This window comes from Henckelia pumila, chromosome 4 (assembly GCF_033568475.1).
Source record: "Henckelia pumila isolate YLH828 chromosome 4, ASM3356847v2, whole genome shotgun sequence".
Classification (NCBI taxonomy): Eukaryota; Viridiplantae; Streptophyta; class Magnoliopsida; order Lamiales; family Gesneriaceae; genus Henckelia; species Henckelia pumila.
The window spans coordinates 7,795,207-7,867,295 of NC_133123.1; the positions used below are offsets into that span (position 1 = coordinate 7,795,207).

A 72,089-nucleotide genomic window follows, 5' to 3' on the forward strand; every position below is an offset into this window, starting at 1 on the left:
ACTCTTGGGAATCTGTTTTGTATTTTTCTTTTCTAACACTGTGGACCCAAAAGAACTAAAGGGTACCAAAATCTCTTCTTGTAGGGAAATAGGAAAATTGTTCTCCCTAGCATATGATATCTAGACAGTGGATGTTCTAGACATATGACGGGGAACAATGAGCTACTTCAATCAATCAAACCAAAGGAGAAGGGAACTGTAACCTTTGGAGAAAACAACAAAGGAATCATTGAAGGAATCGGCTCAATAGGTATATCTGAATCTTGCTTGATTGATGATGTACTCCTAGTGAATGGGCTTAAACATAATCTACTAAGCATAAGTCAATTGTGCGATAGAGGTTATGAAGTCAAATTCACTCCCCAACACTGCACCATATCACTCATGACTGACAAATCCATAAATTTCAAAGGTTATAGAAGTGAAAATGTATACAAGGTTTCTTTAAATAATTTATCTTTATCAAATATTAAAAGCCTTGTATCTTTGAATGTTGATGACAACATTCTTTGGCATAGACGACTAGGTCATGTTGGTCCTAGTACCATAAAAAAACTTTTTAAACTTGATTTAGTTGTTGGTATGCCAAAACTCAATTTAAAATTAGATTCTATTTGTGATGCATGTCAACTTGGCAAACATACAAGGGAATCTTTTAAAAGCAAAAATTTTATATCAACTTCTATGCCCCTTGAACTTCTTCACCTAGATCTATGTGGTCCCTCGAGGAACGCTAGCCTAGGAGGAAAGCTTTATGCATTTGTCATTGTGGATGATTTCTCACGATTCACGTGGACATTGTTTTTAGCCCACAAAAATGATGCCTTTGATTATTTTAAAAATTTTGTGAAACGTGTTGAGAATGAGAAAAATCTTTCAATAAAGCAGTTCCGTAGTGACCACGGAACTGAAGTTTTTCAAACTTTTGTGAAGAGAAAGGCATCGGTCATAATTTTTCTTGTCCTAGGACTCCTCAACAAAACGGGATCGTTGAGAGGAAAAACAAGACACTTGTGGAGATTGCGAGGACCATGATATGTGAGCATTCTCTACCAAAATATTTTTGGGCTGAAGCAATGAACACTGCCTGTTACATTATCAATCGCGTATCAATAAGGTCAATTCTCAAGAAAACTCCATATGAATTATGGAGAGGGAGAAAGCCTAACATTTCTTACTTTCGAGCTTTCGGTTCCAAATGTTACATACATAACAATGGTAAGGACAACCTTGGCAAATTTGATGCCAAATCCGACAAAGGTATCTTTCTCGGATATTCTACCTCAAGTAAGGCCTTTAGAGTTTTTAATAAACGCACTTTACTTGTTGAAGAATATATGCATGTTATTTTTGATGAATCTATGTCTACTATTGTTCGCACTAACATTGATGATGTAGAATTACTCGAAGAAGAGTTGGCTTCCTCAAGCCTAAATGATATAGATGTTTCCATTGAGAAAACACCATTTCCGAAGGATTGGACGCTTCACAAAGATCACCCAATGGATCTTATCATCGAAAGTCCTTCGAAGGGAGTAGCCACTCGTTCTTCTCTTAATAATATTTGTAATCATCTTGCCTTTGTTTCGCATGTTGAAACTAAATGCATAGATGATGCTTTGTTAGATGATGCATGAATAATTGCGATGCAAGATGAGTTGAATGAGTTTAAACGCAATAATGTTTGGAATCTTGTTCCTAGGCCGCACGATAGATCTATCATAGGAACTAAATGGGTGTTCAGGAATAAACTTGACGAGCATGACACTATCACTAGAAATAAAGCTAGGCTTGTTGCTAAAGGATATAGTCAAGAAGAAGGCATAGATTATGATGAAACTTATGCTCCTGTTGCTAGACTAGAATCTATTCGCATGCTACTTGCTTTTGCTTGCCCTACAAATTTTAAGTTATTTCAAATGGATGTCAAAAGTGCCTTTCTTAATGGTGAATTGAAAGAAGAGGTTTATATTGAGCAACCTGATGGCTTTGTTGATCTTTCTTTGCCTGATCATGTGTATAGACTAAACAAAGCTTTGTATGGTTTGAAACAAGCTCCTCGAGCTTGGTATGAAAAACTATCAACTTTCCTTATTTCAAATGATTTTTCAAGAGGAAAGATTGATATTACTTTGTTTACCAAACATGTCAAAGATGATTTATTGATTGTGCAAATTTATGTTGATGATATAATTTTTGGTTCTACTGACGAAACTCTTTGTCAAGATTTCTCCAAGCTTATGTAAGAACACTTTGAGATGAGCATGATGGGGGAACTTAACTATTTCCTCGGATTGCAAATCAAACAGTGTAAAGATGGGTTCTTTGTGAACCAAAGCAAATACATTAAGGAGATTTTAAAGAAGTTTGGGATGGAGAACACCAAATCATCATCCACATCGATGAGCACAGCAATCAGACTCGACAAGGATGAAAATGGTAAAATTGTAGATCAATCTTCCTTTCGTAGTATGATTGGCTCCTTACTTTATGCTACTGTTAGTAGACCGGACATTATGTTTAGTGTTTGCTTGTGTGCAAGATTTCAATCATGTCCAAAGGAATCACATTTGTTTGCCTTAAAACGCATTTTCAAATATCTTTCAAATACTCCAAATCTCGGCTTGTGGTATTCGAAAAATTCTTTCTTTGATTTAAAAGCTTATTGCGATGCCAACTTTGGTGGATATAAGGTGGACCGAAAAAGCACTAGTGGAACTTGTTTCTTTTTAGGAAACTGTTTAGTTTTTTGGTTTTCCAAAAAGCAAAATTGTGTTGCGTTATCAACGACCGAAGCCGAATATATGGCTGCCGGTAGTTGTTGTGCGCAAATTCTTTGGATGAAGCATCGATTGCTCGACTATGGCGTCTCTTTTTCAAAAATCCCTATTTTCTGTGACAACACTAGCGCCATTTGTCTTACAAAGAATCTGATTCAACATTCGCGCACCAAACATATTGACATTCGTCATCATTTTATTCGTGACCACATCGAACGAAATGAAGTTGAACTTCAATATGTTGACACAACTAATCAAATTGCTGATATTTTTACAAAACCACTAGATGAAAATACTTTTATTCGTTTGCGTGGTGAACTTGGCATGATTGAGTTGTAATCACTTGTAGGCATAAATTAAATTTAATGTCATATTAAGGGGGAGCTTAATATTAAATTCGAGCAAATTAATTTTGGATAATACAAATCAATTGTATTTATTCAAAATTAAGAAGCTCACATTTTTTTATGTGAATTATTTGCTTAAATGTTAAATAAAATAAATTTTAAAGAGTCGAAATCATGCTTTCTTCCTAAGGCAGATCGGAACCACCGATCCAGATCGGAACTTCCGATCTGTATCTCGCCACTTTTCAACTTGCGCGGTAAATTTTCCCTCCAAGATGCGGATCAGAATCACCGATCACGATCGAAACGTCCGATCCCCATCTGATCCGTCTTTTCAAATTACTTTTCACCGCCTTATCTTTAATTACCGCCTCAGGATCGGAACGTCCGAAGCCTGTTTGGAGCTTCCGATCGACACGTGGCCTTACCTCAGTGGACCGTACGATCGGAACGACCGATCCAGATCGGAGCTTCCGATCGTTCCAACCCCTATAAATATCAGATCGCTCAGTCCGATTTCTTGCACCTAAATTTCTTTTCTTTTCTCTATTTCATCTGATTCCAACCTATAAAAATGTCTGTCAAACGCCGTCGCGATCAAGCAAGTTCTAGTCGCCCTATTATTATCCGTGATCCTACCCAACCAGCTGTTTCTAGGCCCATTCCTGATGATTATTTGCATCGTCATATTCATCCGGGTCGTATCTTAGATACTACCTACTTGGCCTAATCCCATCTCCTACTATTGAACTTAATCAATGCTCAACATTGGGAATTCTTTTTTCAGCCATCTGTCCCCGACCGAATCTTTCCTCCACTGATTCACGAGTTCTATGCAAACCTTGAACTCGAATTAGGGCATGGTGATATCACCATTGCCACCATCGTTCAAGGTAGGCATATCATATTTTCTTCTGCTGATCTGTCCTCCTGGTTTGATCTTCCCAGGAATGGACCCGGTGAATACTTTTCCCAAACTTGGCCACAAAATGATCCAAACTTTGATCGTAATCTCTTTCTTACTACTATTCTCGGTCGACAAGCCACTGCTGCTGACGATCGAATCCATCTCAAGAGTCTTTGTCCTGATTTCCAAATCATTCAAAAACTCATCACCACATCCATAGTTCCCCGCATTGGAGACCTCTCCACTTGCAAATATCTGGATTTGTATATTCTTTTTCATATCATCTCCTCTAGACCTTTTAACCTTCCGCGTCTTGTTATGCAGACTATGCATCACATGGCAACGACGGCTAAAAAGGTTTCCTTTCCTTTTGCCCGATTTATTAACCGGATTTTGAGTCGTTTTGATATTGATTTTGAGGGGATTCCTTCTCTTGAAATCCAGTCGAGTCATATCATCAACCATCAGTCTATTATCAGGATGGATTTATCTTGGAATCCAGTGTATTCTCGATGGGTTGATGATCCTAGTCGAGCTTTTTCTAGATTTTCTCCTATTTCTAATTTTCATCGAGACTTTTCCTCTCTTCCTCACTCTATCCAAACCAAAGGTTTTTCGACTGGTCCGCCCAACACTGATATTCCATCCTCTTCCAGTTTTGAGGCCTTTGCGTCTACCATTGGTGATCTTCCTTTCCAGGCTCCTGAGGTTCCTCCTACACCAATAAACCAATTTCCTAGCGACCGACTCTTCAAGACTCTTCATCGCATTGAGACGAGTATGCACACTCATTTTACCAAGTTGACTGCTAGAGTTGCCTCTCTGGAGACTCGATTTGATGACTTCGCCGCTCGCTATCCTCCTCCGCAGCATGATGATGACTCTTAGATTTTTATTTTATTTTTATTTGTATTTTTTCTCTTGCGTTGTATTAAAAAAAATTATTATTGTAATGAAATTGTTGCGTATTTTTTAATTCTATTTTTCATTACTTTTTGCTTATCACAAAGGGGGAGAATTAATGGTTAAAATATTAATTGGGATAAAATTTTTTTATCTGATAAAATTTGTTTATCCGTTAAACTCTGTTGCTTATAAAAATTGTTTATGATTATCGTATATTTTATCTCCTGTTTTTAACCAAGTTTTGTGATTATCAAAAAGGGGGATATTGTTACGCCTTAAACGCATATAAATCTTAAATTATGAGATTAATGTTTTTAATGCATTAACAAGTCTTATTTCTCTATGTTTTGATGATTAACAAAACTAGGTTAAAATGTTACTAATATTTACATTGAGCTTATTACAGAGTTAAAATTTTCAAGATGAATTAAGACTAAATTCATACTCAAGATCAGAAACAAAATTCGAAGAAGTATACTGCTACGGGATCGGAAGCTCCGATTGGAGATCGGAACCTCCGATCATGATCAGAAGTATCTTCGGAAGCTAAGGGTAGATCGGAAGCTCCGATCATGGTTCGAAAGCTCCAATCTATTTTAGGGAGTTTTATATTGTTCGGAATGAAGAACGGAAGCTACGAAGAACAGGTTCGGAAGCTCCAATCTATGATCGGAAGGTCCGATCATTTTCTAAGGAATATTATATTGTTCGAAAGCAGATCGGAGGCAACGAAGTGAAGCAGATCGGAAGCACCGAACGTGATCGGACGTTCCGATCTTGAACGGCCGCCTGATAATCTTGTCCGGAAGACTTTTGCCCGACATCACATTTATTGCGCCGATCGGAAGCTCCGAAGTGGATCGGACGTTCCGATCCAGTACACCCGCGTGTCTCAGAATTCAAATTTCGGAAGCTCCGATGCAGGGATCGGAAGTTCCGATCGATGCCAAATTTTCAGCTATAAAAGGAGGCATTCCGAGGCCATTCAACACATCCCAACATCTTCAAGTCTCTCAATCCTCTCAAGAATTATTCAAGCCATTTGTTGAGCAATTTGTAGCCCCTTTTGAGTGTTCAAAATATATTCACATATCGAGTTGTATACGGGGTTGTAAAATCGAGGGTTGTTTGTTTGTGAGTTGGTTGCTCGGTTTTGTAAGCATTTGTGTGTGAAGCCAAGTGTATTTTACGAGTGTTGAGGCTATCCTTGGAGCCCTTAAGGCCAAGAGTGTTGAGTTGTATCGGCGCGGTGATCGTGTCAAGTTGTAAGGCTATCCTTGGAGCCATCAAGGCCAAGACGTTCGAAGTGCTAGTGGATCCTTGGTTAATCGACTTAACCAAGAAGGGGAGACGTAGACGATTTATCGTCGAACTTCCATAAACATCTCTTATCCCTTTTACTGCTTTATTTACATTATGCATTTATTTACCGCACTTATTATTTGATTGCTTAAGTCTTCCGCTTGCGTACTTGCATAATCGCTTTAAATTGCTAAAGTTGCCAATAGAACCAAAACCCCCCCCCCCCCCCCCCCCCCATTAGGTTCTAACAGTTGCCGACACCGTTGAAAACACCTCACTTGTCAACATGTGTTTGTGCACATAATTACATTTTATTTTTATGTCACACTCTGTTTTAGACATAATTAGGACATGCATATTTTTATTTTGTGAATATCTTAGGCTGAAAGGTTATAAATTTCGATCGAACAAAATTTTGATTTTTGCCATATCCTCTAATTTGTGAATTTGAATATGATTGGATTTTGTTTCAGTGGTGTTAAAATCTGATGAGGAGTTAAATTTGGAGATTTTTGGTGAAATATTTGGGCCAGAATTATCGGAGGAAGTCAAAAGGATTTATTGCAAATTTGTTACCGTTCTCTCTTAAGTTACCATTGGGCAATTTGTTACCGTTGGGGCCTACTCAGAATCTGAGTTAGAATAGGAAAAGATTTGGTGCTTTATATCTCTGAGGACGGACTTATCTGTTTTAGGAAATATTATCCTTCCTTAATTCTTATATTTTCTCTGTTCTCCAGAGTCTCAAATTTCTCTAAACTTCTCGATCTCATATTATTTCACACTCTAATGGCAGGAAAAAGTTTTGATTATCATGATATTAGATCTGAGATGAGCCACAATGAAGATGCTGCGGAAGGTGTCACAGCACCTACATCACCACACCCCGTGGTTGAGCAAGCTATTGTTCCAGTTGCTGAGGAACCGATGCCTCTGGACTCCATCGCTCCAGGAGAGCCTGGCAATGCTATCGATGTGGAAAATATGCCAGACATGAGCGTGCTAAACAGGATGTTTCCCACGAAACCCTTAACCCGCCGATCCAAGAGACAAGCTGGATATAATCCAGATTACACTGCCTCCAAATGATTTCGGGGGAAGGGTCAATCATCAAGACCTTCTATGTTAGAAACAGAGTATTCTTCAGGAGATGCAAGCGATGATGAAGATTACAAATTGGTGCATCGAAAAAGGGGAAAAGCCTCTGTGATGAAACCCTCGGAACAGGCTATCCCAGTTCCATTTGCTACTGTTAAGGTGTCTGACAAGGATTCAAGCTCTGAAGATGATGGATCATCTTCCTCTGAGGCTCAAGACACCGTTTTTGCTGATAAGAAAGATGCATCTGCATCCATTCCTACTGTTGAGGAACCATAATCTGTCACTCCTCCTGCTCTGTCGGATGATGAAGAAATTTCAATAGCCCAATTCATGGCTAAGATGAAGAAAGCTAAAGGCAAGGTGCCTTCTTCCTCGGTTGCAGCTACTGTTGAGGAATCCAAGGATGAACCAGACGAGGAGATGCTCGCTGAATTTTCTGATAACCGTCCACATCCGTCTGATAGTTCCAGCACTGAGTCAAGTGAAGATTCAGATGCCGAGAAAGAGTTGGAAGAAGAGTCAAATTCTGATGACTCTGGAGAAGAAGAGGAAGGTGATGAGGAAGGTGTTGCCGACACCTTGGACAATATTTTAGGAGAAAAATACCAGGTAAACTCGTCCTATTCATCTGCTTTTTACTCCAAGGAGTTTGCTGACTGCTGGGATCAGTACTCTGATCGTGAGTTCCTTGAGGAGCGTAACATTGATGTGGAGAATTATGGAGCTCAAAATATGATAAAATTCCTTGAAGCAAGAAATCTGCTTGCCACTGTTACCACTGCTGGTACGTATAGCAGGGAAATCATTCGAGAGTTCTATTGTAATCTTACTGAAGCTGTGAAGGACCCACGGTATGTCAAATATGGTACAGTCTATGTGAGAGGTCAATTGTTCCAGTTTAGTCCAGCTATCATCAATGCTTTTCTCCACACGTCGTATGTTGATGATGCTCCTCTGCCTACCTTGAATGAAATGACTACTGTCATTACTGGAGGTCAAGTTACAGAGTTTCCAGCTCATTCCAAGAAGTTACAGGCTGGCAAGCTTACTGCCCTATACTCTGTTCTTCACAAAACTTTTGTTAAGACTTGGACTCTGTCTGGAAATTCTTCTGTTGTTACAAACCATCAAGCTCCAGTCTTGTATGCGATTGGAACTGGCATGGCGTTCACTTATGGCAGACTTGTGTTTGACACAGTCATGGCATTTGCAGATTGTGCTCAACCTACCTTGAAGCTGCCTTATCCATCACTCATCTACTCTATGATGTTGTCTCAAGAAATTGAGAAGGATGATGATGAATTTCTTATTGAGCCTGGAGAACTGCTAAAGATTGCACCAGCCCTGCTCAAAGGAAGTAGGAGGATAGACCTTCCTTGGTCTGAGACTGCTGATTATACAGGTGTCATGGTAGGTGCTGCCAACACCTCATCTGCTACTGCTGTTTTTGTACCTCCTTCTGCTGCTCAAGTTGTTGATTCAACGTTCATTCAAGCTCAATTGGTGCATGCTGAGCAGAAGATTGCACAAGCAAAGGCTGATCTTGCTTATTACGAAGGGTTAAAGGCTCACTATGAGTTTCTTTTAAGAGGAGCTGGCCCTTCTGAACAAAAAAAGGGAGAAGAAAGTGATGAAGCGAACTCTGAGAGCAATCAATTCTAATTTTAATTTTTGGTTTACTAGTTTATTTGTTTTTACTAGGTTATAAGTTTTGTTGGTTTTTATTGCTCTGTTTTGCTCTGCCTCTAATCAAAACTGTTTTGTTGTTTTTCACTGTTGTTTTGTATGGATCATTCTCCTTGCACTTATGTTTTCTGATTTAAGGTGTCATGGCTAGATGTTGCCAACATCTTAGGACAACACCTTTGCTTATACTTAGGGGGAGAATCTATTCAGGAGGAGTTTTGATTAAGGGGGAGTTTAGTTGTGTTTTGTCCAGAAAGGTAAAAAGGGGGAGATTGAAAGGAATATTTTATTTCTTAAAATCATCCTAGTTTGAAAAAAATTTTATTTAATATCTTTTACCTTTCTTGAACATGAAGTTATTTATTTCTTTGAATAAATTGTTTTAAGTTTTAAATAAAGTTATCAGAATATTATTATCATATTTCTATTGATTTAAATTCCTTTTTGTGTAGATTTGTCTTGATCAAGATCTAGAGTCCTACGCTTACAAGGAAACATTCTAAAGGAGGATTTTTGGTCTATTTATTGAAGATTTGCGTGCACAAGGAAGAGACCGATACATAGAGAGACTAAAAGAGTTTTCAGAAAGCTTCAAGATACATACGTTGAGTAAGATCTGCTGAAGCTTGTACCAGTCGTGATTGCTTGAAGCCATGAAGAACATTCAAAGATTATTGATCGAAGAAGTGTGCTACTCACGTGTTTTGACTTCAAGAGTTTCTCTCCTTAATATATTTTCCATTATTCTATTTCATATAGAATGTTTTTAGGAGAAACTTTATTGTTTATTTTCTCACTTGTTTTGAGAAATTGATTTTACAATAGTCACTAGTTTTAGGGTTTGTAAAACTCTTTAAAAGGTTTCTAGTGAAGTTTTGCTCTGAGGCGCTGCAAGAGTATTTTATACTCTTGCTTAATTCATTTGAGTCTATTTATTTGGTTGCTTGTTTATTTTATACACGCTTAAATTATATTCCGCTGCAAATTATTCAAGGTATTATTGTAGATGTTGTCAACACCTTGTGACAACACCTCAAACTGTTTATGTGAAACCATTATTTCCTTACAAAGTTCTTCTTAGGACTTGGTCAGAGGTCAGATGGAATGTCCGCAAAGCTGAAAGTGAAGCCTGAAGGTACATCAAAGTATGAGAGCATATCAGATTGATATTTAGAAGCTTATTGAGTTGGGCCATGTTGACTGTAGAATGGGCCGAGCAATTTATCAACCTAAAATTCCAAGGAGAAAGTCCATGGTTTTCACTATATAAGCAGATGGAAACAAGCAGATGGAAGCAGTTGTAACATAATAATAGAAACAATTGATTTTTCAACCTCCGGAAACAATTTTGAGAGAGAATAAGGAAGAGAATTCTGAGCGAGAGAACTGAGACGTAGATTGTGACGGGAGAATTCAAATATTTGAGTCTTGAATTGAGTTTGTATCTGGCGTTAGAGTTGGTCTGATTTGAATTGTAAAAGCTCTTTTTCTGGGCTTGTATTTATCTTCTTTGAGCAGCATTAGGCCATGGAACATGAATGCACTCAAATAGTGATATGCGGTTGAAGCAACCATGACAAATTCATTATCAAAACTTTATTGGTAAATGCAAGAGTGCCCTATTAACATGGGCTGGTGAAAGGTTTCGTTCAATCCCTCGATAGACCAAGAAGAAAAAGGGAACGATTGAATAATCTTAAGACGCATGCTAATTGGGCTAGGTCTGAGATTCAGATTGGCATATTGGAGAAACAATTAGAAATTCTTTCATCAAAAGAGGAGTTGTGTTGGAAACAGAGAAGTAGAGTGAATTGGCTAACTCATGGAGATAGGAATTCTAAATATTTTCATACTTGTGCATCTAAGCGAAGATCTAAAATTTCAAGAAGTGGGTTAGTTTCTACTCATGGGGATTGGTGTTCGGGGAAGGATAGTATAACTGCAATTATAGAAGACTATTTCTCGACCATTTTCAGATCAATAGAACCACTGGAGAGTGTGCAACAACATGTGATGGATTATGTAGAACCGAAGATTGATGAACGAATGAACCAACTCTTATGTGCTCTGTTTACAGCCAAAGAGGTTAGGACAACAGTATTTGATATACACCCGGATAAAGCTCCTGGACCGGATGGTATGTCTTTTTTCGTTTTTCAAAAATTTTGGAATGTGATTGGTCAGGATGTGATAACTACTGTATTACGGATATTGAATGATGGAAATCCGATTGATGAATGGAATGATACTATAGTCCCTTGTATACCCAAAATTAGTAACCCCATGACTTTGAAGGATTTTAGGCCTATAAGTCTATGCAATGTATGCTATATAAATTGTTGCTAGAGACCTCACTAATAGACTGAGACCTATATTGGAGAAGTCTGTTAATGAATTTCAAAGTGCTTTTATTCCTGGTCGATTGATTACGAATAATATTATCTTGGGCTTTGAAGCATTACAATGGATTTGAATTAGAAAATAGGGTGTGAAGGGGTATGCGGCAATTAAAATTGATATGAGTAAAACCTATGACCGTGTGGAGTGGAGCTTCATAGAAAAGATTATGGAAAGGTTGGGGTTTGCGCAGATATAGATCGAAAAAATGACGAGGTGTGTTCGCTCTGTCAAGTATTATTTTTTCTCTAAATGGTGAGCTAGTTGGAAGAGTGGTTCCGGAGCGGGGCATTAGACAGGGAGACCATGTATCTCCTTATTTGTTTGTTTTATGCAAGGCCTGTCTTCTTTTTCTGATATCTTTTGAAGCTCGCAAATTGCTAACAGATGTACGAATTGCGAACTCATATCCCTCGATCACCCATATATTTTTTGTTGATGATAGTTTAATATTCTTCAAGGCGACGACTGAAGATTGTTCTCGTGTGTGACATTGTCTATCTCTTTATGAAGGGCCTCCAGCCAACTTATAAATTTTGATAAATCCTCCCAATCTTTAAGTCTGAATACATCTGCAGAGGTTATTCATAGCATTAAATTAATGCTATCTATTTTGGTGTCACAGGGACATGATGTATATTTGGGGCTTCCAACTTTTTTCATGAGGAGTAAGAAGCTCCAATTTTGTTATCTTATTGAGAGGGTGGCACATAGAATTTAGGGTTGGGGAAATAAGTTCTTCTCACAAGGTGGCAAAGAAACACTGATTATATATGTTTTACAGTCGATTCCAACATATGCCATGTCCTGTTTTCAATTGCCTAAATATGATACATATGCCATGTCCTGTTTTCCATTGCCTAAATATATCATGCAGGAAATTGAACGAGCTTGTGCTAACTTCTGGTGGAGATTGAATGATGGACATAAGAGATTGCATTGGAAGAATTAGAAATATTTGTGTAAGCCGAAGTGTATGGGTGGTCTAGGATTTCAGCAGTTGGAACCTTTCAACAAAGCGCTATTGGAGAAACAAATTTGGAGAATAATTGTGAATCTTTGGTTGCCCGAGTTCTTAAAGCAAGATATTTTAAGCATCAAGATATCATAGAAGCGAAATTGGGTAGCAACCCATCTTACATATGGAGGTCATTCTTGTGGAGTCGGGAGATTTTACGAAAAGGACTTTGTTGGCGTATTTGCAATGGCACGAAGATCAACATAGCTCGAGATCCTTGGATCCCAGGGCGGCCGTCTTTGTGTTGCATGTTGTTTGATCTAAGGGGTGAATACATTGTCAACTCTCTTCTGCATAATGGATATTGGAATATTACTGAAGTGCACACCTTGTTTCCCATGTTCCCTTCCCAGGAAATATTAGAAATTCAAATATCTCGTTACTTGAATGAAGACACAAGATACTGGCAATTTCATTCAAAAGGAAATTACCTTGTTCGAGATGGCTACAAATAGGAGATTGGTCTTTTCGATCAACATCATCATAGCTCTGTGCCCCATTCTAAAAGTTGGTAAAACATCTTTGGGCACTTTTACTTCCTCCGAAAGTTTGGATTTTCTAGTGGAGAGCTTTTCATGACATCATTCCTACTGGTTTGAATCTTTTAGTTCATCATATTCCTGTTTTTGGATTATGTTCTCGTTGCCATTCTGCTTATGACTCCACTTGTCATGCACTGTTCTGGTGTCAAGATACAAGAATGTGCCGGAAAGGTACTATGTTTTACACATTTTTAAAATCAGCAAAGTACTTTAATATCATTGATGTTTTCATATGGATGAGAAAGGTTTTGGGTAATAAGGAACTTGAGATTTTTGCGATGAGAACTTGGGCGGTTTGGAAAGAGCGTATGCGTATTACTCATGGTGTGAATCCAGTTAATATTCGAATGGATGTGGATTGGAGTGAAATCATGTTGAGTGAGTTCCATGAAGCGAGAGATGCATTTTCCATTAGAGAATCTGAATGCTCTGTTAAGCCATTAGCATACTGGCCAAAGACTCTATTAAAACAGCTTCGCATGGATGTGAACGTAGTACTTAATGATCACTCTAATAACTATGCAGTTGGTGGAGTGGTTAGAGATCATCATGGTAATTTGGTTCTGGCGTTTGGGTTAAGGATTACTAAACCGATTTCAGTCACATATGGGGAACTTATTGCTTTGAGAGAGGGGCTGAACCTGGTAATGAATAAAGGGATGGTCATACATGAAGTAAATACCGATTCTCTAATGGCGGCGCAAGTTGTCGCTTGTCCAAACGAGGATTTAAGTTACATTAGAGCAATTGTTACGGAAGTGAGATATTTGCTTGAGTGTCATAATAATATCAAGTTGAATCATAGAGTCATTTTAAATACATAACTTAATTATTTACACATTAGTTAATGGATTAAAATTGATTCCCAATCACCACATAAAATAAGTAGATTAATTTGATGTTTATGGTGTTACTTCTAAACAACAAAATTGTATTTAAAATTCATGGGTTTGAAATAATTCTATCCAAGCGTAGCTTCATAGTTTGACAAAATATTTGATGAGATTTTTTTTAATTGGTAGAAATTCATTTAACTCTTAAAGAATGATAAGATTCGATGGTATTTGTTGAGATTTGAGTTTTAAAAAAAAATAAAATTATTTTAAAATTTTAAATTTATATTACTTACTTATAAACTTTAATTCTTCTACAAAAATTTAAAAAAAATTCATTTATCCAAAATTTTATTTTTCAACACACACTTATATTATATATAAAATTTAGAGAAGATCAAATAAAAATATTTTTATATCTAAAAAGTTATATAAATTTTGTCATTATCTTAAAAAAAATTCGATTACGTTTGTACATATACTTTAAATTCATTTAAATATTTTATAAATGAAAAAAATTAAATTATGTATTTAGATAAAACTTTCGTAAAATATTTTTGAAAAATAATTTTTAAAAAATGTTCTTTAAGTATAGTTTTTAAAGAACACATGAGATGAGTTTTTAAATATTTTTAGAATTGAATTATAGAAGGAAAAGATGAACAACATTACGCTTGAAATGTTAAAATATTTTATAGAATAGTTGTCCAAACATATATTTATTATTAAAACAAATTTTAAAAAATTTTATAAAAATTTTCAAAAAATACTTTTATCAAAACGTTTTATAATTAAATGTCCTAACAAACCTTCATTTCGTAAGAAAAAGTATCTCATAAAAATATTTTTTTACATGTTCAAAAATAATCTTTGTTCTTGATAAAATTTATATGAATGTTTATATAAATTTTATTAATACAAAAATGCAAATTTTTTAAATTTAAAAATATTATTTTTAGTTGTCAAATCCAAATTTCAAAACGTATTTTAAATTATTGTCAAATACCAAAATAAAATTTCAATTCTAATTTCAAATCAAATTCCAATTTTTCATACATTCAAATCAATGTTTTAAAAAACTCGTTTAAGCTTCATATATCCAAACCAATGTTCTAAAAGTTTGAACGAAGCTTAATCTAACTTAAACTTTATGACGTTTAAAATCAATTAAGCAATCACTTTTTTGGTCAGAAGATTTTATTTTTTAAAATGAAATATTGTTATAAACATGTAAATTTATAGTTCAGAATTTGAATATAGATATTATTTTTATAGTTAATTTGTCATTTTGTTTAATATTTATCTTAAAATAATTAAAATTATATTTAAAACTTTTTTCAGCTTAAACACATATTAACTTTGCATATATAAATAAATTTTAGAAGCATGAAACTTGACGTCGTCGTGAACTTTTTAAAATAGAATCTTATCCTTAAGTTGAAATATGTCTCCTTATTTTTTTGTCGTGAACTTTTTAAAATAAAATCTTATCCTTAAGTTGAAATATGTCTCCTTATTTTTTTGTCTATGCTACCACAATTGGATAGTGCCCAAATAAAATCCAACATCCATTATTTTTAGTATTTAATATGATATTATTTTAAATAAAATTATCTCAAATTAAAATATATATATATATATGGACACTTGCATGCAGCACATAGACACTCGAAGCCGTCATTAGATATGATACATTGCAAAGAAAATATTGAGATATCAGTTGGTTAGTTCCCGCCAGAACATTCAACAAACAGTTGAGAGACACATTGGTGATGGCCTTCACCAATCTTATCCTCTCTCCTCCATTTGCCGCCCCCTCCACAGCTGACCCAACAGCTCCAAAACCAGCGGTCATTCCCCATAACCTCGTTCCCAAACCTGGGTCTCTTGAATCTTGCAAATCTCTTCACGAAATTACGCAATTGCATGGCCGCTTAGCTAAACAGGGACTGTTACACGACCCCGCTGCTCTGAAAAGCCTCATCGTCAAGTACTCACAACTGGGGTCTTCTGAAAGCTTAGAGCACGCAGAGAAAGTCTTCGAGATATTCAAGAACGGAAAAGAGGATTGCGGCAGTACTAGTGGGGTTTATGTTTATAACTCTTTGATAAAAGGAAACTCGTCAGCTGGGTCTTTCTCAAATGCCATTTTGCTGTATGTCGGTATGGTGATTGAGGGTGTTGCGCCTGATAACTATTCATTTCCATTTGTTTTGAGCGCGTGTGCTCGAAGTTCGAGGCTTTTTGAGGGGATGCAGCTTCATGGGTCAGTTATGAAATTAGGTTTTTATGATGATATTTTTGTTTTGAATTCTTTGATACATTTCTACGGGGAGTGTGGAGAAATTGACAAAGGGAGAAAAGTGTTTGATGAAATGAGTGAAACGAATGTAGTGTCATGGACTAGTTTGATTTGTGGGTATGCTAGGGAGAATAGGCACAGAGAGGCCGTCTCTTTGTTTTTTCAAATGGTTGAAGAGGGCATTAAGCCGAATGAAGTTACTATGGCCAGCGTGATATCGGCTTGTGCAGAGTTGGGGGATTCGAATTTGGCGGAGAAAATTTCTTCCTATGCCGAGGCATCTGGGCTAATTACTATCAATACTATTTTGGTAAATGCGCTTGTTGATATGTATTTGAAGTGTGGGGCTCCTCATAGGGCAAAACGACTCTTTGATGAATGTGTCGATAGAAATTTGATTCTTTACAATACAGTCTTGTCAAATTATGTAAAGTTGGGGAAAGTGAAAGAGGCTCTCGATGTACTTCGTGAAATGCTTTATAGGGGGCCAAAACCAGACAAGGTGACTATGCTAGCTGCTATTTCATCTTCAGCTGAACTGAGTGAATTTCGGTTTGGGAGGCAGTGTCATGCTTATGTTTTAAGGAATGGACTCGAGAACTGGGATAACATTGGGAATTCACTTATTGATATGTACACCAAGTGTGGTATGCAGGAATGGGCTTGCAGAATGTTTGATCAGATGCCCAAAAAAACTATCGTGTCGTGGAATTCGTTGCTTTCAGGTTTTGCTAGAAATGGTGATATCAAGTCTGCCAAGAAAGTGTTTGAGGACATGCCAGAAAAGGATCTTGTGTCTTGGAACTCAATGATTGGTGCTTTGGTACAACAGAGTTTATTTCGGGGTGCGATTGAACTATTTAATTCGATGCAGAATGAAGGCATCACACCAGACAAGGTGACAATGGTGAGCATTGCATCTGCCTGTGGCTATTTAGGAGCTCTTGATCTTGCAAAATGGATTTACAATTACATTCAGAAGGTTGGTATTCCGTGTGACATGCAGCTTAGTACATCTCTTGTTGACATGCTTGCTAGGTGTGGGGACCCTAATAATGCAATGAAGGTGTTTAGAATGATGAAGGAGCGAGATGTGTCTGCTTGGACTGCAGCAATAGGAGCAATGACAATGGAGGGAAATGGGGGAAAAGCCATTGAGCTCTTCAACGAGATGCTTAGTCAAGGAGTCGAACCCGATGAAGTAGTTTATGCTGGAGTACTAACAGCATGTAGCCACTCAGGGTTAGTTGATCAAGGCATGCATATATTCAAGAGTATGAAGGAACATGGAATGATTCCACATATCATCCACTATGGGTGTATTGTTGATTTATTAGGCCGAGCTGGTTTGTTGGATGAAGCTCTAGATTTCATAAAGAGCATGCCTACGGAACCTAATGATGCGATCTGGAGTGCCTTTTTAGCTGCGTGTAGAGTTCACAAGGACCAAGAGATGGCGGCTCTTGCTGCAGACATGTTATCAAATTCTGCCAAGGAAAAAACCGGAATCCAGGTTCTTCTGTCAAACATATATGCTGCTGCAGGCAAATGGGATGACGTTGCTAAAGTTAGGACACACATGAAAGTAAAGGGAATGAAGAAGAAACCTGGTTCAAGCTCAATTGAGGTAAATGGAGTAGTTTATGAATTCACTTCAGGAGATGAATTCCACCCAGAGAATGCTCTCACAGCGTCGATGCTTGAGGAGATGAAATGCAGACTTGGAGAAGCCGGTTACCTTCCTGATGTTACAAATGTGTTGCTGGATGTTGATGAACAAGAGAAGCAATTCTTACTTGGTAGGCACAGTGAGAAGCTAGCCATTGCATTTGGACTCATTTCTTCCGGTCAAGGAATGCCCATACGAGTTGTTAAAAATTTGCGGATGTGCTCGGACTGCCATTCGTTTGCAAAAATCGTGTCAAAAGTATATTGTAGAGAGATTGTTATTCGTGACAACAACAGGTTTCACTTTTTCGGGCAAGGTTTGTGTTCTTGCGGTGATTATTGGTAATGAAACTTCAGGGATCTAACGCAAATTAACGGCATCTAGTTTAATTCTTTTCAACGGCATGTCTTTCACGGAAATGCACGTTGCATTCCTTTGTGCCCTATAAAGACACAAACTGTTGTTGCGCCTCTGACCTGTCCAGTAAAAAATTACCGCAATGGTATCGAATGACCGGTGACATAACTCATTGATCATACTATATGCAGCCAAGTGAAAAAAAATAATGACTGCATTACACCTGATCAACGGGAGAATCAAAACGTTGGTATCTGTCAAACATAAAGAGTTCATCAAAGAAATTTCTTCTCCATCAATCTTAATTTACACTACTAGCTACTTCCAAGAAAATAGTTTCCTTCTCCCTGATGTTTGCTTCAGGAACTGAGTTTGGGGAAAATATCATCAATGAGAACATGATGCCTGGGATCAGTCTCCCAGAGTTTAGCCAGATGACATGGAGAGGAAGTGCAGCGATGAACCTGTTCGATGATCAAGATGCTGGCTTCAGCTTTACAAGGATGGATGATCATATCCAGGGGAATATTCTCGTCATCAGCTCCAATCCTCTCTCTGTCTAACTGCTTTAGATGAAGATTGGTCAGGTAGTGCAGAGGCTGCCCATATATCTGCTTAATTGAGTTGCCTAACCCCATCCATGAGGTATAGGGAATGGCGGTGCCACGCTCAGTTGGTATTGGTATCAGCTTCATGTATTCTTGGTAACTTTTTGCACGTCTGAATAGCAATTCTGCATTGCAGGACACAAATTAAGCAATGTTGGCCTGACTAACAATATAAACAGCACAAAATTGACGGTTTTTAGGTTGCATTGACAGAGAGAAAAGACAGGTTTATATGACACATTTGACAGCATCATTCATTTAAAACATGACATTTGAAGCCACAAGATAGCATCATTCCACTTAAAATCTATCTATTTTTTTTATTCACAACCGACTCACAATTCATGTAATTGAAGTTCCGCTTGGAACAAGAGATATCAGGCACAAACACGAAAAATAGAAGGGAATGGAAGGGAAGGAAAACAAAATGGGAATAGAAAAGCTGAAACATTACGCTAGCCGTTTGGTTGGCAATGTTATTAGTCTATGTATAACTTGTCTCATTCAATCTCGTGTTCATCTCATCATATTATTTATCCATCTATTATTTATTAATTTTACATCAATCAAATCATTCATAATTTATCCTACATCAATCAGATCATTGAATCTAAATTACTATATTACCCATTTAAATAAAATTATTTATATTTTATTTATTATCAAAAAGATAAAATAATAATTTATCATTTTATATAAAATTTAATCAATCAAATCAAATAAACTCTAATATATCAATCAAATCCAATACTATATTAATTATCATTTTTTATTTATTTTTTAATACATTATATTACTTATCTATGTATTATTTTTAATATCACTTAAACCAAACGGTACCTAACGATTTTAATATAGGAAATAGATTGCTTATTCCCTCATATCAACCATCGACCACATATGCATAAAGCATGGGCAAGCACATACCCATGTTTAAGCATTCACAGTTGAGAAATATCATCATACAAACAATGGACAGAGTGAATACATGACTTGTGAATAATGTTTCACTTGTCAAAATTTATTCAGTTTCAATTTAATAACTATATATTTGACAAAGGAAAAACAAGTTCACTCCGGACTCCTCCGGCAGTCACATATCATGTTCACTATGTGAAATATAAGAAGCCTAGACAAAATTTCATTTAAACATGAGGCAACCAATGAAAACAGGATCCGAGATGTGTTCTCAAAATTTCTCTGGGACACCCTTGCTAGCAACTCTGTGAATATATGCACATATCCGTTCACAATCTAAAAGCATACTGCTCGAGTGTCAAAAGCTTGAGTAGAGTGACCTCAATGTCCAATTTTTATTTTTTTTTTTAGGAAAAATCAATTGCTGTTAGTTTTCTTTGATAATGAAAAATAGAGCACTATACCGATAAATCACTACAAAATTGAAACCGGATTCCCCCGACACATTTAAATCGAAATAGTGAACCAAAAAAAAACTAGCAAAGTGTAATTTTTATAACAAATGAAGATATCTAGGTCATTCCAATGGAAACCATACCACAAAGTTACCATTCATATCAAAATCACACCAATCACATTCCCATCACACATCCATCAGTATATTATTACTCACATACCTATCAGTGCCTAGGAGCAGGATCTTAGCACTATTAGATACATAACAGGAAACCCTGATGAGCATAACCACGTGCATCACCAGCATTATCCATGAATGGGTAGGAAAACAGGAATTCAGAATAAATTATAGCTATCCGGGGCTTGCAAGAAGGTATTACCTTCAGGAGTTAATCCCGAAATAGGTCCATCGACAGCAATCGGCTGCATGCCGTCCATGTCTACATCTTCGGATGAAGAAGAATCGTCGGATGAGATATCAACCCGATCATTCGATGGTAAGGGATTATTCATTCCCTACAAATAGAGAACAAAATTAAAAAAGAAATTCATGCCAGAGTACTACATTTACACAAATCAGATGAGGCTAACAAAATTTTCCTTTTCGAATTCAAAGCAAAATAAAGAACAGCGGGAAACGGTGGGCTACTCTTACACTGGAAGCTGCGGAGCTCAATTGAGATATTGGATTTGGGGATTTCTTTGTTATATGGAATGAGGGCAAGAATTAACAAGCAGCTGGAGAATTCGAGCGGAACAATGAATTTTGAAGAATTCTGTAATAAATTATAAACATTTAGTATTATTATTTTGAAGAAAATATTATTTTTTTTTATTTTGCTTTTGTCATTTTAGTATGTTAAATTAAATTTCCGTCTCACACTGTTTCCAGTGAACTAGAGATAGAATTGCGTGATTGATTCATATGATATATGATATTTATGATTTTTTATTTATGAAATAATATATTATTTAGTAGTTAAAAATTAGTTATTGAGAAGATAATAAAAACTTAATATATTACTACATTCAAAAAGGTAGAAGATAAAAAATGTGGAGAAATGTGAATAAAAGAGTAAAATTGAAAGATATTTTTGGTGGCTTATGACACAAAAAAAAAAAAATAGTTATTCAAAGGTTATCAACATTTATATAATAGAATAGAAGTATAGATGATAATAAATATCATCGGATTTTTTGGCGACATTTGACATATTAGAACAAAATAATAAAATTCTAAAAAAGAGAATAAAAAATAAAACAAAACAAAATAACTGAGTAAAACTAAATTTTGATAACCCAAACAACCAAAATTGTTAAAAAAAAACGTAAGCATGAAAAAATGCAAATTTCCAGGACTAAGGAAGGGAAGTCCAAATTAGAGGTGCAAAACTGAGTCTGTTCATGAGCTTTACGAGCCCACTCGATAAATATTTGTTTGGTATTCGAGCTTATCGAACTCGAGCCGAATTCGAACATGTTCGAACATTTTTTCGAGCTGAGCTCGAGCCAAAATTATTATGTTCGATCGTTCGCAAATATTTCGCGAGCCTTAATATTTAACTAATATTATATAATTATATAATAAATATATACATTTCGAACTTTTTGAACATTTCGAGCTTTTCGAACCATAATATCCGAGCAATAATCCATGAATAGGTTCGAATGTTTCAAGCCGAACTCGAACTTCATTTCAAGTCGAGCTCGAGCCAAAATATTTGAAATTATCGAGCTTCGAATCGAGCTCGGGCTCGAACTCGAATATACTCTTATCGAGCCGAATTAAAAAAAAAATCACAATTATACCAATTTGAAAAGCTCGGAATTTCTAAAAGAACTGTAACAAGATGTACAAATGAGTTGATGTCAAAATCGCTAGTGAAGCACATACAGCTTCCCCTATGAGAACCGCAAGTTCAAGTACTTTCTTCACAAGCCACGGGCATGATTCAAGAACAGAAGAATGTGCTCACTATAATCAAGCCAAGAGCTGTCATTTCGCCATCTTTCCGAATGAACCAATCAACAAAGTTACTATGGGCCCGAAAACACCAAATGGGAAGCCCCAACAGAATAGATAATGACGGTGTCACTGAATTTGGTGAAGAAAGAGAGATACGGGAAAGGAAAAAGGGCACATGAAATGCACAAGAAAAATTGATTGATGGTCAATATCGTGAAGCTCCAACTGCAAGCAGTTGCAGTAAGCTCCAGCAGGTTCGTTTATATTATGAATGATCGAATGTTGTATGTATTTTTTCAACTGAGGTCATAGTCACAGCAGAGGACTCAACTTGCCTACGTCGGGGTATTTTTTTAAGACGTGGCCTCTGCAACAGGTTTGATCCCAAAAACTCCTCGATCAACCTAGAGAAAAACGAATGGTGTAAGCTCATTACATTCACGTGTGAAAGATATCAGGGCACTCAAGTCCAAAAGATACGTTGTACACTCACATGCTACAAATAGCCTTTTGCGATGCCGCAAGCTCCTGATCTGGGAAGCTGTCGTGCATATGAAAACTCAACCAGACGTACAGATCGAGAACCTTCAGAGTTACATGGTCGCTTCAGAAAAACCAAAACCAACAAAAGAATCTATAGGTTTTGATATTGAGCGATAAATGTGTTTAAGATGGAGGGATTATGTTGGATCTCTTTTCGCAAATATTACACTATGAAAAATTGAGATGAGTGTAATTCTGAGTCACGAGAAACTAACAAAACATGATAACCTTGTGAATTGATTCAAGCTCCTTCAATGCATTATGTGATTTTGGGACCTTGAGTGTTCCAGGATTAAATATTTCCTTGAGGTGGACACAGCGGTTCTTGGAATAATTTTGCGCAAACTGTCGTAATTTAAATTTTTTTCCCATTATAAAAGAGATGATAAATTGATAATATAATAACCAAAAGGGGGAATGATTCTCACCTGAGTGAGTCCCTGAGATGAGATATCATCGCTCATGTCAACTGGACTACAAAGAAAAATGCCAGAGGCAAAGAGTTAAGTGTCAAACATGAAAGAATTGCTCAGTAATGTCTGTCTTCGCTTTCTTGAAGAACATAAGTCATTTTACCCGAATAAATTTGGTTAACATTAGGACGTAAGTTAGCAAACATATTGAGGAATGTAGTGTATAAACCTATATTTTTCTCGAGGATCTCGATACATCATGAGTATTAAGAATGTCTTACCTTGGATAAAGTTCAACAAATAACAGTACAAACTTTTGAGCGAAGGAACATCATGCTTCTTTAGATGGGATAAAAATAGTTACCTCACGGTAAAGAGAAACTTGTCATTCAGATTAAGAGGCAGCTCATCGATAACAGCAGCGACTTTCTGTTGATAAACAGCAAATTATTGGAGTTTAAAACCACATAAGAACAGTAACTGTCATCACATAGAAAAATCAACGAAGAGACGTTCCATTTCGTCATACCAACATCTCCTCACAATTAGAGATGAAATAGTTTGGAGACACCTTCGCATTCTCCACAAAATGTTCCTGGCAAAAGAAACAGGATGTTTAGGATCAAAGGACTGAAGGATGGAGGATTGGGAGACAAGTAAAATATGAAAGAACCTTTTAAGATAGAATTTTTGAAGTTAATAATCTTTTATAAACAATAAGATTTCAATAACCAATACTATTCATTGGTTAATATGGACTAAAGAAACCAGACACCCGAAACTAAAGCTGCCGACTCATATTAGACTAAGTGACAATTACATAAATTTCCCAAATAAAAACAAACAGGAAAAGGAATTCCATCCACATTTCGTGGCAGAAACAGAACATCGATTCTAGTATTACGATTTCTAAAAATAATTATTTATCGCACAAAATATTTATCGAAAGGACAGGAAGAAAGGAGAAAGAGGAAGGTGAACTACCAATATCTGATGCAGCCCATAACTTGGATGCAAACGCGAATACATTAACAAAAGATCAAAGCTTGGAAAAAGTCCAGCTTGCTGCATGGGAAAACAAACTCCACTGACATAATTTAACAATGAAGAAAAGACAACACAATCTAGCCAAGACGAAATTGCAGCACTTGTAGTTATTACCTCAATAATTGGAGACAGCGAACTCAGAGATGAATGGAGTAAGGGTAGATCCTTGGAAGCTAGACAAGTCACTTCACCAACAGGAAATTTAGATCTATAACGGCCAGCTCGTCCTACAAGAAAATCCAAGAACGCATATATGCAAGAAAATCGCGTCACTTTTCCAGGGGACACTAAACACAATCAAAAATGGCGAAAGAAGAAAATAACAAATGCTCGCAACTAGAAACGTATCTCAAAAATTTTACAAGCAGGAGTAAAATATAATAGAAAAATAAGTAACATAATCCATGGCATCTTTTAGAAGTTGCAACATGGTATTTTCACAAAAATATAATAATAAATGAATAAATAAGCATGATCACAAAAAGCCAAGTGAGAAAACACATATATATACATTTTCAAATTGAAAGCAAAACAAGTTATTATTCAATAGATAGCTTTGGAGAGACCACCCCACTACACAAGATGCCGATCTGTCCTTGTTTCTCATATGTCTGAACCCCTAATTTTTGCTTTGTGCAAACAATTTATTATAAAAGTCACAGATAACTTAAATCTGCTCAATTTTCCTCTTAATCCATTATTAATCTATTTATTCCATTATCATGAAATTAACACAATTGTTCAAAACTAAACTTCTTTGTGAATTAGCAGTACAAAAGATGAGTTACTTACCAGCAATTTGTTTAATCTCTGAAACTGTAAGCTCCCGGTTTTCCACTCCATCAAATTTTCTTAATGTCGAAAATATAATTCTTGAAATATTGAGGTTGAGACCCATCCCAATCGCATCACTGGCTACGAGGATGTCAAAGTCATTGTTTTCATCGTTGAACATTGTTGCCTGCAATCTTAAAGAATGAATGAATGAATCCAACTGCTGTTTCTTTGATAAAAGAAACAGAATGACAAGATTTGAGAAAATGAGATTTCATAGACTTGAGCCTTCTAAAATGTTTTCTTTGACAAAAGAAACAGAATGATAGGATTTGAGAAAATGAGATTTCATAGACTTGAAGTCTAAATCTAAAGTGGCGCATCTGACTTATTATCAAACTGTAAGTAGGAATTACAAAAGAAAGTCCAAACTCCAAAGCAAAGGAAACCTGTCTAGTTCGAGTCTCTGGAGGAAGTGAACCATAAACAACAGAGCAGAGATGCCTTCTTCCACTTTCAACCTGTCTCTGTTAACAAGTAATATAAGTGTGGTCAGCACAAGTTTATTCTCGGAGTACATATGAACATTAGAATAATTAAATCTACTTATACCAACCTCTTTGATATGAATACATAATCATGTATAGGAAATACCATGATCCATGCTACGGTGCAATCAGATCGAATCAATGCGATTATATATATTATGTTTGGGTCCACGGGTGTGCATATCTAGAATATTTTTATCATTGATACGATAATATATATTATATATTTTATAATCATGAATATATTAGAATTAAATTTATAAAATATAATAAAGCACATTAGCTGCTCGTAAACTATCGAATAAATTAGCTCTATTTTTTTGAGTTTGAATTAGCTTGATTGGTTAACATCCCTAGTCACACCATCATCTAAAAGTCACAAGCTATCTATGATTGGTTCTGAATCAAGAATAGCTAATCATATCATGCAGCTAGGCAGGTATTCAACCAGGCCTATCATGGAACTTTTCAACCAGAAAAGCAGAAAAGTCGATTATCAATGCTGTTCAACCACAACTCTATTTGTAATTTTCTTCACCGTAATAATCTTAGTTAAGTGTGTCTGTTTATGTTTGTATTAATTTGCTAGCTCGATTCAGTTGCATCCCTAGCACACACCGTCATCTGAAAGTCATAATCTATCTATGATTGGTTTTGAATAATTAATATTCAATCCTATCATGCATCTAAGCAGGTATTCAACCAGGCCTATCGTTGAACTTTTCAAATGCAAAGCAGAAAAGTTGATTATCAACGCTGTTAACCACAACTCTACCTGTAATTTTAATCGCTGGCCGTCATAAATCTTGGTTAAGTGTCTCTGTGTATGTATGTGATTGAAAGGGGGAAGAAGCATACATCATTTCAATTTCATATTCTATCATTAATTAATTAATTAATAAATAAAAACACAGAAGAATGAGTTGGTCCTCATGCACATGCAACATATTTGCATCTTGCTGTTTCAGGTGTATCTCATGTGCTAGTTGAATGCACGAGCTTTACATCCTTTTCAAGATTGTATTACTTTTCCCTTTCCAGAGAAAACATCTTTAAATTTTATTTCCTCACCTTTATTTTATATATTTCATGACGGGAAAAGGTGACAATGCAGTCACCAGTCCGTATGTTGGAAAAGGATCCAAGAGGACATGTCAAAGGAAGCAGAGGTGACAGCCTCTCATAGTGTTGAACCTAAAACAAACAAACAGGAAAAAATTAGATTACAAGTGTTAGAAGCATTGAAAAAGAACCTGCCCAAACCTAAGAGGGGCATAAAGAGACTCTCAAAGTCAATAATTATATACTCCAATTACTTCTGTTGCATCAAAAACGTTGGCCAAAAAAAGAAAATTTTGAAAACTGACCATAATCATACACAATCTCTGATCGATACATTGTTCAGAACAGAAAATAGGGTAATCAAGACTTTTTTATCAACAATAACATAAAGAAACATATAGAACGTTTCTCTGTTAGAAAATACTGCAGAAGGCAACATTTCCACTGAACTAATATTACATATGTAGGCCATACGTTTTACTTGCTGCAAGGATGTAGGTTTATGGCTGTAGATGCCAAAGCTACATGGAAAATAAGCCTCTTTTATCATAGTTTCTTGCATTAATGGCAAGTAACTTGTTTCGATTCCTCATCCTACATCAAAACAATACCGTTTTCTACATCTTAGTCCAGTTATAAGATATGGCACACACAAGCAAATCACATAATTCAAACCTGAGGGATGGATAATGTCTAAGCTTGCAAAAAAACTTCTCTACAAGTTGAAAGCAGAAATGATAATACCATGACATTGTCGTCAGTCACTTTAAGTATTTCTTGTATAAGAGGAACAACTGCTGGATCCCCACACAAGTGTAATTCATCAGCAGATAGCCCTAGTAGCGCTCGCGTAAAAGAAAAACCCCTTGTTTTGCACCCCACCATCTGTGACAAAAGAGAGATTAATATAAAGATTAAACTATACGTTTTAACATTTTCTCCCACACAAGTGTAACTCATCAGCAGATATCTCTAGCAGTTAATGTAAATTGCACCCCAGCATCTGTGATATGAGAGAGTAATATAGTGATTAAAGATTAAGTTTTAAAAATTTTCTCTTTATATGGTAAATGCTGAAGGTCAAAACATTTGGAGTTTGCCGTCTTTTATTCATTCATTTTATTTTTTAATTTAATTGCTTATAAATCAATCGAATCCTACTCAGTTAAAGATTTTTGTACATGAGCAAACACTCTGATACTATATATATGCTAAGACTGCTTACATACCAAAAAACTAAAAAAGAGCCAACTTCGTGCCACTGTACCTTAGATAGCTGAAATTATCTGCAGTATGTACTTGCTTTGATGATTCTTTTAGGCATTGGCCTTACTTGTCAATCCTTTAGTTGGTACCCTAATTTTCACCTCTTTTTTTTAGTTGGAGCCCTAATTGTCACTTCTTTTTTTTCAGTTGGTACCTAATTGTCATTTGTTTCACCAGAAACTATCTCGCTTCTTGGAGCCACCAGACCACAAGGGTCCTCTTTATCAGTTTTACTAAAACATCGGAGTAAATTGATCATTTCATACACAGCTAAGAATCAGTGCCATAAATTGGGAGATTTAAACAACGAGGCAACGAAATTGCCACCCAAAAATCATGTACATTTGATAAAATAATTGTTCACTTCGTGAATGTTAGAACATCCAACAGAAGCAGATTCATTGACAGTGAACCATACGGTTTCATATGGATTTTAGCACACCTGAATTTCATCAACAACTGCACAGTTGTAATCAGATATCACATCAGCCATTTCTACAGTAACAGCCTTATGTCTTGCCCCATCTACTTCCTCCTTCTCTTGCCCAGTAATAAGATCACAAGGAACCTTAGCTCTGTTCATACGCTGTGCAACCTCCCATGCTAAAAGTCTCAATGGCCCACAGTAAATACCTGTTACACAGTCATCAAGCTGATTTCTCGATGCTGCTAACAAAATGAACCAACAACGTACAACATAGAGAAAAGGTGCCACTTACCTGAAGAACTTGACTCCAGCTGCTTCAGTGCGTGATATGTTTTGCCACTATTTGTTGGGCCAACATGTAAGATAACATTCCGCTTTTTTCTTCGTGCAATAGGATACCAAGTGTGAGGACGCCTAAATTGGATGGAAAATTAGTGCAATATAAAAAGATGATAGAAATCAGCTTCCCGTGATATCAAACTTCATCAATATCATGTTTGTCTTACGTAAGGTCTGTAAAATCAAATTTTCCGGTCTGTATAGAACTGCTAAGCTTCCTCAAACAGTGACAGACACCATTTGAAGTTCCAACATTTGATTCCCAGGTAGACCAATAGATATATGTGTTATCTGCCCAACAGGGAAAAAAACAGCAACCAAACAACTATCAGTCTAAGAATCGGCCGTGCAATGAATTCGATTGTCTAGAACTGAAGTCTTGATATTCGAGCTAAGCAAGCCAAGTACATTTGATGACATTCAAACATGAATTATGTTTAGCTAATCAAAGATTACTCCCATGGCATACTTGAGCATTGGACAAAGATAGATTAACTATATAATTTCCAACACCAGAGGCGTTAGAAGACCATCCTTGAGCAAACTCATGATGCAAACTTTACAGTTAGTCAGTTTTTAAGACAAGGTAAATTTAGCAAGATTGAATAGATAGTTGCCTGTTTGGCACATTAAAAGGATAGATTAACTATATAATTTCCAACACTAGAGGCGTTAGAAAACCACCCTTATGCAAATTCATGATGCAAACTACTGAGTTAAAGTCATTTTTGAACACAGGGTATAATTTTAGCATGATTAAATAGATAGCTGCCTGTTTGGCTCATTTCTAAGTCTTCTTTTAAACTTGTGAAATTTACCGTCGTCGAAATAGTTTTCAGTTTAGCTACAATGGGAGTTGCAGATATCTTCACGCTCTTTAGATACTTTTGAAGCAAATGAACGTGTAATTACGTTACATATAACATTGAGATAAAAAAAGACAAAATTAATAGCCAAAAAATCTAAAGTAAAATCTCCAGCTTTAAGATGTATCTGTCAGCAGGAAAGGAAACAACAGCAAAGGATAAAGCAAGGCCCGTATCAAAATATTCAAATTGGGTATCTAAATTTCTATAACAAGCGTAAGTTTCACACTCGAAAGGAACAAAGAGGACAAATACCACTTATGCATCAATGACATTTCAAATTATATGACCAAATTTTATAAAACCATGAATTTCCAACTCAAACTAAGTAAAGCCGCTTCCAGATAAACTCTTGTCTTCCCCATGAAACCACCAAATATAAAACCATCGGCTCTACAGTTTCTACTACATTTCTCTCACCTAACGTATAATTAAGCTTTGCGCCAAAAAGTAACAAAACAAAATAATAAAAACGAAACAAAACATAAACTTTGTGCATTACCAGGTACCAGCGTACGAAGATGCCTTCTACGGAACAGAAAATATCTCATTTTTGTCTTTGCCTTAATTTACTAGCTATAACATTTATATTTATTCAGATTGTTCAAAGCTGAGAAAACAGAGGGAAAAAAATGGAAAACAAAAGATGAATAATATAGTTATAGCGTGAATAAGATAAAGCTAAAAATGGAAAACAGAAATTGAGCGAAAATAAAGTCGGGATTCAGCGGAGGCGATGAATTTCGGCGACGGTGGCGGGGTCTTCCACCGCCGACTGCGTTTATGTTCGGTTTACAGTCTCTGAAATGTTTTGTCCTATATTTGAGGGATAGAACCGTAATTACAAACAAATGGAAATATATTGAGGCCCATTAAAAATCAATGTTTGGACTTCATACGAAAAAGCATCTCAAAGGCCCATTTGAGAATATGACAAAAAGGCCGGCCCGTTCAGCAAAGCAAAGATCCACTGTTATATTGGAATCGACTCGAGTCGATTCCGAGTATCATACTACTTGATCTTGATCGTATTTAATTACTCTAACTCGAGCTCGATCGAGTAATTAATTTCGTACTCGAACTCGAACTCGACTATAATTCGAGCTACTCGAGTTCGAAAAATAAATACATATATATATATATATTTATATCATATTATATTATATACAAATATATATATTTGATCGAGTAGCTCAGATACATTGAAAGCTCGAGCTTGAGCTCGATGTATGTTCGAGTTACTCGAACTCGAGTTGAGCTCGATCAAACCGAGCTAGAGTCGAGTTTTGATCAAGCTACTCGCGAGCTGCTCACGAGTAGCTCGGCTCGTTTGCACCTCTAGATCCGCTGGAGAATTTTATTTCATTATGCTAAAAAAATTTAAATTGATTTATTGCAGGTCTTTATGTCTTCTTTTTTCTGTTTAGAAAGAGTATCCGATAACTTAATTTCCTTTTTTATCCTTCTATATCATTTTGGAATGTGGTTTATCAGTAGCTAAAGAATTGAAAAAAGATCGTTTTGAGGTGTTTGTAATGCTTTGTTGGGGTGATTGGATGGAAATATGTAAAATCACACATGCAAATCAGTTGCAGCAATTAGATATTAAATTTGAATAGGCGTGCGCTTCATTAGAGGCTTTCCATAACGCTATGGGGAAGGTCTAGTTTGTTGGAGTGAAATCAAATTTGAAGTGGAAGGTCTCGGCGGATAATCAATTGAGATTGGATGTTGATGCCGGCTGTGACGAGTCTAAGAATTTTTTTTAATGTAGTGGCAGTGATTCGAAATAGCTAAGGCTGTGTGTTGGGAGCTAAGGCTAAATTAATTTGTTATGCAGGGTCTGTGAAAGGAGCATAATCAGTAGTAATTCGGTTTGATATTGATTTCTGTTTTCATGCTGGTTTTTTTAATATTTGCATCTTTTTGAATTTTCTCCAGACCGTTAGTAATGACTCAATCTCGTAACGAATGAGGCCCGTCTGACGTATCACTTGTGTTGGAAATTCGTTCCATTCTTGAGAACCCGGATTTATAGTCACTGACACATATGCATCGTTCGGCAAATGAAGCTGCTCATATATTAACTCGACATGTTATTTGTAACTCGTCGTATATTGAGTAGGTAAATTGTATTTTACATGCTTGGTTTTCGAATGTTGTACTTTGTGACTCTGATCTGTTTCGTGATCTATGAATATGTTATGGTTTATTAAAAAAAAAATTTGTCAATATCCTAGAAATTACACAAAATAAAATATTATAAACATTTTTTTATTAAATTTATCATTAGTTTTAATTTCATCTTAGTTTCTGTTACTCCAAATTTTTTGAAATTTTTTTTTAGTGCTTGCATGTTTTAAATGTTCTATTCCATGTCATCTTATTTTTATTTTCATCTTATTTTATATATTTTATTTTTAAAAATATCCTATATAAGAATATCAATAATAATAAAAGTTTATATATTTTATGTTCTAGGATTTAAATATAAAAAATTATAAAATAACAAAAAAAATCCTTTATATTTTGTATTTTATCTTAAATTAGCAAAATATTGGTAAATCAAAATTTTGTAGATCCCAATATTTTTTAATGTAAATTAATTGGCGAATACTTATTATACAAATACTGAAGCATGGGTTAAAATATGGAAGATTAAATTTAATATTTTATTTATAGAAGATAAAAAAATAAAAAGTTAGTTGCTAACATGCAAAAATCTTACATTTGTGTTTTAATTTCAAGGTAAGTTAATAGACACATAAACAGTAAACACATACTTGTTCTGTTTTTAATTGAAAATTATTTGAGTTACATGATTATGTGATTTAAATTTATAAAACATGATTTACTTGAGATATCAATTGCTTGGATTCCTGGATCGAATTCAAATCTTCTCGAGATAGTGGGATTATTCGAGAAAGAGGTATTGGGCACCAAATGGAATTGATGGAATTGGATTGTCTGTGTTCTAACTCTTGATTATAAGATAATGGCCCCTCGAAGAGCGTGGAATAGGAACCCATCGCCAGTTGTTCCTCCGAATGAGAATCAGCCTTCAGCAAATCCTCCGAACGAACAGGACAGTACAGTGGCAGATCAGATGGATGCCACAGCTACACCAATGGAAACCTTACTGAAGAGGTTCCAATCTTTCCGACCCCCGCTTCTGAAGGGTACGGAGAATCCAGTTGACTGCGAGAGTTGGTTGGACGACATAGATAAGCTTTTTGATTCTCTCGACTATTTTGACGACCGCAGAACCAGGTTGGTTATTCATCAGCTACGGGGTGTTGCTAAGAACTGGTGGATCTCGACAAAAAGAGCTATTGAAAATCGAGGTACAGTTATTGACTGGAATCTTTTCAAATCTGAGTTTTATAAGCGGTTCTTTCCAGTTTCGTACCGAAAGGATAAGGGTGCCGAGTTCGCTAATCTGAAACCAAGGAACTTGAATATCAAGGATTATGTTGCCAAGTTTGACAGCTTAATGAGGTTTCTACCTCACATTGCCGACAACGAAGAAGCTAAAGCCGATCAATTTATCAACGGCTTGAATCCTGATATCTTTACTCTTGTGAATACTGGGAGGCCCAATAACTTTGTGGATGCAATGGATCAGGCCAAGGGTGCTGCGGCAGGACTGATGAGGCAGAGGGAGAATCATTTTGCACCTCAGCAACAACAGAGACAGTTTCAAGCACAACCGTCTAACTATCAGAACCAAACACCGAGATCTGAGGGTGGTAACAGTGGAGACAATAGGAAGGACTACTCTCGTCCCAAGGGAAAGCAATTTAAGAATTCTGGGAGCAGTTCTTCGAGTTCAGGTGGCTCAAAGCAGTATAGTTCAGGATAGATTTCAGGATTCTCGGGAACGTCTTGTAACAAGTGTGGAGGTCGCCACTCCAGTGATCAGGGTATAGGTGTGTCTGGGAGTTGCTGAAACGACCTAAACTACTACAAATTTTTTTTTAAAATATATATACTTTATACTTTAATTTATTTCTTTACTATAAAATAATATTAATACATATATATATATATATGCCCATATATATATATATATATCATGCTTCAAATAATTTTGCATACCCTAATATACACTATATAAATATATATAAAGATATTACATGCAAATAAATGCATAAAATTTATCACTAAATCATGATAAAATATCATGCATAAAAATCCCATAACTAAATTCTTAAATAATATTTCTTCCATAAATTCCATGCAACTTGTTGAACATAAATATGTAAAATATAAAATCTATATATGCATACTCTCAAAATTCAAAATAATAAAATATTTGCGGAATATTTGTTTTGACTCTCAACACATATATATCATAAATGATCTATGGTCATGAGTACTAGCTGTCTGGATGCTCATACGCCCTCGCCTCTTGTCGGGACCATATTTTCTTCATTATTCTCATACTCACCTGTACCATTTAAATCTAGTGAGCCCAGAGGCTCAGCACGTTCTATTCTTATGTAACAACATTAAACCACACACAAGCACACATCATATAAAATACGTGAATATACTTATACATGCATGATCTTAAAAATATATGCATATAAACATGTATAAATTAATCATAAACATCATCATCATACTATATCATAAACATCATACTTAATAAGTTTCATAAATTGGCATGTCTTAATTTCTTAGTTCTTAATAGGTCGTATCCATGTCAGTGGCCTCATACTTAACGATTGATCAATCATAAAAACCAACGTACGCGGCGGTGGGATTTCCACCTCTGTGCTGCCACTTCACCAATACTCAATTCTGGATCCATAAGCTCATCATAACATAAACATTAACAGAAATGTCACCGGGCCCAAGTATCCCGGCCTCCAACCACATCACTTTCCACCTTCACTTCAACTTTCATAAAAATATTATTTTTCTTAACATGGATGCATGAACATAAAATTCTCACAATTTCTTTATTTCATGAAAATTTTCCCGTAAATATATATTTAATTTATTTTCTTAAAAATCATACTTATATATCTAATAAAAATGCATGCATGAATTAAATATATATTTACGGACCTTTATTTTTCAAGGACTTGTTCGAGTTATTGACCACTTAACTTAAACCCATAAATTCTTAGACTGACTCAATAAGCATTTAGCTCAGTAAGACTTGGCCCATATATTATCATGGACCCCCAGGCCCATGGAAAACTAATGAGCTCACTAAAAACATTATTTAAGCCTATTTACTTATTTAACTCAAAATAAATGTAATAATTTATTAACCAGTCCATTAGCCTAAAAATTAGATCGTTAAATTATTAAACCCGACACAACTTGGCCCAATAATTCTCATGGATCACACGGACCATGAAAAATTAGTGGGCTCACTTTATTAATTAATTAAGTCCATATTTAAAATTAAACTAGTCTAATTAATTAATTAAGTCAAGCCCAAACCCATTTATTATTAACTTAATCACTTATTTAATTTAAAATAAAAATACCCCAGCCCAACTAATTTAACCTGGACCCGGACCAAACTAACTCAACCCATTATATGTTAGACCCGACCCGGACCCGAAAACCCAAGCCCGACCCACTTAAACACAAGACACAACCCTAGCCTTCCTCTCCCTGAGCCCAAATCATGGTAGCCCTGAGCAGTTTCAGAAAATCTATCGGTGTTGCCTGCTCAGACCACATTTGGCCGTGCAATCACCGCCCATACTTAGCTAACATCCAGGAGGTTCTAACCCAACAAATTTGACCTTAAATTGAGGCTTGTAGAAGGAGAACGAACCAAAACAATAGAGCCCCTCTTCTGCTGTGCGCGCAGAATGCGGCCGCTGACTTCCAGCCATTCGACCATCAATATTCGGCCACCACCCGCCAGAGAACCTCCTGGAACAGATTTCTTTCTGTCTTGCGGTTCTAACCCAACTAGAACCAGGCCTAAACTTGCCCTATGGACCGAGAACGAGCCATTTTACGCAGACCGCTCAAACTGCAACCTGTTGTGCAACCAAAAGAGATTGCTTTGGTTCCAGCCCATTCCAGCCCCAAACCCTGACTTTACTCGACCCTAGGGACCCTAACTCAGACCCCAAGACTTGGTGCAACATGATAGAGAAAGCCATGCTAGAAAAACATGAGAAAAGGTGATGAATATAGCATATAATGTGGACTGTTCATGTATGCTTTGTTGTTCTTCATTCAAATCACACACATCATGCAAAATCAGACATATCATGTTAAAATCAGTGTAATATGACTTAAATGGTGGTCAAGAATGGATTCGATACGTGCCTTTGCGTTATTTACGCTAGAAACTACAATACTATCGTGTAGAACGTTGTCCGGGACAAACGGGGCTTCAAATCCTTTGCTTTTCTTCAAGGTGATCGTGAAGTGTGTGTGCAGTGAAGGGAGAAGGCTGCTGAATCTGGTGGTTGGCGGCTAAGAGAGTGCAATGTGAGAATGGAGGAAGAAATTGGCTCAAAACCTTGGTATAAGTTTGTATGAAAGTTGGGCTGGGCTTACTAACTAATTAAAATACTTTAGACCTATTTAAACCCACAAAATAATCTGATATAAACATGAAATTTTCGTAATAATAGCTTTTGGGCTTTTTAAAGTCTTTTAAAGGTCTTTAAAATGGATCATTTTGGTGAAAATCGAGCTTATATACATACATATATTTAAAACTCTAATTTTCTGAAAATAAAATCTCAAAATACTAATTTCTGGCTCTTAAAAACCCCTCGTAAAAATTTGGGATAAAAAAATATCTATCTCGTTCGTCTACGGTCCCGTCTACGTGATCGCAAAATAACCTTTATCAAATAAATTCATAAATTACATAATAACGGATTAAATGTTGTAATAACATTTAAAGCATGCAAATAAATCACTCATTTCTCATAATAGTACATAAAAGTCATTTAATCTCTTTTTACTTTATTTTAAAACTATTAAATCTCCTAGTTATGCATGCGGGTTTACGTGGCAAATTTCTGGGCGTTACAATTTTTCCCTCTTAAATGAAATTTCGTCCTCGAAATTTTATTTAACTTAGTATTCTAATAACACATGACTAAACTATTTAAAAATAATTTTCAAACTTAAATTCCAAAAACATAACTTAATTTGCAAATCTAAAATTCAACTTAAACCTCAAAAATCATAACTTGTCAAACATAAATAAAAAAAAAATCATAACTTAATCTACAAATCTAAATGTCAAACTTACGTCTCATAAATTATCAAACTTAGTTTTCTAAACATATATCATTCTAGTCTTCCTCGAGTGTAACACGTCTAAGAAACATACTGTAATATCCATAAATTATCCACGTTACCGCATTGCATAACTAAGTGTTTTTAACTTTAAGACTGTCATAACTTAAAATTCTCATTTTCATAAATCATTAAAACAAAATCATGTGTACCATGCATAAAACATATTTTAAAACATTTAAAACTTACAGACTGGCAGTGCGGCTTCTGAGCTCCGTGTAGCAGACTAGTCACCCTCCAAGGACCATGACTCTGATACCAAATGAAACGACCTAAACTACTACTGAATTTTTTTTTAAAATATATATACTTTATACTTTAATTTATTTCTTTACTATAAAATAATATTAATACATATATACATATATGACCATATATATATATATATATATATATATATATCATACTTCAAATAATTTTGCATACCCTAATATACACTACATAAATATATACAAATATATTACATGCAAATAAATGCATAAAATTTATCACTAAACGATGATAAAATATCATGCATAAAAATCTCATAACTAAATTCTTAAATAATATTTCTTCCATAAATTCCATGCAACTTGTTGAACATAAATATGTAAAATATAAAATCTATATATGCATACTCTCAAAATTCAAAATAATAAAACATGTGCGGAATATTTGTTTTGACTCTCAACACATATATATCATAAATGATCTATGATCATGAGTACTAGCTGTCTGGATGCTCATAAGCCCTCGCCTCCAGTCGGGACCATATTTTCTTCATTATTCTCATACTCACCTGCACCATTTAAATCTAGTGAGCCCAGAGGCTCAGCACGTTCTATTCTTATGTAACAACATTAAATCACACACAAGAACACATCATATAAAATACGTGAATATACTTATACGTGCATGATCTTAAAAATATATGCATATAAACATGTATAAATTAATCATAAACATCATCATCATACTATATCATAAACATCATCATCATAATATATCATAAACATCATACTTAATAAGTTTCATAAATTGGCATGTCTTAATTTCTTAGTTCTCAACAGGTCGTATCCATGTCGGTGGCCTCATACTTAACGATTGATTAATCATAAAAACCAACGTACGTGGCGGCGGGGTTTCCACCTCTGTGGTGCCACTTCACCAACAATCAATGCTGGATCCATAAGCTCATCATAACATAAACATTAACAGGAAGGTCATCGGGCCCAGGTATCCCGGCCTCCAACCACATCTCTTTTCACCTTCACTTCAACTTCCATAAAAATATTATTTTTCTTAATATGTCTTTAAATTTAACATAAAAATTCTTACATGATGCATGAACTTAAAAATTCTCAACATTTCTTTATTTCATGAAAATTTTCCCGTAAATATATATTTAATTCATTTTCTTAAAAATCATACTTATATATCTAATAAAAATGCATGTATAAATTAAATATATATTTACAGACCTTTATTTTTTCAAGGACTTGTTCAAGTTGCTGACCACTTAACTTAAACCCATAAATTCCTAGACTATCTCAATAAGCATTTAGCCCAGTAAGACTTGGCCCATATATTATCATGGACCCCCAGGCCCATGGAAAACTAATGGGCTCATTAAAAACATTATTTAAGCCCATTTACTTATTTAACTCAAAATTAATGTAATAATTTATTAACCAGTCCATTAGCCTAAAAATTAGACCGTTAAATTAACTTGGCCCAATAATTCTCATGGATCACACGGCTCATGAAAAATTAGTGGGCTCACTTCATTAATTAATTAAGCACATATTTAAAATTAAACTAGTCTAATTAATTAATTAAGTCAAGCCCAAACCCATTTATTATTAACTTAAATTTTTATTTAATTTAAAATAAAAATACCCCAGCCCAACTAATTTAACCCAGACCCGGATCAAACTAACTCAACCCATTATATTTTAGACCCGACCCGGACCCGAAAACCCAAGCCCGACCCACTTAAACACAAGACACAACCCTAGCCTTCCTCTCCCTGAGCCCAACTCATGGCAGCCCTAAGCAGTTTCAGAAAATCTATTCGTGTTGCTTGCTCATGCCACCTTTGGACGTGAAATCACCGCCCATACTTAGCTAACATCTAGGCGGTTCTAACCCAACAAATTTGACCTTAAACCAAGCCCTGTAGAAGGAGAAAGAACCAAAACAACATAGCCCCTCTGCTGTTGTGCGCACAGAAAGCAACCGCTGACTTTCGGCCGTTCGACCGCCCATATCCGGCCACCACCGGCCGGCACACCACCTGGAACACCTTCCTATCTTTCATGCGGTTCTAACCCAACTATAACCAAGACTAAAATCGTCCTATGGACCGAGAATGAGCCGTTTTACGCAGACTGCTCAAACTGCGACTATTGTGCAACCAGACGAGATTGCTTCGGTTCCAGACCATTCCAGCCCCAAACCCTGACCTTACTTGACCCTAGGGACCCTAACTCAGACCCCAAGACTTGGTGCAACATGCTAGAACAATCCATGGTAGAAAAACATGAGACAAGGTGATGAATATAGCATAAAACGTGGACTGTTCATGTATGCTTGGTTGTTCTTCATTCATATAACACACATCATGCAAAATAAGACATATCATGTTAAAATCAGTGTAATATGACTTAAATGGTGGTCAATAATGGATTCGAGACGTGCCTTTGCATTATTTATTCTCAAAACTACAATACCGTCGCGTAGAACGTTGTCCGGGACAAACGGGGCCTCCAATCCTTTGATTTTCTTCAAGGTGATCATGAGGTGTTTGTGCAGTGAAGGGAGAAGGCTGCTGAATCTGGTGGTTGGCGGTTAAGAGTGCAACGTGAGAATGGAGGAGGAAATGGGCTCAAAACCTTGGTATAAGTTTGTATGAAAGTTGGACTGGGCTTACGAACTAATTGAAACACTTTAGACCCATTTAAACCCACAAAATAATCTGATATAAACATGCAATTTTCCTAATAATAGCTTTTGGGCTTTTTAAAGTCTTTTAAAGGTCTTTAAAATGGCTCATTTTGGTGAAAATTGAGCTTATATACATACATATATTTAAAACTCTTATTTTCTGAAAATAAAATCTCAAAATACTAATTTCTGGCTCTTAAAAACCCCTCGTAAAAATTTGGGATAAAAAAAATATCTATCTCGTTCGTCCACGGTCCCGTTTACGTGATCGCAAAATAACATTTATCAAATAAATTCATAAATTACATAATAACGGATTAAAAGCCATAATAACATTTAAAACATGCAAATAAATCATTCAATTCTCATAATAGTACATAAAAGTCATTTAATCTCTTTTTACTTTATTTTAAAACTATTAAATCTCCTAGTTATGCATGCGGGTTTACGTGGCGAATTTCTGTGCATTACAGTTGTTATATCTGTCAACAGTCTGGGCACTACGCGAGATTATGTCCTCAGCGTGTTCCTGAGATATCACATGGTGGAAGTTCGTCGAGACCATCAGCTCAGCCTGAGAGGCAGGCATCTGTTGTACATTCCTTTCAGCCACAACAACAGAGTCAACATGGAGGTGGACAGAACGCGAGTCAGCCTCCTAGACAGCAGGCTAGAGTTTTTGCTTTGAATGAGGATCAGGATCAGGCAGCACCTGATGATGTTATAGCAGGTAACGGTTCGATATTTGGTTATCTTGCTCATGTTTTGATTGATGCAGGTGCATCTCACTTTTTTATTTTTGATAAATTTGTTTTGATGCATGCCTTGCCTTGCGAGCCTTTGCCTGCTGTAGTTTCTGTTACTTCACCTTTGGGTGGAGGAATTGTTTCTGTGATGTTAGTCAGGAACTGTGAACTGATTTTTGATGGGAATGCGATTGAATTTGATTGTATTATACTTGGGTTATCCGATTTCGATTGCATTGATGGTATAGATGCTTTGACCAAGTACAGAGATACAGTCGATTGTTTTCAGAAGGTAGTAAGATTCGGACAGGAGATGGCCAAGGAGTGGAAATTCTTTGGTAAGGGTTCTCGATCCAAAATTCCTTTGATATATTTTTTGTCTATGACTCGATTGTTATAGAGAGGAGAGAAGGGGTTTCTGATTTATGCAATGGATGTTTTGAAGTCTAGCCCTGGGTTGAATTACATACCAGTGGTTAGAGAGTTTCCTGACGTATTCTTGGATGATATTCCTAGATTACCATCTATTCGTGAGGTAGAATTCAGTATAAAACTGTTGTCAGGTACTCAGCCGATTTCCAAGGCTCCATATCGAATGGCTCTGATCGAATTGAAGGAATTGAAGGATCAGTTGGAGAATTTGATTGCCAAGAGATACATCCGACCTAGTGTATCGCCTTGGGGTGCTCCGGTACTTTTCGTTCGAAAGAAAGATGGTTCTATAATACTCTGCATCGACTACCGCCAACTGAATCAAGCGACGGTAAAGAACAGGTATCCTTTACCTCGAACAGATGACCTTTTTGATCAACTGCAGGGTTCGTGTGTTTATTTGAAGATTGATTTGAGGTTCGGATATCATCAGCTGAGGGTTCGTGATGAAGACGTTCCTAAGACTGTGTTTAGAATGAGGTATGACCACTTTGAGTTCATTGTCATGCCGTTTGGTTTGAATAACGCTCCAGAAGTCTTTATGGATTTGATGAACCGTGTCTTTCAGCGTTATTTGGATGAGTTTGTTATTATTTTCATTTATGATATCCTTATCTATTCGAAGAGCCATACTGACCAAGCATAGCACTTGAGGATCGTCTTACAGGTTTTGAGGACTGAGCAGTTGTATGCCAAGTTGTCAAAGTGCGAATTTTGGTTGGACTGAGTCGTCTTTCTCAGTCACATTATCTCTGGAGATGGGATTTCTGTTGATCCCAGCAAGATCGAAGCGGTTATGAACTGGCATAGGCCGACTTCTGTGCCTGAGATCCGAAGTGTCATGGGTTTAGCGGGTTACTATCGTAGATTCATCCAGGGTTTCTCTTCTATTGCAAAGCCGATTACCCATCTGACTCAGAAGAATGAACCTTTTTTTTGGACTGAAGAGTGCGAGGCCAGTTTTGTTGAGCTGAAGAAGAGATTGACCAGTACTCCGATTCTTTCTATTCCTTCAGGTACTGGAGGTTTTACCGTTTATTGCGATGCTTCTCTTCTAGGTCTTGGATGTGTTCTTATACAAAGGAAGCATGTGATAGCGTATGCTTCGAGGCAGCTGAATCCGCACAAGACTCGATATCTGATTCATGATCTTGAGCTCGCTGCGATTGTGTTTGCGTTGAAGATTTGGCGTCACTATCTTTATGGTGAGTCCTTCGAGATCTTTTCTGACCATAAGAGCCTGAAATATCTGTTTTCACAGTCCGAACTGAATATGAGACAGAGGAGATGGCTAGATTTGTTGAAGGACTTTGACTGCGAAATCAAGTATTATCCGGGGAAGTCGAATGCTGCTGCTGATGCTTTGAGCCGTAAAATTTGTTCTTTATCTCTTTCTACTATCGGTGTTTCTCAGTTGATCGAGGACTATTGCACTTCTGGTTTGGAGTTTGAATCAGAAAGGAGGTCTATCAGAGTCTGTGCTATTCAAGCCAAGCCAGAGTTAATTGTGTCGATCAGAGAAGCACAAAAATCCGATGCGAATATCCAGAATTCGATAGAGAAAGTCAGATCGGGACATCAGTCTGAGTTTCAGGTCAGGGATGATATCTTGTTTGTGAATAACCGTATTGTTGTGCCTGATATTTCTGATTTGAGACAGCGTATTCTTTGAGAGGCCCATTGCAATCGATTCAGTGTTCATCCTAGTGGCCGGAAGATGTATAAAGATCTGAGGAGTCAGTTCTGGTGGAAGAAGATGAAGAGAAATGTCACAAAGTTTGTATCCCGATGTTTGAACTGTCAGCAGGTTAAAGTAAAGAGGAAGTGGCCGGGTGGTCTGTTGCACAGTTTATCCGTTCCTCAATGGAAGTGGGATCACATTTCGATGGATTTCGTCACGAAGCTACCACGATCAGTCCATGGATGTGATGATATCTGGGTAGTGATTGACCGACTAAGGAAATATGCCTGTTTTATTCCGTACAGGATGACTTATCGTCACGATCAGATGGCTGAGTTGTATGTTAGCAACGTTGTTAGATTGCACGGTGTGCCGAGGTCGATTGTTTCTGCCGAAATCCTCGGTTTACTTCTCATTTCTGGCACAGTATTCAAGAGGCTCTTGGTACTCGATTGCATCTGAGTAAAGCGTATCATCCTCAGACCAACGGTCAGTCTGAGCGGACAATTCAGACTCTTGAGGACATGCTACGAGCCGTGTTGCTTGATTTTGGCACCAGTTGGTAGGATTCATTGCCTTTTGTCGAATTTTCGTACAACAATAGCTTTCAGATGAGTATTGGTATGGAACCTTTCAAAGCGTTGTACGGAAAGAAGTGCAGATCTCCTTTGTACTGGGATGAGATTTCTGAGTTGCCCGATTTGGGACCAGATATTATTCGTGACATGTTTGAGCAGGTAAAGGTTATTCGATTAAGAATGAAGATGGCACAAGACAGACAGGCGAAGTATGTGAATATCAGACGCAGACATCTATCTTTTGATCAGGGAGACCGAGAATTTCTGAAGATTTCTCCTTTCAGAGGCACTGTTAGATTCGGGAAGAGAGAGAAGTTGTCTCCAAGGTTCATTGGACCGTATGAGATTTTGGAGAAGATAGGAGATCTTGCCTACAGATTAGCTCTTCCTCTTTCTTAATCTGGTATTCACGACGTCTTTCACGTCTCAATGTTGCGGAAGTATCATCCCGATCCTTCTCATATTCTTTAGTCTGAAGAGGCCGAGCTTGAAGAGTCGCTGAGCTACTTCGAGCGACCTATTCAGATTCTTGATCGGAAGGAAAAACATCTCAGAACCAAGTTGATTCCGTTGGTGAAGGTTCAGTGGAGTTGTCACGGAGTCGATGAAGCGACTTGGGAGACAGAATCTGATATGAGACAGAGATTTTTGGACTTATTTATCTGACGTGAGTCCTTATTCATTTTCGTGCTTCTTTATTCTCTATCTTATGTGTTGATTTTATCAGGGACTATTTTGAAAATTTTGGATTTTTTAGGGACTAAAACACAAAAAGTGGAATTGTTATATTATTTGACTTGACCAAGTCATTCCTCCTATTCCATCATCCCGTTCAAACCGTGTCCTCTCCATTAGAGGCGGCCAAAGCTTTCTTCAAGCTTTCAAAATTTGATTTATGTTCGATCCGTCAGTTAGAATTTATTTCTGAGGGCAGATTCGCGATCCCGGTAGCGAGAGCTTTGTTCTATCATAAGTATTTCTCCGATCAGTTATACTTTATTTTTCGGATGTTGTTAGAATCGAATGAGTTTCGAGTATGATGTTCTTGGACTTCTTATCGTTTATTCTCAGTCGAATTGGAAAAGAACGTCGTTCGAATTTGTTATGAATTTTCTTGTGATTTTCGAAAGTTGGAGTTTTGAGATTTGATGGGTTTGAGTCTTTTGATTTGTTATTGATTTGAGTTGGTATCGATATTATACTGCTGTTTGCATTTCCGGTTTGATCAGAATATAGCCGTTATTCCGCCGGTTTGAGTTTTGGGATTATCGATCGATTGTATTGTTGTATCGTATTCGATTTGAGTTGTTAAATGATATTGATTCGTTTACATCTCCGTATAGATTGGTTGGAAGGTTGATAGCTTGGATTTTTTTGGAGTTTGAATCTCGAGAGATTGAAGACGATATAGTATTGTACTTCTTGACTTTTTGATTTGGATTCGAATAGCTTTTGAACCGAATCATCTTTTGATTGTTCAGGATTGGAACTTGCGATCAAAGAGAGGTATAAGACGACATTAGATGGAATAGGACGATTAACTTGAATCCGAATTGATTCGAGTGTCCTGGAGAAATCACATACTTGCATGTCTATTTGAATTAATTGAATTATATGATTGAATGTTTTAGTTTTCATATGCATTCATATTGAGCCGAACGTTTCGTTTTGTTTGAATTAGACGATCTGGGGATTATAGTCGAGTGGCACTGGTAGGCGATTTACTACAGTGGCCGAACAACTCTTTATTAAATGCCTCAGAGTCTAGAGGATTGAAGTATACAACGTCCACCTCGAAAGGGAAAGTAGGTGTGATTGTTGTGATATTTCATCTTCGGGATCCCAACCAAGGAATTAAGGAACCGATTTATATGTTGATTATTCGGATGGATAATCTAGACTTTTTAAGTAATGCATTCATTTATTCTCTTTTGAATACCTGGAAGTTGATGTATTTCATTTTGATATGCTTATTTGTTATAGCATGTTTGCGTCTTTTACTTGGAATATTATTCTCACCGGATTTATCCGGCTATTGTCTTGTCTTTGTATGTGTGCTTGGCGACAGGTGGGATAGGACCGAGTCATAGATCGCATGGCTAGATGGTTGACTTGATAAAAGTGAGGACATGGTGTTTTAGAAGTCGATTATTTAATCAGACTTAGATTGTATTCGAACTCGTTATGTATTGTAATGAATAAACTAGACCGAAGCATGTTCTCCTAGTTTGAGATTGTATAACTCTAGAACTATCTTGTATTGGATTATGCTGGTTGTTTGGAGTGGCTTGTGCATGTTGAATTGTTTTAGTATTGGAGTTGAGCTAGAGCAATTTCTGGTTTTTGTTCAGGGTTGGTCTTGCTCGATCGGTTGAATCTTACCGATCGAGCGAGGATGCCCGTGCTGTCTTCTGTTTAGTCAAAATTTTGTGTCCGCTCGATCGGTGAAGTTTTACCGATCGAGCGGAGCTGTGATGAGGTAAGTAGCAGGGTGTAGAACCTTGCCCACTCGATCAGTTGAATTTTATCGATCGAGCGAGGCACTGTTCCTTTTAAAAAAATTCTTTGGTTTTTAAATCTGGATTTAGAATGTTAGTCTTGTTTAACCCAAGATTAGATGATTAGAACCGCGGTCCTCACATTGAGGTACAGCTATTAACTGGAATCTTTTCAAATCTGAGTTTTATAAGTGGTTATTTCCAGTTTCATACCGAAAGGATAAGGGTGCCGAGTTCGCTAATCTGAAACAAGGAAACTTGAATATCGAGTATTATGTTTCCAAGTTTGATAGCTTAATGAGGTTCGCACCTCACATTGCCGACAACGAAGAAGCTAAAGCCGATCAATTCATCAACGGCTTGAATCCTGATATCTTTACTCTTGTGAATACTGGGAGGCCCAATAACTTTGCGGATGCAATGGATCAGGCCAAGGGTGCTGAGCAGGACTGATGATGCAGAGAGGGAATCAGTTTGCACCTCAACAATAGTAGAGACAGTTTCAAGCACAACTGTCTCACTATCAGAACCAACCACTGAGATCTGAGGGTGGTTGTAATGCCCCAAAATTATCTTAATGGACTTTATTTGATATAATCAGAGATTTTAGAAGTCGAGGGCTGATTCGATTTTGATCAGGGACTAGAATGCAATTTTTGGAATTTTCAGGGACTAAAACTCAATTTTGAGAATTGATAGATATTTATAAGGGATTGTCTTATTTCTTTCACTTCATCCCCTCCACCATCTCGCCTCCCTCCATTAAAGAACCGCCCAAACCTTCCAAGCTTTGGGATTTTGGTTTCCAGACGATCCGTCCGTTAGAAATTATTTCTGAAGGCAGATTAGCGATCACGGCTGCGAGAGCTTCGTTCTATAGTAAGTTTTTCTTCGATCAACTATACTTCTATTTTCGGATGTTGTTAGAATCGATTGAGTTTGGAGTATGTTGATCTTGGTAGAGTTCTGATCGTTTATTCTCTGTTGGTTTTGAAATAGAGCGTCGTTTGGAATTGTTTTGATTTTTGGAAGATTATTTCGAAAATGAAGATTTTAGATTTGAAGAATTTGAATTGTTTTGATGATATTGAGATGATTATGAGTTTATTGAATTGATATCTTGCGGTCTGCATTTCCGGTTTGATCAGTTTATAGCCGTTATGCCGTCAGTTTGAGTTTTGGATATGGTTCAATATTTTGATCGTATCGAGTTTGATTGAGCTTTTGGATGTAGATATTGATCCTATTGACTTCTTATGATAGATTGAATTGAAGTCAGCAGAGTTTCGAGGTAGCAGCTTTGGTCAGTTGGAAGATTGAAGTCGGTACAGTATCGGTTTTCTTATTTATCGATTGAAGAAGTTGATTGAGTATTGAAAGAGTTTGATTGGATATTGACTATTATCCTTGTTATTGATTTCATATTGAAGTACCTTCGAAGCGAATAAGGTAAAAGACGACTTAGACTTGAATGGAACGATTAACTCGAATCCGACTTGATTCGAGTGTTCCGAAGAAATCACATACTTGCTTGATTGAATGTTTATTTGAATGCATGAGATTATATATGCATTTATATTGACGAAATCATGTTTGAATGATTATTTGAATTGATAAATGAAAGCATGATGGAATTCTTATATGAACTGATGATTGAAATGATATTAGAATGCATGAGATGACATGCATTCGTATTGAGTCTTGATTCATTTCAATTTGATTAGACGATCTAGAGATTGTAGTTGAGTGACTTGGTTGGAGATTTTATACCTGGAGTCTAGAGGATTAAAATATGTCTCGTCCACCTCGAGAGGGGAGTTCGGTGTGATTGTTGGATATTTTAACCTCGGGATCCCAAACCGAAGAAAGAAAGAAAGAAAAATTTCCATTTGATTATCTGAGTCTGATAATCCAGAAGTTTTAAAGACATGCATATCATTTTAATTCAGTACTTGGATTAATTACTTGAATTCTATCTTGATGTGATAGATATATGGAAGTTGATACATGTCATGACTTGATATGTTTACGTGATTTATATCTGAAGTTGATATATGACTTGGATTGATGCATGTATTGATTGATATGTTTGATTGATACTGCATGATTGTCTATTTTACTGAGAATTGTATTCTCATCGGATTATCCGGCTGTTGTCTTGTTTTTGTATGTGTGCATGGCAACAGGTGGGGCAGGACCGAGTCAGAGTCAGCATGACTAGGTGGTTGAGATGATAGAAGTGAGGCTTTGATGTTTAGGAGTCGTTTACGTTTTCGAACTCCTTTTTGTAGTTGTATAAGTTCAAACTAGATTTAAGCATGCTTGATATATTGAAGATTGTATGAACTTAGAATTGAATACTTGTATATCATGTTGAATGGAATTTATCTTGTTGTCGTATCGATTGAGTTGAGATTGGATTGAAAGAAAGAAAGAAAACCAGTTATTTTTCTGGTGCAGAGTGTCTTGCTCGATCGGTGGAATTATACCGATCGAGCGAGCACCTCCTGAGCTGAGGCAGAAAGTTTAAAGTTTTTGTGCCGCTCGATCGGTAAGTTTTGACCGATCGAGCGGCGAGCTTTTGTAAGTCTCGGCAGAGACTGGATTATTATGGCCCGCTCGATCGGTAAAGTTCTACCGATCGAGCGAGCATCCTTTTAAAAAAAAATTACTTTTAATCTTGGATCTTGATTGCCTATTGTTGTTTAATTTCGAGATTTGATGTTTAGAATCGAGGCCTCACATTAAGTGGTATCAGAGAGATAAGATTCTTGGACTGAATTTAGAAGAGAGCGGGGTAGATTGAGTCCGCTTGAATTTAATTTCTCGCATGTGATTGATTAATTCTATGATTGAAGAATATGCGAGCATGCTTATGATTGAGAATTATTTAAATTACTTGGATATGTGATTTAAATTTTAAAGCATGAATTAATTTAGATATGAACTATTTCGGGTTACTGGTTACATTTTATACTCTTGAGATCGAATGAGTATGTCGAGCTGAGATTGTTGGAAACCGGATAGATATGATTGAGATGTTGTGTCCTAATCCTCTTGAATAAGATTTTATACTCGGCAAGTTTGAATAGGATTCAACTAGTAGCGAACCCGATTGTACAGATTTGTTTTGTGACTGAACTGATGGAAGCATTACTGATGAGATTTCAGTCTGTTAACCCTTCAACTCTAAGGAGTTCTGAGAATGAGTTTGGGTGTGAAAGCTGATTAAAAGAGATCGATCAGTTGTTTGATTCTTTTTAACTACAGCGATGAACGACGGATTCAGTTAGTTGGTTACCAACTGCAAGGCTTTAGTACTTGCTCAAGGATTCACAGACTCTAACTGCTCTTGACGATGATGAAGCAGGTAACTGTTCGATTTTGGTCTTTCGACTCTTATACTTTTAGATATTGATGCAAATTTTATTCTTGTGGAGAAGTTAGATTGATGTTTCCTCTACTTTTGAGTATCTGAATTAGTTGCGGTGAGTTTAATTCGAATTTCTGAACTTTGTTTCGATGAGAGTTGATTGTACTAAACAGTAATATACTTCGGTTATCAGATTTTGATTATATTATCGATGTAGTGTATTAACCGAGTACAGGGCAACCGAAGTTGATTTCAGATTGTTGCCAGATTCGGATCCGAGATGATAGACGAGTGGATTTTTCCTCCGGTAAGAATTCCTGAGTTAAGAATTCCTTTCTTATTAATTGTCGATTACCGCTTGTTATAGAAAGGTGCGGAGGAATGTTTGAGGTATGCAGATGATGTCTTCAATCACCCGTGTTGGTTGATTTAACAGAGTTGTTGAGTTTACTGATGTCGTTCTAGTTGAGATTCTAGATTTACCTCCGAGTCGAGAGGATGAGTTCAACATTAATTTTAGATCAGACATCATCGACTGATAATCTGAAGGGAAGAAGTTTCAGAGATTGAATTCGGAATGAGGTATAACCGATTTGAATTTTTATCATACAGATTGAATTGGAATTGCATCTGCAATGTTTATGAGTCCTTTGAACCGAATATTCCAGAGAGTTGTAGATAAGTTCTTGAGTATTCTTATCGATGAATCTTTTATCCTTCGAAGATCCGTATTGATACTTCAGATTCTTTAAGAATTGTTCGCAGATTTTCATGTCGATCATTTATGCTATTCTTTTGACGTCTGAATCTTGTTGAGACCGAGTTGTATTTTTCCTCGATCTTTTCTCTAAGAAGATGGAATTTTATTGAACACCTCAAGACTGGAACTATTGTGAATTGATCTGGATCGACGTCCTTATCTGAATTTGAAGATTTTTTTTTGGATTTAGTGAATTCTATCGCGAATCCTTTGAAGAATTCTTATTGTTGAGAAGACAATTTCTCAGCAGATTATGTTCATCTGTTTAGTTTGTATCTTTGGGACCAGTTCTTATTGAGTTCGAGGAGAGATTGAACAGCACCTCAATATTATTGATTCTTCTGTATTGATGACCTTTCAGTGCTTTGCACTCCTTCTTATTGAGAGTTGAGACTTACTCTTGTTCAGAAGAACTTTTTGTTATCTTGAGCATCGAAGAAGTTGAAGACGCTCGAGATGCATTATTAGTTTCCGATTCGAGTCTCACAGAGATCTTATTGCTTGGAAGATTTCAGTAATCTATTCTGATCTAGGAAGATAGAAGTTTTGATTGTCGTAGTCCAAACTAATTTTGTTTTCGGAGAGAGAGTTTTAGAGGATGATTTTTCTGACTGCGAATTTTTATTATTATCTGGAGAACTGATGGTAACCTCTATGATCTTAAGCTGTATGATCTGATCTTATTTTATCTACTTCAGTTGTTCTCTTTGACAGATGATTGCTACACTTCTGTTAGAGACTGGAACAGATGGGATGTGTATCTTGACTCCTTCATGCGACTTCGAACCAGAGTTGATTGAGAAGATAGAGAACGCTTTGGAATCTGATTCGACCTTTCAGAATCCGATGAAGAAAGATCAGATCTGAGTATAATATGAGTTTCAGGGTTTTAGTGATGCCTTTTAGAGTATAACTTTTTTTGTGCCAGATGTTTCGGTTTGAGACAGAGTATGAAGAGATTTGCACTTTGAAGTTTATTCAGAGTTCTTCCAGATGATCGGAAGATGTTTGATGAATTGAGGAATCAGATCGAATAGAGGATGATGAAGCATGAAGTTCGAAGTATAGCTTCTGATGTTTTGAACTGTCAGCAGTCAGAGAGAGAGCGATCCGATTTTCTGTTGTACAGTCTTTTCTGATTCAGAAGGGAATTGAGATCGCAATTTGATGATTTTGTAGCAAGACTACTTTGATGAGTTCGAGATGAGATGTTATCTGAGTATCATTGAACGAGTGAAGGAATACTTCGTTAAGAATTCTCGATTCTAAGAATTCTTGATTTATTCTGTTGAATGACTGTTGTTACAGAATAGTATGAACGAACTCTCGAAGCTTTACAGTTGATGTTTTGAATTGTAACCTGAACTGGTTGATGTGCCCGTGGTTATTGAACGACTGAAGTTGTTCGGAATGAACTTCTAGATTGGTCCCGATTGTCAGAACGAGTTCGACACTGATTGGGGATCCGAATTTTTATCTTCAGGAAGATCGTGAAGTGAACTTTCTCAGAATAGTTTCCAGATTGAGGTTTGGCCAGTTTGAACTTTTGACAGGCCGTTGGATTTGACGAATACTCCTGTATGGTTGAAGAATTTTCTATTGACCGAATCTCTCAAAAGTATGAGTTGAAATTAGGAGTTCTTATTGATGAATTCTTGTTTTATGGATGTGAGAATTGTACTGATCGTTCAGAGTCTTCTACAATCTTTTCAGAATTGTACGCCGATCAGTTGTAGACTAATCTCGACGTTTGAAATTCTGATTGAACCGAATGAATTTCTTTGATCTGTTTATTTGATGATGGAATTTCTGATTATCTGTTCTTCTGCATTCTGAGTTTCAGTACAGATGATCTTGCAGTATTTGGTTTTCTTCTTATTGAGATTTTTTATTTGAATCTTTTTAACAGAAGGAGTTAATGCAGCAACTGATGTTTAGAACCGAAGAATTTGTTCTTATTTTATCTACTGTCTGATTTTGATTGACCGATAGATAGGATCCGTTACAGGTTTCTGTACATAATGATTATGATGAAGAGGAGAGAATTGATATCTTGTCAGAGGTTGTCAGATGTCATGAATTGCCAAAGTCTGTCAGTTTATACTGAGATCCTTGATGCATTGTTCTTTCGGCATAGACTTCGAAGAGAATTTTGTGGTTGACTTTAACTACTTTTGATTCGATACCCTCAAAACGACGGACAACCAGATTAGATGAGTCAAACTTTAGAAGAATTGCATTGAGTAGTAGTGCTCGACTTAGCACTAGTTGACAGAATTCTTGATATTTGTGGAAATTTCGTGCAACGACAGAGTTTGACGAGTTATTGGAGGCACGTTATAGAAGTTGTACGAGGAGAGATGAAGATCTCCTTGCTTTTGTTATGAACTTTTTGTGTCACAGGAGTTAGAACGTAAGATGATTCGAATTGTGACTGAGTTTAGAAGAATTTTCTGACGACGATGAGTTGACTTTTGGTAGATGGACGGAGTGTTGATGAAATAATCAACTAGAGTTTCAGACATTCTCTGATTTATTGAGATGTCGAACTGATTGAGACGAACGGTTCAGAGTTAAATTGGAAGAAGATTCTGGACTTAGTTCCAAGTTGTAAATTCTTATTGCAGTCCTTTGATTCAAGCCTCGACCTTGTGATAGAATCATGTTTGATTTCGAGGACGAAATCGATTCTTAGAGGGGGAGAATTGTAACGCCCCGAAATTATCTTAATGGACTTTATTTGAGATAATCAGAGATTTTATAAGTCGAGGGCCGATTCGATTTTGATCAGGGACTAGAATGCAATTTTTGGAATTTTCAGGGACTAAAATGCAATTTTGAGAATTGATAGATATTTATAAGGGATTGTCTTATTTCTTTCACTTCATCCCCTCCACCATCTCGCCTCCCTCCATTAAAGAACCGCCCAAACCTTCCAAGCTTTGGGATTTTGGTTTCCGGACGATCCGTCCGTTAGAAATTATTTCTGAAGGTAATCAGAGATTTTATAAGTCGAGGGCCGATTCGATTTTGATCAGGGACTAGAATGAAATTTTTGGAATTTTCAGGGACTAAAATGCAATTTTGAGAATTGATAGATATTTATAAGGGATTGTCTTATTTCTTTCACTTCATCCCCTCAACCATCTCGCCTCCCTCCATTAAAGAACCGCCCAAACCTTCCAAGCTTTGGGATTTTGGTTTTCGGACGATCCGTCCGTTAAGAAATTATTTCTGAAGGTAGATTAGCGATCACGGCTGCAAGAGCTTCGTTCTATAGTAAGTTTTTCTTCGATCAACTAGAATTCTATTTTCGGATGTTGTTAGAATCGATTGAGTTTGGAGTATGTTGATCTTGGTAGAGTTCTGATCGTTTATTCTCTGTTGGTTTTGAAATAGAGCGTCGTTCGGAATTGTTTTGATTTTTGGAAGATTATTTCAAAAATGGAGATTTTAGATTTGAAGAATTTGAATTGTTTTGACGATATTGAGATGATTATGAGTTTATTGAATTGATATCTTGCGGTCTGCATTTCCGGTTTGATCAGTTTATAGCCGTTATGCCGTAAGTTTGAGTTTTGGATATCGTTCAATATTTTGATCGTATCGAGTTTGATTGAGCTTTTGGATGTCGATATTGATCCTATTGACTTATTATGATAGATTGAATTGAAGTCAGCAGAGTTGCGAGGTAGCAGCTTTGGTCAGTTGGAAGATTGAAGTCGGTACAGTATCGATTTTCTTATTTATCGATTGAAGAAGTTGATTGAGTGTTGAAAGAGTTTGATTGGATATTGACTATTATCCTTGTTATTGATTTCAGATTGAAGTACCTTCGAAGCGAATAAGGTAAAAGACGACTTAGACTTGAATGAAACGATTAACTCAAATCCGACTTGATTCGAGTGTTCCGAAGAAATCACATACTTGCTTGATTGAATGTTTATTTGAATGCATGAGATTATATATGCATTTATATTGACAAAATCATGTTTGAATGATTATTTGAATTGATAAATGAAAGCATGATGGAATGCTTATATGAACTGATGATTGAAATGATATTAGAATGCATGAGATGACATATGCATTCATATTGAGCCTTGATTCATTTCAATTTGATTAGACGATCTAGAGATTGTAGTTGAGTGACTTGGTTGGAGATTTTATACCTTGCCAATTAAACTCTCTATAATACTCTGGAGTCTAGAGGATTAAAATATGCCTCGTCCACCTCGAGAGGGGAGTTCGGTGTGATTGTTGGATATTTTAACCTCAAGATCCCAAACCGAAGAAAGAAAGAAAGAAGAATTTCCATTTGATTATCTGAGTCTGATAATCCAAAAGTTTTAAATACATGCATATCATTTTAATTCAGTACTTGGATTAATTACTTGAATTCTATCTTGATGTGATAGATATATGGAAGTTGATACATGTCATGACTTGATATGTTTACGTGATTTATATCTCAAGTTGATATATGACTTGGATTGATGCATGTATTGATTGATATGTTTGATTGATACTGCATGATTGTTTCTTTTTCTAGGAATTGTATTCTCACCGGATTATCCGGCTGTTGTCTTGTTTTTGTATGTGTGCATGGAAACAGGTGGGGCAGGACCGAGTCAGAGTCAGCATGACTAGGTGGTTGAGATGATAGAAGTGAGGCTTTGATGTTTAGGAGTCGTTTACGTTTTCGAACTCCTTTTTGTAGTTGTATAAATTCAAACTAGATTGAAGCATGCTTGATATATTGAAGATTGTATGAACTTAGAATTGAATACTTGTATATCATGTTGAATGAAATTTATCTTGTTGTTGTATCGATTGAGTTGAGATTGGATTGAAAGAAAGAAAGAAAACCAGTTATTTTTCTGGTGCAGAGTGTCTCGCTCGATCGGTGGAATTATACCGATCGAGCGAGCACCTCCTGAGCTGAGGCAGAAAGTTTAAAGTTTTTGTGCCGCTCGATCGGTAAGTTTTGACCGATCGAGCGGCGAGCTTTTGTAAGTCTCGGCAGAGACTGGATTATTATGGCCCGCTCGATCGGTAAAGTTCTACCGATCGAGCGAGCATCCTTTTAAAAAAAATTTACTTTTAATCTTGGATCTTGATTGCCCTATTGTTGTTTAATTTCGAGATTTGATGTTTAGAATCGAGGCCTCATAGTGGTAGCAGTGGAAGCAATAGGAAGGACTACTTTCGTCTCAAGGGAAAACAGTTTAAGAATTCTGGGAGCAGTTCTTCAAGTTCAGGTGGCTCGAAGAAGTATAGTTTAGGACAGAGTTCAGGATTCTCTGGAGCGGCTTGTAACATGTCTGGAGGTCGTCACTCCAGTGATCAGTGTAGGGGTGCGTCTGGGAGTTGTTATATATGTCAACAGTCTGGACACTACGCAAGATTCTGTCCTCAGCATGTTCTGAGAGATCACAGGGTGGAAATTCGTCGAGACATTTAGCTCAGCCCAAGAGGCAAGCATCTGCTATACATTTCTTTTATCCACAACAGCAGAGTTGATAGGTAGGTGGACAAAATGCGAGTCAGCCTCCTAGACAGCAGGCTAGAGTTTTTGCTTTGAATGAGGATCAGACTCAGGCCGCACCTGATGACGTTATAGCAGGTAAATATTCGAGATTTGGTTATCCTGCACATGTTTTGAATGATACGGGTGCATCTCACTCTTTAATTTTTGAGAAATTTTTTTTGATGCATGCCTTGCCTTGCAAGCCTTTGTCTGCTGTAGTTTCTGTTACTTCACCTTTGAGTTGAGGAATTGTTTCTGTGAGGTTAGTCAGAAACTTTGAACTGCTTTTTGATGGGAATGTGATTTAATTTGATTGTATTGTGCTTGGGTTATCCGATTTTGATTGCATTGTTGGTATAGATGCTTTGACCAAGTACAAGGCTACAGTCGATTGTTTTCAAAAGATAGTAAGATTCAGACCGAAGATGGCCGAGAAGTGGAAATTCTTTGGTAAGGGTTCTCGATCCAAAATTCCTTTGATATCTTTTTTGTCTATCACTCGACTGTTACAGAGAGAAGCGGAGGGATTTCTGATTTATGCAATGGATGTTTTGAAGTCTAGCCCTGGGTTGACTGAGATACCAATGGTTAGAGAGTTTCCTGACATATTCCTAGATGAGATTCCTGGATTACCACCTATTCATGAGGTAGAATTCAGTACAGATATGTTGTCAGGTACTCAGCCAATTTCCAAGGCTCCATATCGAATGGCTCCGATCAAATTGAAGGAATTGAAGGATCAGTTGGAGGATTTGATTGCCAAGAGATACATCCGACCTAGTGTATCGCCTTGTGGTGCTCCGGTACTTTTCGTTCGAAAAAAAGATGGTTCTATGAGACTCTGCATCGACTATCGCCAACTGAATCAAGCGACGGTAAAGAACATGTATCCTTTACCTCGAATAGATGACCTCTTTGATCAACTGCAGGGTTCTTGTGTTTATTTGAAGATTGATTTGAGGTCTGGATATTATCAGCTGAGGGTTCGTGATGAAGACGTTCCTAAGGCTGTGTTTAGAACAAGGTATGACCACTTTGAGTTCATTGTCATGCCGTTCGGTTTGAATAACGCTCCAGAAGTCTTTTTGGGTTTGATTAACCGTGTCTTTCAGCGTTATTTGGATGATTTTGTTATTATTTTTAGTTATGATATCCTTATCTATTCGAAGAGCCATACTGATCATGCAGAGCACTTGAGGATCGTCTTACATGTTTTGAGGACTGAGCAGTTGTATGCCAAGTTGTCAAAGTGAAAATTCTGGTTGGACCGAGTTGTCTTTCTCAGTTACATTATCTCTGGAGATGGGATTTCTGTTGATCCCAGCAAGATCGAAGCGGTTATGAACTGGCGTAGGCCGACTTCTGTGCCTGAGATCCGAAGTGTCATGGGTTTAGTGGGTTAGTATCGTAGATTCATCCAGGGTTTCTCTTCTATTGCAAAGCCGATTACCCAGCTGACTCAGAAGAATGCACCTTTTTTTTGGACTGAAGAGTGCGAGGCCAGTTTTGTTGAGCTGAAGAAGAGATTGACCAGTACTCCGATTCTTTCTGTTCCTTCAGGTACTGGAGGTTTTACCGTTTATTGTGATGCTTCTCTTCTAGGTCTTGGATGTGTTCTTATGCAGAAGAAGCATGTGATAGCGTATGCTTCGAGGCAGCTGAAGCCGCACGAGACTCGGTATCCATTTCATGATCTTCAGCTTGCTGCGATTGTATTTGCGTTGAAGATTTGACGTCACCATTTTTATGGTGAGTCCTTCGAGATCTTTTCTGACCATAAGAGCCTGAAATAACTGTTTTCATAGTCCGAACTGAATATGAGACAGAGGAGATGTCTAGATTTGTTGAAGGAATTTGACTGTGAAATCAAGTATTATCCGGGGAAGTCAAATGCTGTTGCTGATGCTTTAAGCCGTAAACTTTGTTCTTTATCTCTTTCTATTATCGGTGTTTCTCAGTTGATCGAGGACTGTTGCACTTCTGGTTTGGAGTTTGAATCAGATAGGAGGTCTATTAAAGTCTGTGCTATCCAAGTCGAGCCAGAATTATTTGTCTTGATCAAAGAAGCACTGAAATCCGATGCGAGTATCCAGAATTTGATAGAGAAAGTCAGATCGGGACATCAGTCTGAGTTTCAGGTCAGGGATGATATCTTGTTTGTGAATAATCTCTTTGTTGTGCCTGATATTTATGATTTGAGACAGGGTATTCTTCGAGAGGCACATTGCAGTCGATTCAGTGTTCATCCTGGTGGCCAGAAGATGTATAATGATCTGAGGAGTTAGTTCTGGTGGAAAAATGTTGGATAACGCGGCGATCAGATCAATGAGGATTGATACCCGGTGCAGCGGAAGTTTAAAATTTTTGTATGGAACGATTTCATAATAGGTATCAACCTTACGATTAAATTGTGTGTGTAAAAATTAAATAACAATTATAAATTTTTACCTCCAATCTCGAATCGAGATTATGGACACCAACAGATTGCTCTGCTCTTGTTGTATATCCCTGGAACTGATGGACGAACTGTTCTTCAATCAGGTCCATGAACGGATATTTAATCCCTCTGATAGATTGCACTAGAAAATCTATCAGAAGTTTCTACGAAGAGATTAACGAATTTGATCCGTTAAACCAGACTGTAATTCAAAATTCACAGACTGGATTTTTCGAGCAGAGGGGAGAAGGGGGGCGGCCACTACTGAGAGAAAAATAGGGTTTTTTTCGAAAATTGTGACCTGTTGTGTGTAATTTCTGTACTGCAATAACTTATTTATAATGTAGGCCACTAGCAGCTTAGGGCCCATTAGTCATAAGTTCAAGCCTGACAAGCAAAGCCCGCATGTTCAGAAATTAATATAAAATTCATCGTGACTCCGATTGATAAACCGATTTCACCAATGTGCACAGAAACCATTTCTGCACCTTTTAAAGTCAAGATAAATTTTTCTGAATCCGAATTCAGTGGTTTCCAAAAATGCCCATCCCTATGTCATTTTAGGAAATCTTACTCCTCTACTCATAATTAAGAAGTCCAACTTCTTTGTTAATTAAATTTAACTCTTTAAATTTAACTACCTCAACGGGGATTAAAAATCCATTACTCTGTGTGACCCTCAATGGTTCAGGGATACAGCTAGCCGTGGGCTCACAACTCCTTGTGACTCGGAACAACAATTTTCGACTTGCCCATCGAATCATGGTAAGAGCGTCTAGCAACATCGCCCCATGATTCCCTAGGTATCACTGATAGTGCCTACAAGAACCAATAGATTTTGGTTAGCGTACAGTACGGTCCCTTCATCCATATATCCCGATCGAATCAACAACCATTGGTATATCGAGAGTCGTTCGAGATTCGATAACTATGCAATACATCTTGAAGATCAACAATTTAATTGAGAACATGATCTTGAGATTTGTATCACTTGCTTCAGATGGTTTAAATCATTCGGGGATTTTCATGTATATGTCGCTATCAAGTGAACCATATAAATATGCAGTGACCACATCCATAAGTCACATATACAAATTTTCTGATACAACCAAACTAATCAAGAATCGAAAAGTGGTGGTATCCATCACAGGTGAATATGTTTCATCGTACGATTCCAGGTCTTTGAGAAAAACTTTGGGCTAAAATTCTGGCTTTGTATCTTATAATTTTGCCATTCTCATTTCTTTTTCGTACAAACACCCATTTGTATCCTACGGGGATTACATTTTTGGGTGTTTGAACTCTGAGTCCAAACACTTTACGTTTTTCTAGAGAATCTAATTCAGCTTGTATAGCTTTCTTCCATTTTGGCCAATCATTTTATTGTTGACAATCTTTAACATATTGTGGTTTGGGATCATCAATACCTTGCATAATATCAAGAGTCACGTTAACTGCGAAAACATTATCGATGTTCGTATTTCTGCGATCCCATATTTTACGAGATATCAAATAATTTTTTGAAGTCTCAATATTTTCATGTGATTGTGATTCTTCATGGATCACGTTATCCACATCTGTTTCATTTTGATGTAAGTTTTCTTCTTTTGAAGTTTTCAAACCTTGTTTTTCTTGTACTTTTCTTTTTGTGGGTACTGTATCCTTTGAACCAATCGGTCGGCCACGCTTCTGGCGTATTTTAGATTCATTTGCAGGTAAAGTATCATATGGTCCTGCAGGGACATCGATCTTCACTGGGGTATTCTCCACTTGTATGTGTGACTGTGTTACATTTTTTGTATTAACAAAAGCATCGGGTAATTATTTGCAATTCTTTGCAAGTGAATGATTCTTTCAACTTCTTGCTCACATTGATTGTTTCTGGGATCGTAATGAGATAATGTTTTCTCATTCCAAAAGATTTTTCGTTGTTCTTCAGGATACAATTTTGCTCCACCCAATGTTGGAAAATTTGTTTCATCAAAATGGCAATCTACAAATCTTGCAGTAAACAAGTCGTCTGTTAAGGGTTCCAAATATCAAATGATAGACGGTGACTCATATCCCACATAAATTCTAAGTCTACGTTGAGGACCTATTTTGGTTCGTTGTGTAGGTGGGATATGCACTTGTACCGCACAACCAAATAATCTAATGTGAGAAAATTCAGGTTCTTGACCATATGCAAGTTGCAATGGTGAATATTGGTGGTAATTAGTTGGTCTTACACGAATCAACGATGCAGCGTGTATGATAGCATGACCCCAGTTTGAAGATGGTAGTTTTGTTTTCGTGAGTAGCTATCTTGCAATTAATTGCAATTCTTTAATAAAGGATTATACAAGACCATTTTGTGTATGGAGATGGGCTACTGAATGCTCGACTGAAGTCCCTATTGACATACAAAAGTCATCAAATGCTTGTGATTTAAATTCAGTAGCATTATCAAGGTGAATTTTCTTAATTGAGTGATCAGGAAATTAAGCTCGTAGTTTAATCATTTGCCCAAGTAGCTTTGCAAAAGCTATATTTCGAGTTGCAAGCAAACTTATATGTCACCACCTAGTTGATGCATCAATCAATACCATAGAGTATCAAAATAGTCCACATGATGGGTGTATAGGCCCACAAATATCCCCATGAATTCTTTTCAAGAATGTTGGAATTTCAACATCAATCTTCGTTGGGGAAGACCTTATAATTAGTTTACCTTGTGAACAAGCTACACATAAAAAATCACCATTTAGGAGAACCTTTTGATTCTTTAAGGGATGTTCACGCGAATTATCTATTATTCTTTGCATTATTAAACTCCCAGGGTGACCAAGTCGGTCGTGCCATAATATGAAAGTTTTCTTGTCAACAAACTTCTTGTTTATGACTGTATTTGCCTCAATTGTCTTTATTATTGTGCAATACATCCCAAAAACGAGTGCACATAATTTTTCTTTTATATGTTTTTGACCACATATCATAGATGTAATATAAAGGTATTCAACATTGTTTACATTCAATGTTTCAATATGATATCCATTTCTGCGGATATCTTTAAAGCTAAGCAAATTTCTACTGGATTTTCTAGCATAGAGTGCATTTTTAATATATAGGCTTGTTTCATTTGGCAAAATAATTTTTGCCTTTTCATGACCTTCAATAATTTTTTATGCATCTGATATTGTTATAACATTATTTTTAGCTAATGTTAATTCCAAAAAATACCTTTTACTTTGAAGGATGGTGTGTGTTGTACCACTATCGGCTAGACATATGCCTTGGTATTCTATCATTAATCTAAAAAAATGCATAATAGATTAAGTTACAACTTCAATATTCATAAGAAGGAAATTATATTAAAGTTCTCAAATTATTAATCACTATTAAAATTGAAAATAAAATTGTACTAAATAAAACAAAAAAGCAAATCTGAATAAAAAAAAACATAGATAACCAAAAGCACTAATCTTAGGGACATAAAAACCATTAAAGGCAGAACTTGATTACTCTATTTTTTTTAGCACACCACCCCCAATCAAATGATCAATATTCTCGTCTGGTTGTGTAAAGAAATCAGAGATATCCAAGTGAGTTTTATCAACAGGGCCATCATCATCATCAAAATTTGCCTCTATTTTTTCCTTTTCTTTGCTTGAATTTTGGTAGAGATCCACAAGATGCTTTGGAGTACGACAGGTACGGGACCAATGCCCCTCCGTTCCGCATTTGAAACACTTATCTTCATAATCTTTCATGTTTCTCCCTTTTTCTTCGTCATTATTCGGTTTCCACTGCTGGTGGTTTGTTTTCTGTCTCTTTCCATCATGTTTCTGGTACTTTTTCTTTGACCATGGCCCGGCCCACGCCCACGTCTTCTTATAATATGGGGATTTTGAGTTGAGTTGGCATTCACTTCAGGAAATGATATTTCATTTGCTTCAGGAAATGGTGTAGAGCCAGTTGGGCGTAATTGATGATTTTTCAATAGTAGTTCATTGTTCTGTTCACCAACTAGTAGAAAAGAAATAAGCTCGGAGTACATTTTAAATCCACGTTCACGATATTGCTGCTGCAGGAGCACATTTGAAGCATGGAAGGTGGAGAATGTTTTTTCAAGTAGATCTTGATCAGAAATATTTTCTCCACAAAGTTTGAGCTTAGAACAAATTTTGAATAATGCGGAGTTATAATCGCTTACATATTTGAAATCTTGTAGGCGAATATGGATCCACTCATAACGGGCTCTTCGGAGAACTGCACTCCTCTGATGGTCAAACATTTCTTAAATATTTTTCCAAAGTTCTTGTGGGTTCTTCACAGTAAGATACTCAGCTTTCAATCCATCATCGAGATGATAGCGAAGAAAAATAAGTGATTTTGCAAGATCCTGTGGGGATTCATTATTTTCTTCTTTTATTGTATCTCCAAGATCCTTATACACAAGGTGAACCTCAGCATCCAAAATCCATGACAAATAGAGTTTTCTACTAATGTCAAGTGTTTCAAAATCAAGTTTGGTAATGTTTGCCATTGCACTGTTAAAAGGAAAAGGAAACCAATTTTAATATATATATATATATATATATATATATATGAAACAAGTTGAATATATATATGTGCAGAAAAAAATTACAAAATAAATAATCATGTTATTTACTTATTTATTAAACAATTTTAAAAAATTAGTTAACAAATAATTATATTTACGTGCAATATAGATATATAATTATGTTAACAAGTAAATTAAGCATATAATCATACTTATGGAATCATATTTATTAACTTTTTTAAGAAGGATAAATCTTCACATAATATCAATTAATGTCGAGTAAAAAAAACAAATAAATGCATTAAAAAAATAAAATATCCATATATAAAACACAAGAATAAAAGCGTATAAAATTCAATATTTTTCGTGAATATTGATAAACTTAAGATCTTGGATAATATTTTTCAAGAATATTAAAATCTTATATATTTATATTGTATTCATAGATCTATCGAGATTTCCAATAAGAATATGTTGTGTTACTTCAAGAACATCAACATAAAATTAAAATTAATGTTTTTCAGGAGCATAATATGAACATAAAATATGAGATACTTTGAGAGCATCAATATTAAATTTTGATATTGTACTATTACCAGAGCATTGAAACTATTGGCAATAATAATAATAATAATATTTGTGTTATTTCAAGAGCATCAATATGAAAGTTACATATTGTGCTTTATCGAGAGCATCCACACAAAGACTACAAATGAAAATTATTTATGAGTTCTACCTTGAAGAGCACTGGTGCTGATAACGTGTTATAAATTTAATGGGGAAAAAAGGGGGGAAGTGAATGAAAGATAGAGAAATGTAATAGAGAAATATGAGCGTACAATATATGAACTAAACACCTTTATTTATAGGATAGAAGGATTAATGTAAAGAAGAAAAATATACAATCAACTACAAATCATCTATATATATAACAACAAATAAGATATCATTTAATTTAAAGTTATAGATATTAGATAGAGATGAAATTGAATATTCAGAAAATAAGATGATATTATAAGTGATAAACTATTTCCTCTAAAAATTGGGAAAACTGCAATTTTGGTCATTTATGTTTGTCACTTTACGATTTCGGTTCTCTATGTTTTCATATTTCAGTTTTAGTCATATATGTTTCGATTTTTGACAATTTCAGTCTTTTTTATTCGAAAATGCTTACGTGTCACTATACACGTCAGCTCCACACCAGCACTAAATTGGTGCCACATCAGCGCCACATCAGAAAAAGGACTAAAATTACCAAAAAATAAAGATAGCGGATTAAAACTGAAATATAAAATATTGATGACCAAAGTCGCAAAATGACAAACATACATGACTAAAAAAATAATTTTTTTAAAAAAATTTAGAATATAGATAAAAATACGATTTAATTTTAAAAAAATTAAAATATATTTTATATTGATTAAAAAATTTTAATTTTTTTTTAATGTTGGTTGTTTGTCTATCTATGCATATAAAAATGAGTGATGCTACATGTACTACGAAATTTGTGCAAAAACTTTTACGACACATAAAAATCAATATAAGAATTTAATATATCAAAATCTCACAATACATTAAATATAAAATCTCGCGATAAAATAGCAAAATCTCAAAATATTGTTATTGTAAATTTCGTTGCATAAGATATTTGTTGTAATTTAAGCATTATATATATATGAACAAAAATATGCTATAAATAGAAGCATAACATTTTCCCCCTCAAAAGTATATTATAATTGTTTTTCATTATCATAATATATTATTTTGTTTATGTAATATTAAGAACATTTTATACTAGCTGTATGATTATTGTACCTCGTTTTATCAAACGTGATCTATATTATTAGAAACTGTTTATATTTTATTTTTCTATCTTTTTATTTTTATTTTAACAATTAACAACTTTCTCTTTTCATTTTTTTTTATAAAATACGAGTATTTTATTAATATTAGATAAATAAATCTCTTAGGATTTTTTTATATAATACGAATGTTTGATTTTAATTATTGAATAAATAAATCTATTAGAAAAATAAAAAAAGTTTAAATTTAGAATATTTGAAAGCATATTTAAATATTTTTTCGCAACAAATTTAAAAAAATAAAAAAATCCACAATTTGTTTTGAGATTTCAAAACTTAATATGCTGAAAAAAATAATTTATAAGAAAAATTTATCATCGAAATATAATGAATTTTTTACTCAATGTGTATCAAAATTAAAACTAATAAGTAACTAAAAACATTACGAACAAATTATTTATAAAAAAAATCTACATAGATATATCAAGAGTTACGAAGTACAAAGGTTTGAAAATTTTGAATTATAGAAATATGAAAATTTTGATTAATGTGAAAAATGGGTGGATGATATTTAACAAAATATGTAAGGATAAAATGATAAAGTCTAATATTAAAATAAGATATTTCTAAAAAATTAAGTATGAAACAAATTTTAAAAAATATTTTATAAAATATCAAACAATTTATTTTCACAGCTTATAAGCTGTTTTTTTTTTTAAAAAAAAATGTCAAACAAATTTAAAGAGTTTATAAGATCTGACGAGCACCCTCTAGCTACGATGAATTAAAATTCATTGCAATATTATAATTATTTGAAATCCGTTGTGCTTAGTTCAATTGTAGTGTAAATAAATATCAAGATGAATATGATTTTTTTTAATTTTCTAAATAATCAAGATAAATTTAATTCCATATATTTCAAAGTATTTCATCCAAAATAATATGATTTTTTTAAATTATCTAAACAATAAAGATATATTTAAATCCATATATTTCAAATTATTTCATTCAAACTCAACCTTAATTTATTTGTTAATTATTTATTCAAGCAATCATATTAATTACTAATTTACCCAAAATTACACAAAAATAACACGTGTATATCGCACGGGTGAAAGACTAATATATATAATAACAAAAAAGCCTACTGAAAAAAAGAAACCTAAATTTTTCCTAAAAAGCATCTCACTATATATAGAAAAATGTTTAATGTTTGCATTAAAAATATATTAACGAGAAAATATTATGAGATTGCAATCGATCAAAATTTTTTACTTTCAAAAAAAGATAAATCGTTAAATTTAATATGTTATTTTTATTAAATACACATTTATTTAAAGATTATATGATGATATAATGATAAATTCACCCAGATATTTACGAATTGTTGCTTAGATGATAAAAAAATTTGATCTGTTACTTTTAAAAAATACAGATTTATTTATTTAAAGATTATATGATGTGATAATGATAAATTCACCTAAGATATTTACAAATCGTTGCTTAGATGACAAGAAATTTGATCTATTACTTTTAAAAAAACATATATTAATTAATTTAAAGATTATATGATGACATAATGATAAATTTAACCAGATATTTTTTAAAAAATTATATTATAAGATAATGATTTTGGTTTATATAAGGATTATATCTTACTATATTATTATAGTAGAGAGCCTTTAATTAACTAACTTTAAATTAATTAGTGAAGTTTGAGATGAAATTACGATTATATTTTAATTTAATTCCAAACAAACCAAAAATATTAGACAAATTAGTCATTTTATATGATCTCCTATTTTTTTTGCCATTAGATTTTATCTTATTTACCAAAAAGACATTCTTTATCTTTATTTGTATTTTTAAATATTTAGATTAGTATCACTCTTAAAATTTTGAATATTTAATTCATCATGTGACTTCTAAAAATAACATGAAAATCAATTAGCATAAAAAAATTATATATATGCACGCATCGCGTGCAATGAACACTAATCTATTATGAAAATTAATGGGTGCTCACTGAGCACCTGCTGACGTAGCATCATGCACATCCAATAGTTGAGTGACACATCAGTAGGTGCTCACGTGAGTGCTCACGGTGGTTTTTGACCATATCATTTCTCATATAAGAAATGATATGGTGAGCCACCACCGTGAGCATCCATCTGAGCACCTGCTGATGTGGCATCATGCACATCCAATAGTTAAGTGACACATCAGTAGGTGCTCACCTAGCTGCTCACGGTGATTACTCACCATATCATTTTTCTCTCTATATATATATATGTATGTATATATTGTGTTTGTTTTTTTTCCACATATAAAATTGCAACTCTTTATAACGAGAGACGATGTCTCTGATTACAACGATCAGTCACATCGGTGAATTCAATGCATATATTTGTAACAGAAGAAGAGAAATGAAAGAAGAGTAACACTCATGTGAGACGGTCTCATTCGTGAGACGGGTCAATCCTACCCATATTTATAATAATAAGTAATATTTTTGACATAAAATATAATATTTTTTAATGGATAACCCATATAAGATATTCGTCTCATAAAAATAACCCTTGAGACTGTCTCATAAGAATTTTTGCCACGAAAAAAATGGATATATCACACACACGTATATAATATAATATAATATAATAGATGAATGATTAATTCCAATAATATACCCTACGCAAGTCATGGGTTGGAATCCTGTCACTGAAATAAAATCCATCTTGTGCAACAGCCCACACACACACTTTGTAATTAGTGGTGCTATTGTATGTGCACGAATCCGACAAATGAAAATCATAAGCCTTGAACCCTCTACTTTTTTTGTTCCACGCAAAATGACAGAAATACAAGGTAGTCCCAAAGAAATTGAGCCTAAACTTCCATGTTATTCCGTGACGTATGGATAGAAAGCCGTTGTATATCTCATCATTTTTCGACGCACAATGAACATATAACAAATTATTAGAGGCTCCTCCTCCAAGATGCGGAAGAAAGTTTAACACGTAAACTTGAAAATGACCGCCGGAAAATAAATGGCTTGATGATGTTAATGTGAGATATTGCATCATCAGTACTATCAAAACATGTAATGTTGGAAGACTCATGGTTTTGTTTTTTTATTGTTATATCATAATAATAATAATATCTACTTTTATAATGAGTTAATATATATTATGTTTATAATTTCATTTAATTAATTGTTGTGATATATATATATATATATATATATTTGACTTGAGCGGATTATAAAATGAATGATAATAATAGTAATAATAATAAGAATATCTTATGCTGGTTGACTTGTGGATTGTTAAGACATGAATCGTCTTTTAAATAAAATCTGAATATTATTATTATTATTATAATCTATTTAAAATTCAAAATAGTGGATTCAGATTTTAATATCAACGCATCGATCATAGGATTTAAAAATATATCTGTAATCAATAACGAATCTATGTTTGACTGACTCAGATAAATATATAATATTGACGAATCTAAAATTTTGTTATTATTTATTTGCCATCATTAGTTTGTCTCCGTACGTTATGATAAAGCGATGATATCTTTACTATATATATCTCGATTGGTCGATCCTACATTAATTAGTTTGAGTGAAGATTTGGAAAGTTTGAGTATGATTTTTTTTTTATTCCCTTCGCTTTTTCATGGCTGTTGTTTATCCGTTTATTTACACAAATGTGGTATTTATGTTCTATAATTGAAGTCAAATTTTTTTATTTGACGAATATTTATTTACGAAAATACTAATTTTTAAATTTTATTTTATATCTCATATTCTTTTCATTTTTTTATTTTTTAATTTTTTTAAAAGATAACATATTATACAAGCATACGCGTACATTTACAATAAAATACTAACATAATAATCTCTACTATATTATAACATAAAAGAGTCTCATAAAAACTATTTTGAATATTTTAAGTGAACTTCTTAAAATGTATTTAATTTTACTAAACAAATTTTTTTAAAAAAAGTTCTAAAAGTGTAAAAAAAAAAAAATTTAATGTTTTGCCTCAACGATCCCACTTTCTCCATCTTTCTTCCACGTTGCATTTATCCGGAAAGTAATTTATTTAACTCATAAAAAAATATAAAATAACACAAGTTCTTTTTAGGGGTAATTATTTTAAAATCCCTAAACCTAAACATAAATTTCTCCTAACTCCCTACATTCAAATTTTTTAGTTTGCACTTCCTAGTGGTCCCCAATTTTGATTAAACAAGTATTTAACTAATCTTTTGTACTTTGGCATTGTTTTACCTATTGAACCAGTTCATGTCGTGAAAAACTATTGGTTGCGCAAGGTTTCCAGCCTATATACTTTAGATTAGGGTCCAACATGCTTCCGTAAAGTGAATCAAATTTAAATACCTCTTTGACCATAATGTCGTCGGGTCATACCTGTCGAGTTTTACGAAGTGCTCCTCACACTCCAACCACGCAGTCGCAACAGATGGTTTCTGCACAAGCTCCTTCAACGACACCCAGCACAGCCTTAATTCGTTTTCTACCTTAAGGCGTATGGTATATAAATTTAATTATAAAACATGAACATGAAAGAACAAGAGACTTTAAAAATTTTATTCAGACATAATATTATTACATAAATCAACTCCTTTGAAGAGGAGAAGACAACTTGTTTAGCTACTCATAGTAGCTTCGTTCTTGAAATACATAAACGCAAACTTATTACAATAAAAGAGAAATATTACAACAATTTTATTTTTAAGAAAACTGAAGGAAATGATCGATGTCTTCAGCTTCCTCAAATGTCTGTATTTATAGCTGTAGTTCCACTCGTTTCACCGAGAAACTTCAGGGAATCTTACAGCTGTCTTGTATTTCTTTATGCCATTATTGATGGCATCTTTTACTGGTAGAGGAGGCAGCTGTCTTGAATTTTTTATGCCATTATTGATGGCATCTTTTACTAGTGGAGGAATCACATGTCTGCCACTTTCTTTTGGCTTTATTCTCCTCACATGCCTGCTTTATTGTTGTCGGGACATCTTTTGCTTTTGAAGTAAACCCCTGTGAAAACGCATCTTTGGTGGTCCTTGTCCACCTTTGCTTGTCTCGGAAAAATCCTTTCGATCCGTTCGGGGTCTAAAGGTTTTTTCAAATTCTGGCTCCTTCTGATTTGGGCATTCTGGGCAGATATTCTCTGACCATTGTCCAATATGAGCCATGTTACAAAATTTTCGGCGAGTTTCTTTACTCCCCGGCAGCTTGTTGTTCCACAAAAGATTTCTCTTCTTTTCGAAGAGTTCTTCCGCAAATGCTGTAGTTTTTCCTGTCATTGTGTTCAATAGGAACGATCCGTTCACAGAATTCTGATAAAATTTGAATGAAAACTTGACTTTGTCCATCTCAGTAAGACAGACCCAAATACCCCATGCCCTTCTGGTTGAGATCTCATTATCCCCGAAAGTGGACACCAAGGGTATTTCTTCAGTTTTAGGATCCTTGATAAATTTATGACTGTTTATATCAGGTCTCCTCAGCTTGATAAAATGAAAGGGTTCGTGTGATCCTTTCACTGTTGGTTCTGGAGCTGCACTGAAAAAATATAACTCAAGCACATCTCCTCTGGACAAATGATCATTATTTGCCCATGTTTCTTGGACTGCTTCCTGAATCCATTTTGGTAATTGTGATATCTCCAGAAAGCTTGGTGACGTTGTATAAACTGAGGCCAAAGCCCCAAATTCATACCAGAGTTTTACATCTTTAGGATTGACATTGTTTTTTAGCCAAACCCTTGGATATATTCCTGCAACATCAACCCTGCAAGTATTCGGGTTGATTTCATTCCTTGTATTCAATTTCTCTCACTTCTGTTGATAAACCTGGAATAAATAAATAATAGATGGATTAGTATCAATCTTAGATTTGCCCTTGTCAGTGTTGGGCCTAAGATTGATCTCTTCCTCTTTTACCCCAGAGGCGGAGGGTTGACTTGATGAGTTATCCTCATAAATTGTTGCTTCATCCAGATCATCAAAGGCTGATGATAGATTAGCTCTTGTTTCTTGAGTTTTAGATTTCTCAACATCTTGTTTCACAACCGGTGGTTGTATTTCTTGTTCTTATAAAACCAATGGTTTTAGTATATCTTGTTTATGAAAAACCAATGGTTTCTCTATAGCCTTCACAATTGGCCCTTGAATAGCAGCCCATAGTTGTGTTTGAGCTTGCATACATCCTGTAATTCGATTAGATACTTTGATCCGATCAGCTTGTTGTAACCTGCCGGCCATTTCAGCATTAATGGCTAACTGGTTGAACTCGTTTTGAAGCAACCCAAGGTGTTCCCTGAGATGCCTCTGCATTTTCAGGATGGAATCCACGTCACTGCCTTCCATCTCTTGTTAAAAAATCTGCAAGAATATTTTCATGAGATTTAATAATAACAATATCAAAAATATAATTTTGACATAATGCTTGCCATCTTAATAACCTAGCTTTCTCAGGTTTAGATTCAATCTTATTCTTTAGGAAAGCTTTTACCTGGGTGTTATCAACCTTCAGAGTGAATTTTTTAGCAAGTAAAAATAATGGCCATTTTTCAAAAGCCCTTTTAACCGCATAAAATTCCTTCTCGTTGATATGCCATCTAATGGCCTCAGATTCTGAAAAAAGACCGCTACAGTATCTGCATGGTATTTCCCCATCTGGAGTGATTTTGGTAAGGACTGCCGCCCACCAATCGTCGCTGGCACATGTCTGCCACTTTCTTTTGGCTTTATTCTCCTCACATGCCTGCTTTATTGTTGTCGGGACATCTTTTGCTTTTGAAGTAAACCCCTGTGAAAACGCATCTTTGGTGGTCCTTGTCCACCTTTGCTTGTCTCGGAAAAATCCTTTCGATCCGTTCGGGGTCTAAAGGTTTTTTCAAATTCTGGCTCCTTCTGATTTGGGCATTCTGGGCAGATATTCTCTGACCATTGTCCAATATGAGCCATGTTACAAAATTTTCGGCGAGTTTCTTTACTCCCCGGCAGCTTGTTGTTCCACAAAAGATTTCTCTTCTTTTCGAAGAGTTCTTCCGCAAATGCTGTAGTTTTTCCTGTCATTGTGTTCAATAGGAACGATCCGTTCACAGAATTCTGATAAAATTTGAATGAAAACTTGACTTTGTCCATCTCAGTAAGACAGACCCAAATACCCCATGCCCTTCTGGTTGAGATCTCATTATCCCCGAAAGTGGACACCAAGGGTATTTCTTCAGTTTTAGGATCCTTGATAAATTTATGACTGTTTATATCAGGTCTCCTCAGCTTGATAAAATGAAAGGGTTCGTGTGATCCTTTCACTGTTGGTTCTGGAGCTGCACTGAAAAAATATAACTCAAGCACATCTCCTCTGGACAAATGATCATTATTTGCCCATGTTTCTTGGACTGCTTCCTGAATCCATTTTGGTAATTGTGATATCTCCAGAAAGCTTGGTGACGTTGTATAAACTGAGGCCAAAGCCCCAAATTCATACCAGAGTTTTACATCTTTAGGATTGACATTGTTTTTTAGCCAAACCCTTGGATATATTCCTGCAACATCAACCCTGCAAGTATTCGGGTTGATTTCATTCCTTGTATTCAATTTCTCTCACTTCTGTTGATAAACCTGGAATAAATAAATAATAGATGGATTAGTATCAATCTTAGATTTGCCCTTGTCAGTGTTGGGCCTAAGATTGATCTCTTCCTCTTTTACCCCAGAGGCGGAGGGTTGACTTGATGAGTTATCCTCATAAATTGTTGCTTCATCCAGATCATCAAAGGCTGATGATAGATTAGCTCTTGTTTCTTGAGTTTTAGATTTCTCAACATCTTGTTTCACAACCGGTGGTTGTATTTCTTGTTCTTATAAAACCAATGGTTTTAGTATATCTTGTTTATGAAAAACCAATGGTTTCTCTATAGCCTTCACAATTGGCCCTTGAATAGCAGCCCATAGTTGTGTTTGAGCTTGCATACATCCTGTAATTCGATTAGATACTTTGATCCGATCAGCTTGTTGTAACCTGCCGGCCATTTCAGCATTAATGGCTAACTGGTTG

General features: G+C 35.6%; 3 protein-coding genes across 4 annotated transcripts; 1 reads left to right on the forward strand and 2 right to left on the reverse strand.

Annotated features, from left to right (window-relative positions):
- The first annotated feature begins 15,526 nt into the window (after positions 1-15,526).
- LOC140863784 (pentatricopeptide repeat-containing protein At3g22690) lies at positions 15,527-18,136 on the forward strand. The gene has a single exon (XM_073267437.1). It carries the CDS (start codon positions 15,592-15,594, stop codon positions 18,133-18,135), a length of 2,544 nt encoding a protein of 847 aa, XP_073123538.1. The 5' UTR covers positions 15,527-15,591; the 3' UTR covers position 18,136.
- Positions 18,137-18,362: 226 nt separating this feature from the next.
- Positions 18,363-20,994, reverse strand: LOC140863785 (protein RDM1). The gene is made up of 3 exons (XM_073267438.1): positions 20,785-20,994; positions 20,510-20,645; positions 18,363-18,880 (listed from the first exon to the last, which is right to left on the reverse strand). The coding sequence occupies exons 2-3, from the start codon at positions 20,640-20,642 to the stop codon at positions 18,507-18,509; spliced, it is 507 nt and encodes a 168-aa protein (XP_073123539.1). The 5' UTR covers positions 20,643-20,645; positions 20,785-20,994; the 3' UTR covers positions 18,363-18,506.
- Positions 20,995-21,819: 825 nt separating this feature from the next.
- LOC140863449 (DExH-box ATP-dependent RNA helicase DExH16, mitochondrial) lies at positions 21,820-30,157 on the reverse strand. Of its 2 annotated transcripts, none has more exons than XM_073266895.1 (16): positions 29,883-30,157; positions 28,682-28,805; positions 28,468-28,589; positions 28,191-28,381; positions 27,227-27,367; positions 26,492-26,614; positions 25,322-25,393; positions 24,891-25,059; positions 24,213-24,325; positions 24,036-24,116; positions 23,581-23,646; positions 23,416-23,480; positions 23,067-23,112; positions 22,867-22,983; positions 22,589-22,680; positions 21,820-22,499 (listed from the first exon to the last, which is right to left on the reverse strand). In XM_073266895.1, the coding sequence occupies exons 1-16, from the start codon at positions 29,929-29,931 to the stop codon at positions 22,361-22,363; spliced, it is 1,710 nt and encodes a 569-aa protein (XP_073122996.1). In that variant the 5' UTR covers positions 29,932-30,157; the 3' UTR covers positions 21,820-22,360. The 2 variants fall into 2 exon arrangements, with proteins under 2 accessions (XP_073122996.1, XP_073122994.1); XM_073266893.1 differs by having other exon boundaries at positions 21,821-22,499; positions 25,322-25,399.
- Between the last annotated feature and the right edge of the window lie 41,932 nt (positions 30,158-72,089).

Coding starts and splice junctions, on each gene's coding strand:
- LOC140863784 (XM_073267437.1), top strand. CDS start 15,592: ATGGCCTTCACCAATCTTATCCTCTCTCCTCCATTTGCCGCCCCCTCC.
- LOC140863785 (XM_073267438.1), bottom strand. CDS start 20,642: ATGAATAATCCCTTACCATCGAATGATCGGGTTGATATCTCATCCGAC. Junction 18,881..20,509: donor TTCGGGATTAACTCCTGAAG/GTAATACCTTCT, acceptor CCTGCAATGCAG/AATTGCTATTCAGACGTGCA.
- LOC140863449 (XM_073266893.1), bottom strand. CDS start 29,931: ATGAGATATTTTCTGTTCCGTAGAAGGCATCTTCGTACGCTGGTACCT. Junction 28,806..29,882: donor TCTTCGTACGCTGGTACCTG/GTAATGCACAAA, acceptor CCTGTTGGGCAG/ATAACACATATATCTATTGG. Junction 24,117..24,212: donor CGCTGTCTCCAATTATTGAG/GTAATAACTACA, acceptor TTTCCCATGCAG/CAAGCTGGACTTTTTCCAAG.